This window comes from Ictidomys tridecemlineatus (genome assembly GCF_052094955.1).
Source record: "Ictidomys tridecemlineatus isolate mIctTri1 chromosome 1 unlocalized genomic scaffold, mIctTri1.hap1 SUPER_1_unloc_2, whole genome shotgun sequence".
In the NCBI taxonomy this organism is placed as follows: Eukaryota; Metazoa; Chordata; class Mammalia; order Rodentia; family Sciuridae; genus Ictidomys; species Ictidomys tridecemlineatus.
The window spans coordinates 1,361,526-1,433,614 of NW_027520943.1; positions in this window are offsets into that span (position 1 = coordinate 1,361,526).

Sequence of the window (72,089 nt, forward strand, 5' to 3'; positions counted from 1 at the left end):
TTGTGTGGGATGGACTCTGGGCAGGTGTGCTTTGTACTGTCTCAGCCTGGAGTCCCTGAGTCAGAAACTCAGGATACCACTGGTCTACTACAAATCCTTGTTGGCTGGATCCTCTCTGGTTTTTAGGGAAGCAAAAGAGACTCTCCAAAGAGGAGGAAGACACATACCAACACATGATTTGACCCTAGTTCACATAAGACCCAGGACCCTGAGGTGACTCCTCAGGTGCTTTCGTCCTCAGGGATAAATGAGTGGGACTCCTGAGACTAGAATTGGCAATTTCAAGCAATGCAGGAGGAGGCTAAGCTACATCTAGCTGGCTACCATAATCCAAGCTTCCTGGAAACATCCCTTCATCAGGAATCTGGAGGCCACTGGCTTCAAATTCTTTATAATGCATATTTTATTTACCCTGAAGGGGTTCCCTCTGCTACCTGTGAACACAGGTATGAAGAAGCATAATCTGAACTGAACATGCTCAGGAAAGTTTCAGCTTGTGCCCTTGTTTTTACTTGTGATGACAAGTCTTTCACCGTGAAGAAGTACAAATAATGAAATCTCCTGGGCCATCATGCACCCAGCAAAAAGGTATAGAATTTGTAGGGAAATCAGTGTGCCATAATAAAATTTCTTTAGTTTATATTCTAGCCAAGCAAGAAGGATATTTTTCTATTGCCAATGTACTTCCCACTGCATTAATATGAACACTTGTGAAATCCAAAAGCACCCTGAAAAAATTCAAAACAGGCATCTAGGCTTTAACAAATATCCACAGAAGCACCTGGGAATAAATGACTGATTCACCATATTATTCTCCTGGCTCCACTAGGTCATTACCTTTGTTTTCTGAACTACTTAAATGAGGAATGTCCATTTTACTGATCTGATTTGTGATTTATGCCATAATGAAATGGACTTCAAACTGCTCCAATAAAACAGTTGCAAAAGGAGCTCAAGTTGTTGTGTTAGAGTCCATGATGATTCTCAAACCTACGTTGTTTTAGCACCCACATGGGTTCACTCAATTTCACACGAGTTTCAGGCTAGAAGGGGTCCCAGCACTTTACAGCCCAGATCTTTGAACTGAGTTTCCTAAGTGTCTCAACTGAGCATTCGCAGAAAACTGCCCACCTGCTAATTGTCACAAGTCTTACCAGCAAGAATAGGCACGAGATTTTCCCAGTAAGTGTTCTCCCTGCCTTCCTTGTTTGGGGGACACTGGTCACCGGTCCCACTGTGCTACTTGGTTACTACAAGTAGTAGACTTTTCCCAGGCCTTCTACCTGTGACAATTGGCTTTGCAGTTACTGAGGGGCAATCTCTTGGGATTCGGTTACCCTTCTGCCTTGAAAACTCCCAAGCTGTGAAAACACAGAAATTTTCTTGTGACAGAAAAATCGAGGCACAGCCCTCTCAGTGAAGACCTCCTGGAAGAAAAGTAGCCCTGGGAAAATAGCGATTCCAGAAACAAGAGAGTGCCTGCACAGGGAACCACAAGGTCTTCTGAGGGAGACAAGGTTTGGGGGGCACTTGGAGCAGAGCCTCAACCTGGAAATCCGCTAGGTGCTGTTTCCCCAAGGGCTGGTGAGAAACTCAGCTCCCTGTATGGCTAAGAGAGCGCAGGCACCAGAACTTGGGCACGTATCAGCCGCCCAGAGGCCCAGCTCTATTGTCTGGCTGTTTTGCTGCTGTGATTAAAAGGAGTCAACCAGCACAATTATAGAGGAGGAAGAGTTTATTTAAGGCCCCACAGTTTCAGAGGTCCTGGTCCATGGAAACCTGGCCTCATTTTCTGGGCTTTGGGTGAGGCAGAACTTCGAAGTGGCACAAGAAAGCAGCTCATGTTGTAGTCTGGTGGTGGTGGTGGGGACTCCACCTTCCAGGTAGGGATATATAACCCCTATCCACACCCCCAAGAAATGGCTTCCTCAGGCTACATCCCACTGTCCTTCAGTTACCACCCAGTCAATCTCTTCAGGGATCCATTCACCTATTAAATCCAGACTAATGAAGCTCAATTCTTTCTTCTCCAAAACTTGCATTCTCTCACACCATACATAAGCCTTAATACCACCTCCTGGAAGAACAAGTGTGGAGGCAGAAAGCCCCGGGACCACACTGAGGGAATCCCTAGGAAAAGCAAAACATTTATGTAAGTACAAACAACTAATAAAATTATTAAAAGCAAATACGAAAACACAATAAAACATAGCAAAATTTACCAAAAGAAAAATTTCTTCACAATGAACAAAACAGAGAGAGCCCTACAAAGAAACTGCAAACCATGGTTTGTTGCACAGTGTGATCTTGGACTTTGATGTCCCTGTGTGATGTAACTGAGATCTTTTCTGCCTAAATCTATATTTCCTAAGATTAAAAAGACACTGGTATTGGTGACACCTACAAGTCCCATAGCTGGTGTTTCCTGAGTTCTATGTGAGTAAAAAAAATCACAGGCGGCTGCATGCATAGTCAAAGTGGAACTCTCCATTGCAAAACCAAACTTGTTAAAAAAAAAGAAACTGCGGATAGTGGTAAAGTGGAAATTGTTGAAGTGGCCTTTCAGAAAAATGGCATTCGCCTCTACTCACGCTTGTACCCGACTTAACCATTACCCACAAAGCTGAAATGGAGTTTGCTCTCAGGAATTCGGAACCTGCTTCCACTTAAATTGCAGGCGCTGCTGATTATCTCAAGTTCTTTTGACTAAACACCAGAAGCTGGAATAAATGCTTAATAAATGTCCAATCCTGGACTTTCTTGGAAGAAGAGATCGCCCTCTGGTATTACGTCCTAACTGGCCATAGACACATGGGGACTCCAAGGACCAGGAAACCCAGGGTGGTACCCCAGGACGCGATTAAGCTTCTAGCTTCGCCTCCAATCAGGACACTTCAAAAAGTGGAAATCACAGATGCCGCTAAATTGATGCTTGTTAAGCCAATAGAAGCATAGCGCAGGGAGTTCACTGAGACAGAGGGGCAGCTGCCACCAAAACAAAACTCAGTTTTTTGGCAGCGAAGGAGAGAAAGATGCTTGGAACATAGCTGAAGGGCTCAGTGGCAGAGGTGCCTTGGCCCTGCCAGCCAGGCTGCCACTAAGGAACTCTGTTCCGGACAACATTAGAAACCTATCAGAGCTGTGTAGTCAGGGATGCTAGCGAAAAAAGCACACAGAGCACAACTAGCTGAGCCCAGACAAGGAGAAAGTGGGAAGGAGAGAATGGTGCTCTGGGATTCCGAAAAGGACCTCAACTAGCCTTGCTGCCAGTGACAAACTTCCACTTTGGCGCTAACCACGGTGTTGTTACCTAGAATCTGGCAATGCAAAGAAAGGAGCCTTACTGCCACCCAGGCTTGGTACAAATATGTACTATGACTGGAAAACTGTCGGTTCCCCCTGCTGGTCAGAGAGCGAATGGTAACTCCAGAAAAGGAGACTGGGAAAGGCTGCACTAACTCACCTAGGATCCACTAAGAAAGGGACCACTCAGAGTGCAGAGAAACATTCTGTCCTGAGACATGGCGCTACTAATGGCAGTGCTAAGGGGAAAAACAGGCTCCTTTCCTTTTGGGTCAGCACTAGTGAACCAGGATTCCAGTTGCTGGGGTCACTGGACTCTTCAAAAGCCAAACCCACCTTATGGCTTTGCTGAGGTCAAAGGCATCACATCTGGCTCCATCTGGGGTGCAGCAGGTAAGTCTATGCTAGCTCTGAGAAGGCAGCAGCAATGTCAGTGAGTCAATAAAGCTAGTGAGATTTCCACTCCCATTGGCTGTCCCTAGATTCAGGCTTCATAGCAAAACCTTTCTTTTTTCTGGTGAAGTCCGGGTCCTTGATTACCAAAGCCTCCAGCAACTGACCCAGAGGGCTGCACGTGGTGAGAGCAGGCTGAGTAGCACCCAAGTTGGGCACCAATCAGGCTGGTCTAAGGGGAAAGTAAGGCCTCCGGAACACCAACAGCTCTGCTAACAAAAAGCAGTGATGGGCCCTCCTTGCATGCCACCCCTCCGTCTTGGTCTGGGACCCCTCTCCTTTTATAGATACCTCAGTGCTTTTAAGGCAAGTCAGAGAAACACATCTTTTTCCGATAGGAAACTCTGCCCCCGAACCTTCAAACTAGGCCTCCCTAATTGCTTAGCTGGGGTTCTTCTGTCAAATTAACTTTTTAAATGAGTCATTGAAGGCTTGTCTGTTTTGAGATGTTGCAATGGTGGCAAAGTTTCAAGCTCTTGAATCCTCCCTTTCCACTCACTTTTCAAGTAAGACTAAAGCCTCTGAGTTATTTTTTTTCTACAAAATATGGGGTTGCCACTGCATAGAAGGAAATTGCTCTGCCCCGTGACTTTTTATGCTTCCCCCAAAGATCTGCACTAATGGAAGGGATGCCTCACAGAGACTGAAGACTCTGCCATGTGCATCTCCAGCAGCCCTTAAGATCTCCCACACTCCTCTAGCTCATATCAAATTAATTCCATTCTTTTCCCAGATGAACCTCGGCTTTTTGCAGCAGGGGACAGGTGCCCCAGAGAGGTAAGTGGACACCATTTGGACCCTTATATCACCTACTCTCAAGATAACTACTACAGTCTTCTCCCACTATCTTACCATTTCTTCCCCTAGCCAAAACCCTATCTAGTACCTGAAGCATCTCTAATTGCCTCCTTTGCTATGAATCTGCAGAACGAAGGAAGAAGTGCCTTGTCCCCATAGAAAAGTTACAGCCACCTTATCAGAATCAAGAGGCCAGGAAAGAGAACTGTTTAAAGAAAAACTGGGGGCCCATCAGTCCTATCTTCCACACAATCACCCCTTCCTTTCTTCCTTCCTTCCTTCCTTCCTTCCTTCCTTCCTTCCTTCCTTGCTTCCTTCCTTTCTTCTTTCTCACTTTGAAGTACTGCAGATTGAACCCAGGTACTTGAAGGATTCTGGGCAAGTGATATATCACGGAGCTAAAGCCCCAACTTTTTCTCTCCACCCTAGCCTTGCATCTCAGCAGAAATGTTAGAATTATCACCTCTAGTGGTAAGGGTGACCAACTCCAGTTTAGGAATCTAAAGAGGAATTTGGTAGGAGTTACTCCCCTGAAGGAATGTGCATCAGAGCTACTTCAGGCCTTCAAATTCAGTCTAATTCCAGTGTGGTGGACACCTGTGACAATAGCCAGACACTGGTCATGGGAAGGGCATATTCCCCACGAGGAGATGCTAAGTCTTTTGCAGTCTGAAATTGGCTACATTCTGGGCATCCTGGCAATGTCAGGTATATCGGTGCCAGGCCATGGTTTCAACATCCCAGGGCCAATTGTGAGGCACAGAAAAACATGTGATTTGGAGACTTTCACAGTATCTGTCCTTGTTTGTCATTGGAAAGAGAAAACAAAGCATACACAGAGAAAGATAAGTCTGTAAAATGTCATTAAGTAAAGCTTTACAAAACCAAGAAACGTAGCACAATAACAAGACTTTTTAGGATACTGTTTACTGAAAGAAGGTGACACACAACAGACATTCTCTAACATTTGAAGGAAAAATGCAGAAAGGAAGTTTGGAACCCCAGCAGTGTGCACAGGTGAGCCTTGTGGGTAGTGTGGACATGGCTCAGAAGCTAAGTAATGTCTTAGAGAGATAGTAATAATACATGTTTATGTTTTCTAGGAAAACTCAGAAAAGATTTTCCTTTGCCTTGGTAGATTCAATGGCCTTGGTTTTGACTGAAATAATTTGGAAACAGCTGAATAGGACCAAAGGCATAATCGATTTATGAATTTTAAGTTTTGTGTGTATGCATGCATCACAGAAATGACTAATTCCTCCAAAGGAGTGGTAAAATTGGAGAATTTACAATCTCCTTAATAAGGAATTAAGATAGTTTGTAGAGAATGTCTGTTTGAGTGTGGTGGCAAATTCCCTTATCAGAGAGAGATGTAATTGTTCCTGGGGTGAGTACTAATGATGATCAAGTTATTTGGGAAAGCCCTATTTTTTGGTATAGAGAGATTTCAGAAACTCAAATGCCTTTAGTTCAAAATAATCCTTAGACCAAAGTGGCATATATTGAGGGTGGCATACCCTGACTTTCTTTCATAATCTTCTTCATTAGAAAAACTCCTAATTGTAACAATTGTATTAATTTGGTCCCTGTAACTATAACAGTATCTCAGGAACCAGGCAATTCATTAAGAAAATAAACACATTTTCTATGGGTTCTGGAGTTAATGAGGTCAAAAACATGGTGCAGGCAACTAACAAGGGCCATGCTGGATGCTAGCCAGAAAAGGGGCAAGTTCCAAGACAAGTTCCACAACTATCAGCAGCAAGGCTGGAGTGTGGCTGAAAATATGTATACCAGCCCTAAGAGCCAAAAGTACTCTTATCATTAAAATGTGAGGAAGTAAAGTATAAATCACTTTAAATTTAGCTTACATTGGCTATAGGTAAAAGAGGAATTACAATGCAGAATGGAAAAATTTGGGGACTAGTGGTAAAGTTCACTTGTTGCTTCTGGATTGGACAATGTTCATAGTCCAGAAAATTCACAATAAGTTAGATGTGGTGGCTCTGGTTGGCTACCAGATGGGGTTACAAGTGAAAATTTTAGCATATATTCAGGAATGTGGGACATATCTGTTAGTCTGACCCTAAACAGTAAACTCATTGAATATCTCTCTTCTCTCTCTCTCTCTCTCTCTCTCTCTCTCTCTCTCTCTCTCTCTCTCTCTCTCCCTCTCTCCATGCTCTAGCCCTCATCTTCAAATTTAGAATATCTCAGTTTTTTTTTAAAACCAGTGATAACTAATATGGCATGAAGTGTTCAGTCTCTAGATAGAATCACAGTTAGTATTATGGTGAAGGAGGTAGGGAAAATCAAAAAGAGAATAGGAAAAAGGATGCCAATAAAAAACAATGTGAGAAGGAGGGAGGGAACATTCATCCTAGATTTCTGAGTTACTGTTAACATTTCTGTGTATCATTATTCAAGACAGGGAATCCACAAGGAGAATAGACTTAGTGTTGAGTTGTCTGAGTAAATCCAGTTCAGGTGTTCAGTACAAAACAAGGAATCCACTTTTGGAGTATCAGACCTTGAGTTAGGGAAATAGATTCATATAGGAAATAGATTTACTCTCCTGCTTGGTATTTCAGGACAAAGGATGGGACAGGCCATTCAGAAGTGAGTGTATAACATGAGAAGGATGCAGATACAGGTCCACAGTGAACTCAAATTGTTAAAAGCTTAATCTGTTACTGAATCCAAGTCCATGTACTCACCCCTGATAAGTAAGTACTTGGGAATCAAGAGTTAAAAAAAATCAGGTTTACTCAAGGGTCGGCACTCTGAGAAGCTGGGGTGCAGATATCATTCTTAGAAAGGCCACCTCAGGGAACTCAGGTGCATGAATGTGCTTGTAAAGTGAGGAAAATCATGTGTAGCAAGCAATGGGCAGGAAGAAGAAGTGATGGGGATAATCTTCGTCCACGGCATCTGTCTGCTTTATAGTTTTAACTATTCAGAACATTCCAACCAACCTGAACTTCCTAGAAATAGTTCCTACATTTCTTTAGCCAGACTGACTACTTTTCTGCAAGTTAAATCTCACAGCAATTTACATGATTTGTGTTAAGTGATGCACAGAAGTGAAGACTTAGGAGGTGCATTCTACATTCTGATGTAATCTGAAGGTAACAAAATGATCTAAGTTCTGTCAATCTAAAAAAGTCTACTTAGCAGTGAACACAGTGGTCAATTAGGTTCAACCTTTCTTTAAAATTTAGAATGCTTGGCAAAGGGAAAAAAAGAAATCTTACCATAAAAAACTCACATGACAGAGACTACATTTATGAAAATTGAGGAAAAACTGTACATGATTTACTCTCTCTATAACTAAATAGGTCTTTCCTTGGACAGAATTTGAAAGAGACAGAATGGTACACATGAAATTTATTTAAAAATATAAAACCAAAGTGTTGGCGATGTGGCTCAAGGAATACTGCACTCACCTAGTATTTGTGAGGCTCTGGGTTAAATCCTCAAAACCATATTAAAAAAATAAAGATATTTTTAAAAAGCAATTTTTATTAAAAAAAGGAAAATGGGATGTTTAAAAAATATTGACCAAGAGAAGATTTAGAATATATTCTCATTTGTTTTAATGATTTATCCTCATTGAGTAGGGCAATCTACACATTGTCATCATAATGAGAATAGAGTGGGTTTAGTATTGTTACTGCTGTTTACTTCTATCCCAAGACTCACCATGTGTTTTCTTATTGATTTAATCCGAATCAAGCTGAAGATTTGTTCAGGTGTTCTTGTTTATTCAGTGTTGGTAGCCCTCTTTGCTGTTAGCATTAATTTAACTTGATGGGATTTGAACATGTCAATGATTAAGAGCCTTCTGTGTGTGTCTAGGAATAATTGGCATGTGAGATAGCAACTGAAGTGCACACCCTCCCTAAAGTTGGGCAGCATCTCCCAATAGGATGGTGGCTTGTTTGCAATAAATGTTGAAAGAACAAGAAAGCATCAGCAGATGCCAATGCTTCTCTTCTTGATTGCTGCTGCTATCACTTGAGGATATCTGACTCTTGCTTCTTCACTCCTGCAAAGTGGACTGTGCCAGGGATTGTCTAGGGAGTTTCCAGAAGCCTGGGATAGTAATTAATTCATTACTTTGTTTATTTATTTATTTCTTTTTTCTTTTTTTTTTCGTTTTTTTAAAATATTTATTTATTTATTTATTTATTTTTATTGTTGGTCGTTCAAAACATTACATAGTTCTTAATACATCATATTTCACAGTTTGATTCAAGCGGGTTATGAACTCCCAACTTTACCCCGTATACAGATTGCTGTATCACATCAGTTACCCTTCCATTGATTGACATATTGCCTTTCTAGTGTCTGATGTATTCTGCTGTCTGTCCTATTCTCTACTATCCCCCCTCCCCTCCCCTCCCCTCCCCTTTTCTCTCTCTACCCCTTCTACTGTAAATCATTTCTTCAATTTATATTATCTTGTCTTACCCTTCCTTTCCTCTTATATATCATTTTGTATAACCCTGAGGATCGCCTTCCATTTCCATGTGATTTCCCTTCTCACTCCCTTTCCCTCCCACCTTTCATCCCTGTTTAATGTAAATCTTCTTCTCAAGCTCTTCGTCTCTTCCCTGTCCTTGTTTACTCCCCTTATATCAAAGGGGTCATTTGGTATTTGTTTTTTAAAGATCGACTAGCTTCACTTAGCATAATCTGCTCTAATGCCATCCATTTCTCTCCAAATTCTATGATTTTGTCATTTTTTAATGCAGAGTAATACTCAATTGTGTATAAATGGCACATTTTTTTATCCATTCATCTATTGAAGGGCATCTAGGCTGATTCCATAATCTTGCTATAGTGAATTGTGTTGCTATGAACATCAATGTAGCAGTGTCTCTGTAGCATGCTCTTATTAGGTCTTTAGAGAATAGACCGAGAAGGGGAATAGCTGGGTCAAATGGTGGTTCCATTCCCAGCTTTCCAAGAAATCTCCATACTGCTTTCCAAATTTGCTGCACCAATTTGCAGTCTCACCAGCAATGAACAAGAGTGCCCTTTTCCCCGCATCCTCTCCAGCACTTATTGTTGTTTGACTTCCTAATGGCTGCCAATCTTACTGGAGTGAGATGGTATCTTAGGGTAGTTTTGATTTGCATTTCTCTGACTGCTAGCGATGGTGAGCATTTTTTCATGTACTTATTGATTGATTGTATGTCCTCCTCTGAGAACTGTCTGTTCAGGTCCTTGGCCCATTTATTGATTGGGTTATTTGTTATCTTATTGTCTAATTTTTTGAGTTCTTTGTATATTCTGGTTATTAGGGCTCTATCTGAAGTGTGTGGATTAAAGATTTGTTCCCAGGATGTAGGTTCCCTGTTTATCTCTCTTATTGTTTTTTTTGCTGAGAAAAAACTTTTTAGTTTTAGTAAGTCCCATTTGTTGATTCTAGTTGTTAACTCTTGCGCTATGGGTGTCCTATTGAGGAATTTGGGGCCCGATCCCACAGTATGTAGATCATAACCAACTTTTTCTTCTATCAGATGCCGTGTCTCTGATTTAATATCAAGCTCCTTAATCCATTTTGAGTTAACTTTTGTGCATTGCGAGAGATAGGAATTCAGATTCATTTTGATGCAAATGGATTTCCAGTTTTCCCAGCACCATTTGTTGAAGATGCTATCCTTCCTCCATTGCATGCTTTTAGCCCCTTTATCGAATATAAGATAGTTGTAGTTTTGTGGATTGGTTACTGTATCCTCCATTCTGTACCATTGGTCCACCCGCCTGTTTTGGTACCAGTACCATGCTGTTTTTGTTATTATTGCTCTGTAGTATAGTTTGAAGTCTGGTATCGCTATACCGCCTGATTCACACTTCCTGCTTAGCATTGTTTTTGCTATTCTGGGTCTTTTATTATTCCATATGAATTTCATGATTCTTTTATCTATTTCTACAAGAAATTCCGTTGGGATTTTGATTGGCATTCCATTGAACTTATAGAGAACTTTTGGTAATATCGCCATTTTGATGATGTTAGTTCTGCCTATCCATGAGCAGGGTATATTTTTCCATCTTCTAAGGTCTTCTTCTATATCTTTCTTTAGGGTTCTGTAATTTTCATTATATAAATCTTTCACCTCTTTTGTTAGGTTGATTTCCAAGTATTTTATTTTTTGGGGGGATACTGTGAATGGAGTAGTTGTCCTCATTTCCGTTTCAGAGGATTTGTCGCTGATATACAGGAATGCCTTTGATTTATGCGTGTTGATCTTATATCCTGCCACTTTGCTGAATTCATTTATTAGCTCTAATAGCTTCTTTGTAGACCCTTTTGGGTCTGCTAGGTATAGGATCATATCATCTGCAAATAGTGATAATTTAAGTTCTTCTTTTCCTATTTTTATGCCTTTAATTTCTTTCGTCTGTCTAATTGCTCTGGCCAGTGTTTTGAGGACTATGTTGAACTGAAGTGGTGAGAGAGGGCATCCCTGTCTTGTACCAGATCTTAGAGGGAATGCCTTCAATTTTTCTCCATTCAGAATGATGCTGGCCTGTGGCTTATCGTAGATTGCGTTTACAATGTTGAGGTATGTTCCAGTTATCCCTAATTTTTCTAGAGTTTTGAACATAAAGAGATGCTGTACTTTGTAGAATGCTTTTTCTGCATCTATCAAGATGATCATATGGTTCTTATTTTTAAGTCTATTGATGTGGTGAATAACATTTATTGATTTCCGTATATTAAACCAGCCTTGCATCCCAGGGATGAATCCTAGTTGATCATGGTGTATAATTTTTTTGATATGTATTTGAATCCAATTCACCAGAATTTTATTGAGGATTTTTGCGTCAAGGTTCATTAGAGATATTGGTCTGTAGTTTTCTTTCTTTGAAGTGTCTTTGTCTGGTTTCGGAATCAGGGTGATGTTGGCCTCGTAGAATGAATTTGGAAGTTCTCCCTCTTTTTCTATTTCCTGAAATAGCTTGAAAAGTATTGGTGTTAGTTCCTCTTTAAAGGTTTTGTAAAACTCTGCTGTATACCCATCTGGTCCTGGGCTTTTCTTAGTTGGTAATCTTTTGATGGTTTCTTCTATTTCCTCTATTGTTATTGGTCTGTTTAGGTTGTCTATATCCTCCTGACTCAATCTGGGCAGGTCATAAGACTTAAGGAATTTATCTATGCCTTCACTATCTTCTATTTTATAGGAGTATAAGGATTCAAAATAATTTCTGATTATCTTCTGTATTTCTGAAGTGTCTGTTGTGATATTACCTTTTTCATCCCTTATGTTAGTAATTTGAGTTCTCTCTCTTCTTCTCTTCATTAGCATGGCTAAGGGTCTGTCAATTTTATTTATTTTTTCAAAGAACCAACTTTTAGTCTTGTCAATTTTTTCAATTGTTTCTTTTGTTTCAATTTCATTTATTTCAGCTCTGATTTTAATTATTTCTTGCCTTCTACTTTTTTTGCTGTTGTTTTGCTCTTCTTTTTCTAGGATTTTGAGATCAAGTATGAGATCATTTATTTGTTGTTTTTTTCTTTTTTTGAGGAATGAACTCCAAGCAATGAATTTTCCTCTTAGAACTGCTTTCAATGTGTCCCATAGATTCTGATATGTTGTGTCTGTGTTTTCATTTAACTCTAGGAATTTTTTAATTTCCTCCTTGATGTCTTCTAAAACCCATTGATCATTCAGCAACCTATTGTTCATTCTCGATGTGATGCTTGATTTTTCCTTCCTTCTTTTATCATTGATTTTCAGTTTTATTCCATTATGATCAGATAAGATGCATGGTATTATCTCTACCCCTTTATATTGTCTAAGAGTTGCCCTGTGACATAATATGTGGTCTATTTTTGAGAAGGTTCCATGTGCTGCTGAGAAAAAAGTGTAACTACTTGATTTTGGGTGGTATAGTCTATATATGTCAATTAATTCTAGGTTGTTAATTGTGTTATTGAGTTCTATATTTTCCTTATTTAACTTTTGTTTGTAAGATCTGTCCAGTGGTGAGAGAGGTGTGTTGAAGTCTCTCATGATTATTGTATGGTGGTCTATTAGACTCTTGAACTTGAGAAGAGTTTGCTTGATGAACACAGCTGCACCATTATTTGGGGCATATATATTTATGATTGTTATGTCTTGTTGGTGTATGGTTCCCTTGAGCAGTATGAAGTGTCCTTCTATATCCCTTTTGATTAACTTTGGCTTGAAATCTATTTCATCTATTTCATCTATTGAAGAGATGGTTTTCTAGCTGCGAATTCTTTTAACTTTTGTTTATCATGGAAGGTTTTAATTTCATCTTCTATCCTGAAGCTTAATTTCGCCGGATACACGATTCTTGGTTGGAACCCATTTTCTTTCAGTGTTTGAATGTTATTCCAGGATCTTCTAGCTTTCAGAGTCTGTGTTGAGAGATCAGCTGTTATCCTGATTGGTTTGCCCCTAAATGTAATCTGCTTTCTTTCTCTTGCAGCTTTTAAAATTCTCTCCTTATTCTGTATGTTGGACATCTTCATTATAATGTGTCTAGGTGTGGATCTCTAATGATTTTGCACATTCGGCGTCCTGTAGGCTTCTAGGATTTGTGATTCTGTCTCATTCTTCAAGTCTGGAAAGTTTTCTTGTATAATCTCACTGAATAGTCTGTTTATTCCTTTGGTTTGGAGCTCTGTGCCTTCCTGTATCCCAATGACTCTTAAATTTGGTCTTTTGATATTGTCCCATAATTCTTGGATGTTCTGCTCATGGTTTCTTAGCAGGCTTGCTGAGCTGTCTATGTTCTTTTCCAGTTAAAATACTTTGTCTTCATTGTCTGATGTTCTCTCTTCTAAGTGATCTAATCTGCTGGTAGTATTCTCAATTGAGTTTTTAAGTTGGTTTAATGATTCCTGCATTTCTAGGATTTTAATTTGTTTGTTTTTTATTACCTTTATCTCCCTGTGAAATTGATCTTTTACTTCCTGGATTTGTTTGTCAATGTGATCTTTCATTGTCTGATTTTGCTGTCTCATGTCTTCCTTGAGACTCCAGATCATCTGAAGCATATGTATCCTGTACTCTTTATCTGACATTCCGTCTGTTGCAGCTATTACCTCTTCTAAAGTTGAGTTGACTTGCATTGCTTGTGGTCCTTTCTTCCCTTGTCTTTTCATACTGCTCGCGTTTCTTTCTGCTTGGTGCAACTGTTGTGTTTTTGAGATTTACCCTCTATTTATTTATATTGCTCTTGTATATTTGGGAAGTCTCCCTTGCAGGGTGGGTAGTGGCTGTGCTCCTCCTCTAATTAGGGTGGTCTGTCTACCACGCTAATTGGTCGCAGGTCTGCCCCACTGCAGGCACTGGTGGCTGTTCTGCTCTGACCCCACTCCAATTGTGGTAACGTAACTACCACGCCCTGGGGTCGTTGGTCCTGATCTGGATGTGGGTGGTGGCTCTGCTGTGACCCCACTCCAATTGGTGTGACGTGTCTACCATGCTGGCAGACCTCTAGGCCGGTGGGTCGCAGTTCTGCACAGCCCCCACTCCCATTGGGGTTACCTGACTACCTCTCCAATGGGTCGCTGAGCCCTCTCCGGACCCGGGCAGCGACCCTGCTTTACCCCCACTCCAACCAGTGTGACGCGACTGCCTCAGTGTTACGTGTCCGCCACGTTGGCAAGCTACCTGGCCTGTCTTGCCAGTGAGTCACTGGTCCTATTCTAGGCGTGGGCGGCTTCTCTCTTCAGCCCCAGCTGCATTTGGGGTTTCATGATACCACGCCGGCGGGTCACTTGGCCTGCTCTGGGTGCAGGTGGAAGCTCCACTCTGCCCCCACAGCATCCAGCAGGACCCTGGCTGAGAAGCAGTCACCGCCGGTTCCCTAGCCTTGGGCCAAAGCAGCTTAGGTAGCAAGAACCCCGACTTTCCGATCCCGATACACTCTCCGCTGGGAGCTGGCTCCAGCAAGCGACCCCCACGGGTTCCCCAGCCTCAGGCCAAAACTGTTCCGGGAGTCAGAACCCAGTCGCCCCAAGCTCAGCGCGCGCTCCACTTGGAGCTGGCCTTCACAGGCAGTCTCCGCAGATTCCTCAGACCTGGGCCAGGTTAGCCCCGGGAACCCAAGTCCCGGGAACCAAAGTCCCGCTGCTCAGTGCCCGGCGCACGCCTTGCCAGGCACGAGCCTCTAAGAGTATTCTCCACAAGATCCCCAGTCCCGATCCTGAGCAAGAAATCTGTCTGCTAGACGCAGGCAAATAGCAGCCTGAAATCACCTGTTCCGTTATTAATGAGCTGAGATCAGTAGAACAATGGGATGATTACATCATCTCTCCGAGATGGCGGCTGCTGTTCTCCTCTGTGGTCAGACCAGTGACTGGAACCACCGCTTCTCTCCTCTGTCTCAAAGCCGGAACTCAGCACTAAGCGCTGCCGATGTATCACTGGCGGGAGCCCCCCGAATCCGTATCGCTGTTCTCCCGCTCCTCGCTGTTCTCCCGCTCCGGCACCCTGCCGATCCCCAGCGCACACCACAGACACCAGCCGCGGAGCGATCAGGCTATTGGATCCTCCGTGTGGAGAAATGGAGCTCCCACAGCCGAACCTCGCACGATGGAAATCTGTCCACTAGATTCTGTAGCGCCTCAATTTCACTGGAAATTCCCAACAAGATATCCTTCAGCCATTTCATATCATCTTTCACTGGCTCAGTGACGTGGCACACTGGGGTGATGCACTCACTTCGCCGCCATCTTCTTATTTATTTATTTATTTATTTATTTATTTATTTATTTATTTACTGTACCAGGGTGTATGGTCCTTTCCAATGGCCAACTTGATGAGATTAAAAGATGCAGAGGATCAAGAGGCTCATGGCTGTGTCATTGAGGGTGTTTCTCTACATGATTGGCATGTGGGATAGCTAATGGAAACAAAAACCCTCTCTAAGCATGGGCAGCACCATCAAATAACATGATGGCTTCCATAGAATAATAGTTGGAATAACAAGCAAAGCAGCAGCAGATGCAAGTAAATTCTTCTTGAACAGTTCCTGATTGCTGCTGTGATTGAATGTGGGACTCTTGCTTCTTCTCTCTTCCAAAGCAGGCTTTTCAAGTGATTCTCCAGAAGCCTTTGGCCTACTCCTAGGGGATCACCCTGATTTCTCTTGTTCTGGGGATTTATCTGCTTGTTCTTCCAGCTCTCCAGCCCTCAGATTGCCATTTTGGACTATCCAGCTTCTGGTGAGTAAGCAAACCCAGTAACTCTCCTTTTCATAACCAAACTTCCTGTTGATTCTGTTCTTCTCAAGAACCCTAATGCAGAGGGATTGAGCCCAAACTGTTTGACCACTGAGCCACATCCTCAGCATTTTCTTCTTCTTTTTTTCAGGCAATGTCTCCTCAAATGCTTTGGGTCTAGCTCAGTTGCTGAGGCTGGCTTTGAACTTGCAATCCTCCAGCCTCAGCCTTCTCCAAGGCAAACTCATAGTCTCTCTCCATCTCTCCCTCTCTATTTCTCCCTCTTGTCTCACTTTCCCTCCTTGGAGACCAGGGTAGTCAGGTGTGTGTCATGGCCACCAGTGATGGGGATCCTGGGATTTTAGAAAGTTGTTTGAAACCTATCTATCAACAATATAGATCAAATCCAACACGAACATCCAAGATGATTGAATTTGCCTTTCAGCAGCAATGTACCCATAAGATCCTGTCTCCATAAGTTCCACACCCTCTATTTCAGATCAAGAGGAGCCCAGGAGAGTAGAAATTATCTTGCAAGTGGTCTCTGAAGACTTTTCTTCCTCTGAGAGTCTGCAGCTATGGAGAAGCATTTTCCCTGCTGTGTGAGGAAGGCCTGGGATTGTGGAGAATATGCTCCAGGGCCCCAGGTACTGCCAGCCATAGAGAAAGCAGATGCTGGTCCCTGGCCTCTGCCTTTTTATCCCTGGCTGGGCTTCCTTTCTGGGGATCACCAGGACTTCAATCGTGAAGCACTTTTAAGACCCTGTGGGTTTTTCAGCTCTGACTGCCCCATCCATGGATCCGGATTGCACAGAACTTTGAGAAGAGGCCCAGAGCTGCCTGCCTGCCTGCCCTGGCCCAAGGCCTCAGACCCAGCAGGAGCCACCGGCCCCACCAGGAGAGTTGGACACCTCTAAGAGACCAGGAAGACCAGTGCCCAGGCTGCCCCATTGGACCAAGGGATCCCAAGATTGCCCATACTCTTTCCAGCATCTTGCTCTGTTGGTGCCAGGAGCCTCTGACTGACCTTTCCACTCCCATCCAGAGGCTTTAGATTTTAAGTCTCTTGACTCCTGGCTGCCTGCCTTTGGCTGGAGAGCACTGATGTCTCCGTGAACATGCTGCAATGGATGATCCTCTGAAAAAATACCATGTTAAAATAAACAATTTTCAGGTTAGCAGTCGAGGGAGAAGTTTATGCCTTCTTGGATTTTCATGAAATTTTATGTCTCTTGTATAACAAAACCATGGAAACAATCATTTTTCACTAGTGTGCTTGATTTGGAGGTTGGGAAATGAAAGGTGGGTTTGCTGGATGCCAGCATGGGCCCTGTGCAGGTGTCTTTTTTTTGCAGGAAAAAGGATGGATGCTGGGGTCCCTTTTGCACAAGTCCACACAGTGTTCTCCCTTGCCTGTTAATACTGTTAATCTATGTATGCTAAATGTTTATTACAATAATTCTTCAGCTCATTTCACTTCTGTCATTGTTCTGGGGCCAAACATTCACAGAACTTCATCCCAGAGTTTTCTGAACTTTTGGACCCGTTCCCTCCATTTCCTATAGTGAATGCGAAAGTCTTACTTTTATACCTTTGATTCACCACAGGAAGATGTTTTACTTTCTCAGATTCAAAAGGAATATTTTCAGGAAAGTCAAAGCATGCTAAGCAAAGTATATTCCAGAGAAAATGATGACCCAGATCAGTTGTCGACATGCACATATGCCTTCAAAGGATTCCTTTAATTTTCAGCTTTAGGTTTTTTTAAAAAAAATTATTGATTTTTTAAAAGAGTTGAACAGTACAAATACAACTAGGAAGAACTAGAAATGAAGGACAGTCCCAAATTTAATACTTTATTTCATGCACAACTTTAACGACATCAGTTGCAAAGTACATTATTAAAATTTTGCTGAAATATAAAATTTTGGTGCAATTGAAATATCCCTTGAATTCACACACCAGCAGTTCTCTATAACCAAACTTGCAAACTGTCACTAATGGAATTAGGAGTAGAGGTCTGCAGTTTTTTCCCCATTCCTCTTCAACATTTTGAAAGAAGATTGAGAGTAGACAGCCATGCTTCTTTTAATATTTCGTAGAATTCATTGATGAAACTGCTAGGCCCAGAACTTTTACTTATTAGTGTTTCTTCCTCTGTACCCCCTCCCAAGTGGTGGACACTTAACCCAAGTGGGGCCTTAGACAAATGCTCTATACCACTCACCTCCATCCCCAGCCTCACCTTGTGTTTGCTTCCTGATTTAATTGCAATCAAGTTGTATATTTGTTCAGGTGTTCTTGTTTATTCAGTGTTGGTAGCCCTCTTTACTGTTAGCATTCATTCAACTTGATGGGATTTGGACATGCCAATGATTAAGAGCCTTCTGGGTGTGCCTAGTAATCATTGGCATGAGGGATAGCAACTGAAGTGCACACCCTCCCTAAAGTTGGGCAGCATCATCCAATAGGATAGTGGCTTGCTTGAAATAAATGTTGAAAGAACAAGGAAGCATCAGAAGATGCCAGTGCTTCTCTTCTTGATGGCTTCTTCAACACTTGAGAATATCTGACTCTTGCATCTTTACTTCTGCAATGTTGACTTTGCCAGAAATTTTTCAGGGTGTTTCCAGATGGCTTCTTTTCAGACCAGGATAGCACTGTTTATTTCTCATTTCAGGGGCTTTTGCCACTTGTTCACTGACTGGTTCCTCTAAGTCTACACCTTGCAGAGGACCACTCGGAGCTATCCAGCTTCTGTTTAAGTGAACCTATCTAATAAGTCCCCTTTTTATTATCATACCTCCTGTTCATGCTGTTTCTCTCCAAAACCCTGAATAAGATACTTTCCTGGTCAGTGTTTGTTTTTATCCCATCAATATATATTTAATTGTTATTAATTATGTATGTATGTTCTTCTATCCCTTTGGGTTTTTTCCTTGATCAGATTAGTATTTTCAATGTTTTTTCACTTTCCACAAATTTTGAATTTTCACTTCTCTATTTCATTATTTATTTCTAGCTTCATCCTGTTCTGTGTTTTGAAGATACTGGCAGCTATCTTTAATATATATTTTTAAAAAATCTCCAGTATGTGCCCTTGATTCATTTCATGAGGGATTATTTTCTCATTTACTCCAAATAGTCTTAAGTTTTCTTATTATCACATTGGTGATTTCCTTCTCAAGTTATTAATTTAATGAAGTGGGGGCTGAGGTGATAGATCAATCAGATTATAGCACCAGATCTGAAACCCAAAACTCATTCTCCATTTTTAAATTGCTTTTTGGAAGTACTCCAAGTCACATGTATTCTACCATGGAGGCAGAGTTCAGGAAAAACAAGGGTTACAAATAAACCATGTTGCTGTTATCTAGGTATTGTGTTGAAAACCCTGCTAAAGCCTGAAGAAAAAATGTCTAGTTTTCAGTGTCTTCTTTTGAGCAAGTCTTCCTATTACAGAGACTATCAGAAAATTCTTGTTATTGTTAATCACATTAATTGAGCTTTCTGATGGGATTTTATTTTAGGATTAAAGAAAATACCACCCAGATTCCCAGTCTGTGGTTAGAAACTCCCTGGAGTGCAAAGGAGTTTCAGAACACCAAATCTGTTGCCTGCTAAGTTCCACATACTTGATTGTACCTGGGGTGAGACCCACAAAGCCATGGAGCAGCATTTTCCTTGCTGAGTGTCACAAGCTTGGCATTCTGCAGACCAGCCACCAGGGCTCCAGTGGCCTCCAAACCTGAGCTCAATATATCCTGGGTCCAAGTCACTTTCCTTCTACATTCAGCTGCAAGTTGTCACCCACAACAGCCAACACTTGCACTGCAACCTGCATCAACCACCCCAAGGGCATCTTCCCTGGCATTGGTCATGGAAAGATTACTTTCCCAGAGCACATAGCACCTTGAACGAGGATAAAGAAATTCCTTTCCTTGACCAGGCATCTGTAACCCAGAAAAATCTGCAGGCACCCTAGGAATCTCGGAGTTCTCAAAAGTGCCCCAGTTGCTGGGGCTTCCTTGTGTTCCCGGTGCACAGGTGAGGGATGTCTGGAGTCCAAGGCCTCTGGTGGTTATGACCCTTATAAGAGTCCTCTTCCCCCTGCCCCAGTCAGTGACCAGGTGACCAGCCAAGGCTGCTTGGAGTGAATCTGTGCCCTTCTGCACAAGACTTCCTGAGGCTGCTTGAGTCTGCAACCTTTGGAACTCAAGAGCGCTGAGATTTCTGCTGCAATCATGTTTGGAGGAGTGTTTTGGAAGGGATCATATACAAATAAAGCTTGTATTTGCTTTTCCACCATGGAGGCTTCAAAGCTTTTATGCATTTTTCTTTTGTTTTCTCAATAAAATTGTGCAAAAAATATGAAATTCATGGTTTTAGTGTACTTTTGTTTAGGATGTTGGGGAAACAGGCGGCTCAGACCACTGGGTGGTGAGAGAACATGTCCAAATCTAAGGGGATCAAGGTTGGATATAAGGGGGCCCTCCCTCATTGTTCTTGATCTGCTTATTGGCAGGGTGAGTTGGCAGCATCTTCTGGGTAGAGTGGATACCCAGAGCACCAGTGTAATGATATACAGCATCTCCAAGTAGATACACAGCAGCCTCGAGAACTCAGATGAGAAATGATCTTTCTGTGCTATCCTGTCATTTAGTTCCCCCAAGGCTATTCCAGGGGTGCCCTGACACCTTGCAGTTGGTCGACTGATACCTCTGCTTGCTATCCTTTCAAACCCACATACAACATCTTCTTCATGGGACTCAGAATCTGTCCAGGCAGTAATGATTCAAAGGATTCAAGAAGCCAGAGTAGAAGTCAAGCCAGAGAAGAGCAGGCGAGCCTCCCAATCTGGGTCACAGCTGCCACTACCCACTTGACTCCACTTACTGTGAGGCCTTTCAAAAGACCCCAGCAGCTAGACCTCTAAACTTGGTATTCAGCCATTGGCAGAGATCCTCCAGAAGACTCCACACAGAGGGTCATGCTGCCAGGGGGCCTCCAAGGAACTTCCCCAAGGGAGGCCTTATTGGACCCTACTTTTCCTAGCATTTCTAAAATTTGAACTTGAAATTATGGGACTTTGGATTTTGACAATAATACAAGATATATCTCTAGTAATTATTAGTTCTTGTTTTGAGACATGATTGTGTGATTGGAGGAGAGATTTGGAAGGGATCATCTACGAGTAAAGCTAATTAAGTTGCTGAATCATCTCTCTCTCTTTTTTTAATATCAGGATTGAACTTAGGGGTACTCAACCACTAAGCCACATACCTAGCACTATTTCATATTTTATTTAGAGGCAGGGTCTCACTGAGTTGTTTAGCACCTCACCTTTCCTATGCTGGCTTAGAACTCAGAATCCTTTTTTCTCAGACTTCCCAGCCACTGGGATTACAAGTGTGTGCCACTCTGACTGCCTTGTCTTGAATTTGTAATCCTCTTGTGTCAGCCTTCTAGGTCAGTGAGATTACAAGCTTGTTCTGTTCTGACCCACATGGCTGAATTTATCTTTACAATTAGTTTTTTATTCAGGGAGCCAGAGAACTGTTTCTCAGTGATATTATACAAAATATCAAACTGTAGCTGAATTTATGCTTCAGTGATATAACTGAAAAAAACAGTACATAAATAATTTTAATGAATATATATCAAATAATTTTGTTATGCTAGAATGTGCTAAGGTCTTCTAATATATAATTCTGGGAAGAAAATAGGTTAAGTAACTTGTGTGTTTATAGCATCTATTTGACTAAAAAAAAAAGTGAGAGATAACTTCAAATTGAATCAGAAACTTTACACCCCATACTATATAAGAGAAAGAAGCAGTTTGGTTTTGAATAAACATATGAGATTGTATTTCCCTAGGTTTTTCAGTCCAAGTATAAAAGGTTGATCCCTTGGATTGACACTTATATTTGTATTTGTTCTTGGTATTGGTCTCTTGGGGTAAAATTTTCCCTCATTTTTTTAAATGCACTCTTAGCTTGGCAATCTTGTTTCAGACCAAAGGGCTTCCTTTCTGCCTCCTTCTCTTTCCTTTCTGTATTCCTATTTCATTTTTCTGCCTCTCTCTCTCTCTCTCTCTCTCTCTCTCTCTCTCTCTCTCTCTCTCTCTCTCTCTCTCTCAGATACTGCACACAGCATTGATATATTCCAAGCTCCAGGATGACCACTGTGACTTCTATTGCCAATGCAGCTCCAGACACTTACTTTCTCCTGGACCTCTAGGTAGTTTCTTTTTCTTAAATTTTTCTTCTTGCAATCTAAAGCTGCACTCAGTGATGTCCTCCCCCCCCACACACCAAATTTTACCTAATTCTGACTGCTGATATGTTCTTGCTTAAAACTACATGAGTGTTTTTCCTGGAATAGAAAAGCAATGATGTTTGGGGCAGTGTGAACCTGGAATCTGGAAAAGAGAGTTCAGATTACACTGGGTATCCAGAGTTCCTGACAGTTATGGTGCTAAGTGAAGCCATAAAGAAATGTTAGGAGGTCAAAGATTTGAAATCATAATTGAAGATTCAGCAGGAGAACAGATTGCAATGAGAGTAGAGACAAAACTATTTATGTGAATGAGGCAAAGAGAAAACAAAGTACATACAATGAGATGCTTTAAGCCTTTGAAAGTAATAATTATTGATAGTTAGATATTATCAATGTCAATGTCATTCACCCAAAATCAATTAGAAAAGTGATTAAAATTATGGGACTCTTTTCAAATTCCCACAGATAAATACACAATATTAAATGCTTCTGTAGTAGAAAAGACAATCATGGCCTCACTAATGTTAGACACAAACAAATTAAAAGAAATACACATTCAAATGGCATATAAGAAAATGTTAAAAACTTTCATTACATGGTCCAACGATGTAGGTATGTGGTAAGGAACTTGCCTATTATTCATGAGACTCTGGATTTGCTTCCTGCTAAATAAAAAGAAAAAGAACTTTTTAATATAGCTCATGCTGTTAAAATGTTGGCGAAGGGCTGGGGTTGTGGCTCAGTGTCAGAGGGCTTGCCTTGCACATGTGAAGCATGGGATTTGATTCTCAGCATCACATAAAAACAAACAAAATAAAGATATTTTGTCCTTGTATAATTAAGAATTATTTTTTACAAATGTTGAAGAAAAGACCTTCCTCAATACTGCTGTTTGAATAAATTTTGTAGCACTCTTCAACATGCAACATAGCCTTGTGTACTAATAGTTTTAAATATACTATTTTGATATAGAAATTCCACGTTTAGGAATGTATTCCAGATTCATTCACATAAACAAAAAACTCAATTAAGGAAAAAATACTGTTCTTTCATAGTAAAAGAAAAAATTAACCACATAGTTAGAAACAAGGCAACCCTTAGAATTCCAAAGGGAATAGATTGCATAGATATTCTAGGACATATTAAATGCCCTATAATTCCAAGAGGTAGAAAGCATTCAGTATTTTTATATATACATAAATATTTATAGTAATGAAAAGATGGCTCCCTGTTGACGTGGAATCAAGTAGATTTTAAATCCGTAAACAGAGATAATGATGCTACACAATTTTGTAGATTTGTAGGACCTTTAATCAGAAATATATTTGTTAAAATAATTCTATATTAACCTCATATTTCCACTTTTATTCCTTTTCTATCTTCCTGGAAATTATTCTAGTTTAATGAAATTTAAAATGACCTTTTTTTTTTTTGAGAGAGAGAGAGAGAGAGAGAGAGAGAGAGAGAGACAGAATTTTTTAACATTTATTTTTTAGTTTTTGGTGGACACAACATCTTTAGTTTATTTTTATGTGGTGCTGAAGATTTAACCCAGTTCCCCACCCATGCCAGGTGAGTCCTCTACCACTTGAGCCACATCCCCAGCCAAGTAATGACTTTTTTAGCAAGGTATTTGTAGAGTCACAAAGCTACAAAAATATAGTGAGATTTCAGTTTGTAAAATGGATGCCAATGATATCAATAATAATTCAAAAAAGAAATTTATTAAATTATGAAATGGATGCAAAAGAACTGAAGATTATTAAAAGACAAACTTTTAAATATAAAAATAATTTAAGACAAGTAAAAGTGTCATATAGTACAGTTAATTGGAGGTCAAGTTGAGAGATACCTCCTTCTCTTCCTGGTGCATTTCCTAGCTCAGACCAAAGCTCCTGGCCTCTCCCTGTGCTGCTTGTCAAAGGCTGAACATTCCTAAGGCTAGGAAATTGCAACAGAATCTTTGACTCTCTGCCCCTTAGAGGGACCTACCATGACTCTTGGCCCCAGGCACACTTGTAGCTTCACAGATTCATTCTTGCACCAAAAACCCAATTAATACATTAAATTAAAAATCATATTCTTTCACAATATTTTAAAGACATATGTTAATATTATGTATCAGATATTATGTTAGGCATGAAATTAATTTTCTCTTTCTGTTTTAAAGAAATTAAAATAATTGTTTAGGCCCCTAGTGTATTATAAGGCCCTAGGTGCTTTGCCTAGTGGGTGGGTGAGCCCTGTGTGGTATCCTACTAATTTCTGTTAGCAGAAGCTGGGAATCTATCTTTAGGGGGGGCTAAATTATGAACCCCTCCAAAGCATCAGCCTGATTCTGTCATTAAGATGCAACTTTGTAAAGGAGTCTAAAAATTTGTGTACATTTTTATATTTCCAATGATAAAAACTACCCCTCCTTGGATCATTGTGACAGTAAAAACCGCAGTGTGGCTTCTTTGTCTTAAACATGTCCCACAGAGATTTCTTCATGAATCAGTTTCAATTCAAGATCATGAAACTCTTGTCTGTATTTCAGAAAAACAATACCATGTAGAAAATGAATGTAAATATAATCTCTGAGGAGAGTCATGTCCTAAAATTTAAAAAAAAAGGCAAAATTGCTCAGGCACATTTGCACATGCCTGTAATCCCAGCAGCTCCAAAAGCTAAGACAATAAGATTGTGAATTCAAACTTCATGCAGTGATAGTGAGGCACTAAGCAACTCAGTGAGAATCTGTCTCTAAATAAAATACAAAATAAAGCTGGAGATGTAACTCAGTGACCAAGTGCCCCTGAGTTCAATCTTCAGTACTGAAAAAAATAAAAAGGCACAATTTATCTCAATGTAAGATTTCAAAATACAATTAGTCATTTTGAAAGTCAGACAGCTTTGTGTACTACCTCTGTGCATTTGCTCAGAATTAATCCCTAAAATGTCTATAGTCTCAGCTACTCAGGAAGCTGAAGCAAGAGGATCACAAGTTCCAGGTTAACCTCAGTAATTCAATGAAGCCACAAGCAATTTAGTGAGACTCTCTCTTAAAATATAAAAACAGCAAGGAATGTAGCTCAGTGCTCAAAAGCTCCAGGTTCAACCAAAAGTACCAAGAAAAAAGATCACTTTTAAATATCAGTTTTACTTTTCTTTTTTTTTTTAAAAAAATTCTCTATTATTTTATGTTTCCAGCATTGCTTTTTACCATGTGCTGTGCTATGTATTTTTTCCCATCATTTCAATACTTAAAGCATAAATTGTATAAAGACTTTTGGAGTTAGTTATTTTGGTAGGCATTGTGTATATACACAAAAACAACTAAACTTCCTCAAAAATTGAAAAGATGTCTTTTTGTACAACTACTTTTGTAAAATGTACAATTTCTCAAGGTCTGGAGTCTTTGAGCTGTGGCATATGTGGTGATGACTTGTTGTGGGTTCTTTCCCTCGGTGGTGCTGGTGATTAAACAAAAGGCTTCACACATGGTCAACAAGGCCTCTACCACTAAGCCACATCTCCATTTTTTTGTTTTGTTTTGAGAAAGGGAATTACTAATTTACTGTGGCTTTCCTCAAACTTGTTTCCCTCCTCCCTCACACTCTAAGTCCTTGGGAGTACAGACATGGGCCTCTGCACCTAGCCTTTTTGCCTTTCTTTATTGTGGAGACTTATCCTCTAGTTGTCCCCAAGATTCAAGAAAATCAATGAGGAGAGGGAGAAGAAGAAAAGCTGATTTAGACTTAAGGTCTTTAGAGTTAAGTGTGATCACATAGGAATGTTCTCCTATACCTGAACCACAAAAACACTCCAATCCTCTTTGACTCTCTATGCCCATTTCCTGCCATGGATAGTTAACACTCAATGAAATTGATTAAAAAAAAAGGGCAAACAGGTCTGATCCCACAGTTCAGGAAGACCTAGCCACTAAGCCCATCTAAATCCATATCCCTTCAATCTAAAACCTACTGGATTTAAGGAAACAGGAAAGTTTAAAAGTCCATGTCCATGGTAATAAAGGCATTTACATCTCTTGAAGCTCAGCCCAATGTTTACTAATTTATCTTTTTAAAATTTTTGTTGCCTAGGTGGCTCCAAAGTCCAGACCTCAAACAGTGCTCCTATCTGAGCCTCCTGTGTAGCTTGCACTATTAGTACACCCAACTACAGTATTCAGTTAACACACTACCCACATGATGTGTATCATAGCACCCTCCTGATGATAGTTTGCTAAAGATACCTGAACAAACAGACCTTAGGCATGTGACTCCACCCACAAGCCTGGAGTTTTGGTGGATATTGAAGTATAATCTATGAAGTCTCTTACCCTGGACGCAGCCCATGAGGGCAGGATTCTGAAACTGCATAGACATGTCTCACTTAGAGCTGATGTCTTGGATCCTCTGCTTGTCAACTCAGAAGGCCCAAGACTAAAGATTTCATTTTGGTTTCCTTCCATTATTAATGTAACTGGAGACACTTAAGGACATTTTTTGATACTGGTTCTGTCCCAACTTCAAGAATGTCACATTCAGTTTTGAAAAACACCAGCAAGTGACCACACTACCCTCATATCTGCAAAGAGGCTATTGGGTTCATCTCATAACTCTGACTTGGATAACTGTATCTTTCTTGCTCCAGACTGACCTATAGAACTTCCCACCCTGACTCACCCCTCAGAATCAATTTCACAAGCAGTGAGCAAAATAATAGATTTAAACATCATAAAAAATTCAATCTGATTAGAAAGTATGAGAATTTTAAGTCAATCTAAAATAAGAGTTCCAAAAAAAAAAAAAGAAAGTAAAATAAGAGTTCCTTAACAAGTTAATTATATGAAAAGTTTTTTTTTTTACACACACACACACACAGACACACAGACACACACACAATTATATATATATATATGTGTGTGTGTGTGTGTGTGTGTGTAAAGGAAAACATATATATATATATATATATATATATATATATATATATATATATATATATATATATATATATTTTAGTTGGACACAATATCTTCCTTTTATGTATTCATTTTTTTACATGGTGCTAAGAATTGAACCCTGCTCGTTTTATGTGCTAGGTGAGTGCTCTACCCCTGAGCCACATCCCTGGCCCACATGAAGTGTTTTTCATATTGAAAAACTTATAAATCATTCGGGAGTGAAATAACAAAATAAGAAATGATCATCACAGCCAAGATTTCAAGGCTCCTAGGTATGCAGGGCACAGTCCCAGTGTATGAGTCCACAGGAACAGTATGAGGGTCCCTACTGGAGTCTTTCAGGCTTCTTCCAGGGCACTGGCTGAAAGGCATCATTGTATTGCAAGGCATCCTTAAGCCTTTCCTTTCTGGGTTCCTCTGCAATATAAGCCTCAGTTTTCAGCAGCTTCTGGGGATGACCTGGGCTCCAGGAGACAGCCTGATTATGTGTCTGTCTAATTGCCCAGGCACTGGCACCTTCCTGAAGGTTCAGGGTCCATTGGGTCCCACTGAGAGTAGTGCTTGTCCCTTTTTGAGGGGACTGGATGTTGTGGTGGACAAAGGTAGGACATCTGAAGTCAAGGGGAAAGATAAAGAATGTCCATGGTCTACGCTCTGTTCAATGCTTTATTCACTCAAAATCACTCAATAACTTTCACTTCGTGAGTTTTTTTTTCTTGATATTTTTTTTTATTTGTAGGTAGACAAAATACTTTAATTTTATTTATTTATATGTGTGGTTTGGGATCAAACCCAGGGCCTCACATGTACTAGATGAGCACATGACAACTGAGCCATAACCCAGCCCTATAGGTTCTTAATCAAGGAATGACAATTATGGGCACTACAAACAATAATTCAGACTGATAAAAGCAATAAACACAACTAATTCAAAGCAAACACATTCTAAGTTAACTCTAAAGCACTGCAAATATTCTTAACCATGACTTATCCTCTAGTTGAGCTAGATTTAAAGTCTTCAGTCTTAGGTCTTAAATCCAGCAGAGTCACACTTAACTCAGACCTCAGCAATCAGGTCAGGAATTAATAGAGGCTTCTCCTGGGGTGGAGTCGATGACTGGCTGAGGAGATAAAGTCCTAAGGAGAGTTCACCATCCTTATCAGGGTTTAGAGGCTGCTGCAGAGTTTCAGAGCAGTGAGGACCATGCAGAAAATCTGGCAAAAGACGAGAAGAGTTGGGATGTCAGTCCAGGTGCTCATCAGGCTATGAGGCTTCAGTATATCAGTATTAGTTGGTCCAAATGTCTTGTTCATTGGCTCCATCATTATATTAAACTTTGGAGACTTTGTACTCCCTTTGATTCCTATCAGCTGCTACCAGGTTTTAGTGTCATTTTACATCTCAGAGTCAGGACATAAGTTTAGGTGATTTCTGCCTTAATATCATACCTCTGATCTTATCAAGGCTGAGGCAAATGATTTCATCTTTACTCTTATCAAGGTTATGAAAAGTGACTTATTTTATAAGATTATGCCTGATGAAAATATTGGAGGGCTCTGTAGACTTGTGTCTGGTGGGGACTACAGGTTTATTTTAAAATGAAGTTTTAAAATTCAGTTGCTTAAGCTAAGGTCATCCTTTCATTGGAGTTATGGTGTGGTTTCAGCCATTGGCTGCTGGATGCTTGGGTCTTGAACATGGTTCTGGCCCCTCTCAACTTCCTGCTTCTGTGTAACAACATATTCTGTTAGTACACTAGATCTAACAGTTCTCCTAAGACAACTCCCTGCTGTGTAAGCCTAGTGAGGCAGTTGGCTTCTGTGAAAGTTCACATCTCCACAGCTCTAGAGACACTGGCAGGAGTGGTGGCTCAGTGCAGGAAAATTATCCAGGGCCCAGTCCCATGTCTAGTCTAAGTTCAGTCTTGGTGGCATGTGAATCACTAGACATGCCCTCTTGAGAGTCAGAGACCCCCAGTTGACCAGAAAGACTGCCATAGCTTCAGCTTCCCTACCAGGACAAGATGTGTACCTGGCCTAGGAAAAGGAGCAAATCATTCAGTCTGTTATGGACTGTACCTTTTTACAGTGTTGTCCTATAGTTTACCTCAGAAGCCATACCCAATTATGTGGGAGGAAACTTTATTAGCTTTACAAATTGATTAAAGAACCTAACAGGATTAAGTTGCAAATGGGCCAATCTAAAGAATAAAAATACTGTCCAAGGAAACACAATTTCCACGTAAGGATCTCCTGAAGAAATTTTTGAAATTTCTTGGTTTTGATTGAATTCGTGAAAATGTTGGTGTGAGATGGAAGCCAGGCTCCAGTTCTTGGCAGTTTCAATTCATTGTAAAAGTTATCTCCCTATTTCAGATAAACATAGACAAATTAGCTGGGCATGGTGGTGCACTTCTGTAATCCCAGAGTCTTGGGAGTCAGAGGGAGGAGAATGTTGAGTTCAAGGCCAGCCTCAAAAAGGTTGAGGTGCTAAGCAAATCAATGAGAACCTGTCTCTAGATAAAATACAAAAAAATAAAAAGTGGAGGCGTGGTGGGTTGGGATGGTCATGTGGAGATGTGGATCAGTTCTCAAGTGCCCCTGATTTGAATCCTTGGTATACCCACAAACATACACATGGTGTAATTACCATGTCTAATTTTGCACCCATTTTCTTATTCTTTCTTTTTTTCCCCCAGTGCTGCTAGAGATTTAATCTTAGGCTTTACCACTGAGCTTCCTCTTAGCCCTTTTTCTTTTCTGTTTTGAGACAAGATTTGGCTAAATTGCCAGGATGGCCTCAAATATGTGTTTTTCTTCTCTCAGCCTCTTCATTTTTTGGGATTGCCTGAATGGGTCACTGTACCCAGCTAATTCTCCCTTTATGTGCTAGGATTGGCTGGTTTTACAGATCAGAATCAGTGGGGCTGGATCATAGTCTGAAGACCATAAGTTAATTCATCCTGGATCTGGATGGAGAAACTAAGTTTAAAAGCATACATAGCTAAGTGGAGATATGAGTAAGGAAGCAGGTTGTTGAGGAAAAAAAAATATCCTATGGCTATTTAGAATTGTAATTTTTATAATCTTTGTCTAGGTTTCCTGCATTAAAGAGTATCTAAGTTTGCTATGATTTTTCTGTCTAAAGGGCTAATGAATGGAGTAAATGTTACATTATTCACAGTGTTTTTTTCAGGATCTCCAAACTTTTTAATGTAAGTATGCATATTCTATCCTGAGTTGTTTCCTCTGCCTACTCTCCCTTTTTTCCTTTTTTTTCCATTAAGAATTTCAAGTCTTCCCTTTTTTTTAATGGTTGTTCACAACATTACACAGCTCTTGACATATCATATTTTATACATTAGATTCAAGTGGGTTATGAACTCCAAATTTTTACCCCAAATGCAGATTGCAGAACCATGTGTAACCGATGTGATTCTCCCTTTTTTTCATTGCAATTTCTCCCATTTTTACTTTATTTGAATGTGTATTTAGCCAGGTGTGATGGAGCACAAAACAGGAAGCAGGAGCCTACAACAGGAAGATTTAAAGTCCAAGAACAGTCTCAGAAATTTAGGGACATGTGTGTGTGTGTGTGTGTGTGTGTGTGTTTGTGTGTGTGTGTGTGTGTGTATGCATGCATGTGTGCATTTTCTTCTAGCTTCAGGAAAAAAATTCTTTTTCAGTAAGTCTCATCTCAATGTTGCAGGGGGAGTTCATGTATCAGTTAATTTGGCAATGAGATCTGTAAGTGTGGCAGTGTATCTTGGTTCCTTGTTCATCTGGATATATTAAATGACCAGAAAGTGCACATCTAAACTCTTAATATCACTATTACTTTCTCCACATTTATGTATGTCTGCCAAAATATAGCACTTCTTTAGGTATATGAACCTTTGTCAGCCCCACTGTTTAGACTAGACACACCTACTAACTCTGCAATTTTAACAGTGGAATGGCACACATTGTTTTGTTTTTGTTATTGGTTATTATTATTATTATTATTATTATTATTATTATTATTATTATTTTGGATATTGGTGACTGAATCCAAGAATACTTACTACTGAGTCCATCCCTAGGTCTTTTTAAATTTTTATTTTCAGACAGGGTCTCAGTAAGCTGCCTAAGACCTCAAAAATTTGCTGATTGTGCCTTTGAATTTGGGATCCTCCTGGTTCAGTCTCTGGAGCTGTTGGGATTACAGGCATGAACCACTATGACCAACCACATTGCTTCTTTAAAGTGACATTTTCTCTGATATTATTGGCCCTTTGGATAGGCATTTCCTTGATAGCCTTTGAAGTTTCGTTGTGTTTTAAAATGAACATGAAGATTTGAACCTCTTGATTTGCAAGATTTTTTGAAAATTTGTGTATCAAGAAAATAGTGAACCATTTTCACAGATCACCTTGCACAAGTTACAGAAAAAGGAAAAAGAGTGATTCATTCTTCAGGTGATTATATTTTTAATTGATGTAAAAAAGGTTCAGGGGACATAAATAATTTTATTTAGAAAAAATTTTAACATTCTCTTTTTTGTTGTTTGATTGTTTGTTTGTTTGAGTAGAATTGGGAATTGACTCCAGGGCTTCATGCATGCCAGGCAAGCACTTCTACCACTAATCTGCACTCAAAGACCCCATCTGCAAGTTACTAAGTTCTTTTTATGTACATTTAATCTGCTGTTTCAAACTCTGACATAGTAGTCTCTGATGTGCTTTGGCACACCTTACCTCTCCATTGTCCTGCAGTATATTGCTGTACTGCAGCATTGTCATATGGCTGCTGTCCCCCATCAACACACATAATTGTCCCTATGAACCTGTGGAAGAATTTCTCTAGCATATGTACCCATAAATATAATTTTTTTTCATTCAAAAAAACATAATCTGAAATTTACTGAGCATTGTCAGATTTTTTCGTAGGATGAACGTTGCATTTACCTTCCAACATGTATTGTTGTGCAATACTGCATACACACATTCCCCACAAACACTTGGAATGACATAGTATTCTAACATTTTCCAGGGGCTTTGTGGGTCTGTAGAGGGTTACACTGGTGCTAATGGCTTCCTGCTCCAGGCTTTTCTAATTTCTGAAAGTCTCTCTCTATGGGCCAGTTGCTATATGTTTTTGAGAGACACTCTCTGATGTGTAGCCTTAAATATGCTTTTGCTTTTTTATCAGATTATGAGTTATCTTTATCCTTCATACTTAAACTGATTGTAATCAGTTTCTGTTCCCTGAAAAAAGAAGGAACACAATTGTGCCTTAGCATTGTACTTCATGCCTTTTATTCTATCACATTTCCTTTTATTGTTCAAAACCCCAAAATAATAGACTTAGGATTCCTCCATGAAATATACATTTTCTTCATTAAATGTATTTAAAATCTTTCTGCTTTGGGTTGTTTTTATCAGTTTAGTTTCACATAATTTTTACTTGAGAAAAACTACAGGTAAAAAGAAAAAAAATGCTTTTCAAAATTTCATTTTGATATTTAACAGTTTTTCTTTCATATAAGCCTTTCCATCAACAAAAAAAAAATTGTTTAAATACAGACATTCTTACTTTTTCTGTATATATTAACTGCAATAACACAGGGATCCAGAGGCCAGAGGCAGGAGTTCTGCCTTCTAGTACCTTTACTGACTGGTGGGCATAAAACCTGATCTAAGTGACATTAGTCTGATTGGGGCCAGTGTCTGGGAGAGGCTATACTGGACAGGGACAGCTGTGTGAAGGTCTTGGAAACTGGAGACTTCCAGATTCTTCCTTTAGTAGATGCAGAATAAAAATACTGTGCAAGGAGACACCCTTTCCCCCTAAGGAACTCCTGCCATACCATACCTATTTTCCTCTACTTGGATAGATTTGTTTGAGACCAGCAGCTGGGGCTCCCTTGCATTTCTCTCCCTGGGTACTTTCGACACCTCTGCCAGTGGGAAACATGTGAGTGTAAGGAGACTCAAAAATCACTACATTTGGGGGCTGAGGTTGTGGTTCAGTGGTAAAGCAGTTGCCTAGCACATGTGAGGCCCTGGGTTTGATTCTCAGCACTTCATACAAATAAATAAAAAATAAAGGTACTGTGTCCAACTACAACTAAAACACACATTTTTTAAAAAATCACTACATTTTTTGTGAAGTGGTGTTCTCAACTCTTGGTAGCATCAGAATCATTTGGGGAGCTTTAACAACAAACAAACATGGCTGGGGTTGAGGCACAGTGGTAGAGTGCTTGCATAGCATATATGAGGCACTGGGTTCAATCCTCAGCACCACCTAAAAATAAATAAAATTTACATCCATCAGTACCTAAACAAATTAAATAAATAAACCCTGAAGCCCCAGAAATTTCAAATATTAAGGCATTGGTTGGGATGAGTGTTTAGTATTTGGTGTAAATTTTAATTAACTACTGTGAGCACATTTTTTCCCACTTTATACACTAGGAGAAGAGATTTATTCCCTATGAAAATTAAATGATAGAACATGCAAGGTTGTTCTAATATTCAGTTATGATTTACTTTTCTCTATGCTATTGTTGCAGCCTGAAGTCCAACACTTACTTCAGGGTTGTGTTGTTATATAGGGTTAACATTGACTTGCACACCATGGATTACCTTCTGCTCTATGGAGCTCTGCCACATGCCTTCACATAAATTGAAGAGAAGTAGTACTAGTACCCTGGAATCTTCTTTTTGCCCTTAATGGTGAAAATGCTGTTACCTTGTTTTTTAGGTGACACCTTCTCTCTGCTGGTTTCTGAAGGTTGAATTCAGTGGCTTCCATAGATTCCATGAAGTGCAGCACTTCACTCCCTCTGGCCCTCTTACTGCCACCAGTCAGGAGAGGCTTAGAGGAGGGGCCTGGCAGGCAGTGCAGGTATTAGGTAAGCAGGTGGGAGTTCCTAATAAATGAACAGAAAGCCTCAGGGTGGGTGGGGAGCCTGACAACACCAACAGATGTACCATCAAAGAGAAGCTGAATCTCATCTTTCGCATACAGCAGTCCCAGGAGGTAAAGAGACATTGCTCAGAATGGGCATCTATGTTGACAGCCTCACCACCCTGGGTCGTCAGATATAAACCTGGCCAGCAGTGCGGGCTGTGTGCCTGTGACATGTCTTTTTCCTAAGCACAGCTCTTTAAGCTCTGTTCTCCAGTTTCTCTTGCCTCAGTTTATGTGTCGACCACTCTGATGCATGGTGCAACCATGTTTTCTCAGCACAGGGGCCCGAGAAGGCTTCAGCATTGTCTTCAATAGCTAAAGGAGAAAAGAAAGGACTCCTTCAGGGTTGGTGAGCGCTTTTCCACAAAAGAAACCCGGGGTTTATGACCTTCTGATTCCACCTTGTGGGCAGAGAATGTCATAGCACCAGGAGGCTGGAGGCAGTATGAAGTGGGAGAAGCCCCCAGGGAATAAGGTTTTGCTAAGCAGGGGTCCATCTGGCTCAGCCTGATGGCAGTTTCCAATTGAAACAAAGTTCTGAGGAATCTTAAAACAGTTGCCTTCCTCATCTCCATCATTTCTTTGATCCTCTCAATGCTAGAGGGTTTCTGGGATTCCCATAGCTTGGGGCTTTCTGTAATCCCCACTCCAGGGGTGTCATCCAAGCCTTCCCCCATGCCACTGTGAACTCACACCTAGTTGTTAAAAAGAATAGGGCTCAGACCATGGATGGGAAATAAACATTCACATAGTTTAACATTTAGAGAACTCAGTAGGAGGAAAGTTCACTATTAAATTAATCAGTCTAATAAAGTTAATAAGCCCTCAGAGCTTCTAAGAAGACCCCTAGTCCTGTGTTCTTGTAACTTGCATACTTACTGTTTTTCAGTTTATTAAATAGCTCTCCCTAGCCTACCCCTAATTACATAAGCTTCCTTTTCCACAAAATCTGAGTACACCCCTAGCTGGGCTGGTGAGTATCAAAAGTATGCCTGGGAATTTCAATATATATGGCTTTCAAGAGGTGCTAGAGACAGGGAAAAGAGAAAGAAGAAAATAGGAGCACCTGATGGGGAAGGAGGCAGACTAGATTGGCTTGGGGCTAAATCTCAGAGCTTAGTAAGTCCTGAAAAGTTGCCCAGTGCCTCAGGCTTTCATTTCTCTCTCTACCTTCTTCTGAATTTGCCCTCTTTATCTCCTTGTTCCCATCCAGGGACACCAAGATGGCCTCCTCACAGGAATGTTGTATTGAAAGAGATTTGGCTGGTGGCTCAGAGTAGTATGTCTGGTGAAAAGGTTACTGTTTATGGTTTGTTTTGTTTTTTGATTAAAACATTTGCTATAATGATTTAGTAACTTTTAATTAACAAAATTGAAATCCTTTTTCTTAAATTTAGAAACTTTAGAACTTTAAAAATATATGTATCCTGTGTATTTGTCTCTTGTTACTTACTATGAGTTCTATAAAAGTGATGCCAATTTTAACTTGTCTCTTCTATTTTATAACAGATGTAGGCAGTTCAGAAAGTTTACATGCATCAATTTTTATTGAAATCTACTTTATGATATGTTATTTCTATATTTTGTTTAAGAAATATTGTCTAGTTGCAATGTCATAGATATTTAGTATTTTCTAACAGTGTAATGTAAATTTTTATGCTTAGGTCCTTATTTATGGCTTATATTTCTATTTGGTATGAGGTAGAGAAGTTCACCATTTCATCGGCATATGAAAATCACAAATTCTAAAATTGGTTTTGCTTATTGATATGCAATGTCTCCATTTTACACAAAACTAATATTTGTATCTGTGTCTGTTTCAGCCCCTAGGATATTCCTTCTACTAAACTGTCTCTCCAGAAAGGATTAAAATACTGAGCAAAGGGGAATGGATTCCAGGTGGCTAATCATTCTCCTGGAGTGGGCATATCTTATGTCAGGTGTCATACCTGATGTCCTGGTTTCTCTCTACACTTTTTTCCCTGGTCTGAAAGAGGGCAGGCATATTCTTAACCTCTACTTCACCTGCATCTGGCAAAATGCCTGCTGCTTCAGCACTGTGTACAGTTTGTTGAAGAACAGAGCAGTTGGCATGGTAACAATGGAGATGACTCCTCAGCTGATGTCTACTGATCACCAATGGAGCTGGACACTGACTATCACTGGGCTGTCGTCCTCTGCCTCTCCAGAACCAGCCTTTGTGATTCTTAAGTCTAAACTCTGAGACCTTCTCTGACTCACCTCCAAGTCTAGAGCCAAACCCAGCTTAGCAGTACTGAGGTAGCTTAAATGTCCTGATACTTGTTTTAGCCCTTCTTCAAAGAATTGGCTTCATATCATTTTCATATCCTGTCTAATAGGAAAAGCCAGGTATCTCATTTCAACAAAATTCTATTTTGTGTAAGATGCTTTCATTTCTCCAGAGTGGATGTTAACACATTGACAATACCTTTTTATAGGGACAAGTGTATAAACTCATTGCTTATATACAGTGGAGACTCAGTGGCCCAAGGTGGGCTTAATTACTCTGGATAAAAGAATTCCTGGGAATAACTTGCTAGGACCTGGATGAGGCTGTGTAATTCTTAGTCTAGTGAAAAGGCGGTGCAGTATCTCTTCACTACTAAGCATGCTGAGCAGTAGAAAAGCCTCACTTGCCTCAAAGCTGCAGGTCTCTGAAAATATGGGAAGACACAGGAACTAGAAGGGGAGAGAGAGTGGAGAACTTAGGTGGTCTCACCTCACAACTTCCTCCTGGTTCTGTTTTTCCCTAATGGAAAGTAAATATTGGTAAATTTTTTCACTTTCTTTGTAAAACTCTGATGCCCCAACATTTCATTCTCTTTCCTAGCACTTGGACATTTGAAGCCTGAGGTCTCTGCAGTGCCAACCAGTTCTTCATTTCATGAATGACTGAACACTTTTCAGTGAGAAAAATCTCTTTATTTAATTTATCCTATTCTGTGGTTAATTTATCCTATTTGTGTTTCTTTTGATCTACTCAGAGTTGTGGTTTTTGTCTTATTAAAATTTACAACATGATTAAAGCCTTTTCCCTTCACCTTTGAATTGAAAATTTTGTGTGGTTTTGAAGTCAAGAGAGGAAGTAGTAGGGTTAGAAATGTGGCCAGAGGAAGAACACAGGAATGTATGAGATCATTAACATTAGAAAAATTTAAATTTCAAATTTGAGGTACAATGTTCTTTAGTATCATGTCACATTCTAAACATCTGCCTTTTCTTCAAAGTAGGTAGGTAGATAGACAGTTATATCTTAGTGACTCTCAAACACTGTTAGTTTGATAGGGCTGGGGATGTGGCTCAAGCGGTAGTGCGCTCGCCTGGCATGCATGCGGCCCAGGTTCGATTCTCAGCACCACATACAAACAAAGATGTTGTGTCCGCCAATAACTAAAAAATAAATATTAAAATTCTCTCTCTTTCTCTCTCTCCCTCTCTCACTCTCTATTTGAAAAAAATACATAAGATTAGCTCACTTGAAAGCAAATATTGGAGCTGAGAATCCAGCTCAGAGGTTGAGCATTGTCCTGGTGGGCTTTAGGCTCTGGTTCTGATCCCCAGAGCCACAGAACACAAAGTGTTGAGAGCTGAGGGGAGAGAGTGGAAGAGAAACTCAATAAGGCAACCCAAATTAAGCATCTTAGTGTGGATACTTTATGTATGTGAGTGAGAATGCTCTTAGAAATAGAAATTCCACTTTTTTTAGGAGAAAATTAGACTTCAAAGGGAGGTGGACCCACAGTTATCACTTCTAGTATCTAGAGATAGGAACACACATGATTTTACTCCTCAGAGTACCTGACTTCTTTCTAGCCTAGTTCTTAAGAGCAAAAAGGTGAGCAATAGCATCTGGGCTAAGAGCTGGGGTAGTTGCTTAGTGGTAGAGGGAGGGGTGGGGCTGTGTTTCTCATAGGGAGCCTTTAAAACACAGAGGAAAGTCATTCTACTCATCTGCTCCAGGAGAGTAGATCCTCAGAGAGGATCCTGGAAAACAAGAAGGGCCAAAGCAGGGAACTGAGAGGGGCTTCCAAGCATGTGGAGGTTGGGGGGGTTCAGTGGGGAGCTAGGACCCATTTGAGGAGCCCCTGATAGGGAGAAGCTGGGGTAGGAGAGGATGCAGGCAGTGCCAGGATACCTCAGCACAAGGGAAACAGAGGGGAGGCATAGGAGAGGGCCAGAAACAGGAGCCTAAAATCAAAGGACAGGCACTGGATCCATCCGAAGGGTGGCCAGAAGCTAAAGCAAGAACCAGGCCTAGAAATGGAGAGCCATGTGCCAGGGCCAGGGGAGGGCAGGGCAGGGGTACATGAAAATTCACAGGGCTGGGGATGGGAGAGAAGGGAGAAAGAGCAGTGGGTGGCAAAGTGGGAAGGAGGCTCAAGGGTGTCAGGGTTCTGGAGCATGGTCCGGGCTGAGAGAGGACAAAGTGCCCAGGCAAGAGGCAGGGCTATATTTTTCCAAAGGGAGCCCACAGGGCCAAGAGGCCAGGTCCAGTCCCCTGGCTCAAGTGAGCATCCGGGGAAAGGCACCTGGAAAAGGGGTGTGGTCAGGACACGGACCACAGAAGGGCCTAAGGAGGGCACAGCATGAAGGGCCAGAAGAAGGGATTTGTTGGGTGGGGCTCAGCACCCCAGCAAGGAGCCTCTGCTTGGGACCTAGGGCAGGGTCCATGCCAGGGGAGAGCAGGGAAGCGTGGGGCCAGGAAGGCTGGCAGCACTAGGGTACTGCAGTGCAGGGGAGCCAAGGTGATCAGGAAAGCAGCCCCAGTGAGGGCCCTGCAGTGAAAGCCCAGGGACACATGGAGCAACAAGGAATACCAGAGGCTCAAGTGAGGAGCCAGGTAAGAAAATGCAGCACCAAGGGCCAGGGCTGGGGCAGAAGACTCAGGACAGTGGACAAGGCTGGGGAGGGAAGGCAGGGGATCCATCAGAAGGAGGCAGGCTCCAGGCCCAGGGCCACTGCCAGGTGTTAGGGTCTGCGAGCAGGACCAAGGGCCCAGGGAGAGCAATTGGCCCAGGTGAGGACCAGCGCTCTTTTTCCCATAAGGCACCCTGGCCCAGTTGAGAATCCAGAAACAGGGACCAGGCAAAGGGGGTCTGGCAAGGGACAATGGGAGGAGGAGGGTGATGGGAGGGCATGGAGGAAGATTGTGGTGGGTGTGAAGAGTGCCAAGAGCCAGGACTTAAGCAGGAGTGGCTGAAAGGGACCCATGCAACCAACCAAGGATGAGGTAACCAAAAAGCAGGAGACCCGGGAGTGTCCCAGAGGAAAGCTAGAGGGGAAGAGAAGGAAGGGGCTGCACCAGGACCAGGAGACAGAGAGCTGTGCAAGGGGCACAGAAGCGTGCCCTAGGGGGCCCAAGTGAGGGCCCCCTAGGTCAGACCCTACAGGAAGCATTGCCACACTATCCCATGTGACACTAGGAATGGGTTCAGGGGCTCAGCTGAGTGGCCAGGCCCAGGACTGGAGCAAGCAGGGTTAGGGTTTGGAAGGGCTGGGTTGGTATAGGGGCAGCATGTAAGGCTAGAGGTCAGGGGAGGGAAGGGTGGAGATAGGTCAGGGCAAGGTCAGCAGAAATCCCAAGTCCACTTCCAGGTATCAAGGTGCTGGCAGTGAAGAAGGCTCAGGTGAGGGGCGAGGTTGTGTTTCGCATAGGGAGCCTTCAGGGAGCAGGGAACAGCCATCCCACTGCTCTGCTCCAGGAGAGTAGATCCTCAGAGAAAAACCTGGAAATAAATAGAGCCAAATGAGAGCACAGAGAGGGGTTTCCAGACATGCTGCCGTGGGGAGGGTGAAGGTGGGGAGCCAGGATCCATCTGAGGAGCCCCTGCTAGGAGAGAAACAACGGGAGGGGAGGGTCCAGGCAGTTCCAGGATATCTCAGCACAAGGGGAACAGAGGGGAGGCATAGGAGGGGGCTGGAAATGGGGCCTGAAATCAAGGGACAGGGACTGGGTACTCGAGAAGGGCGGCCAGGGGCTCAAGCAACTGCCATGCCTGGGAATGGAGAGCCACATGCCAGGGCCAGGGCAGGGGTGCATTAAAACTCAGAGGGCTGGGGAGGGGAGGGAGAAGAGAAAGGGGAGTGAGTGGCACAGGAGGAGGAAGGCTCAACGGTGTCAGGGTTCAGGAGAAAGGCCAGGGCTGAGAGAGGCCAAATGGCCCAGGCAAGGGGCAGGGCTACAGTTTCACAAAGGGAGCCTACAGGACCAAGAGGCCAGGTCCAGGGTGAGCATTCTGGGAAAGGCATCTAGAAAAGAGGCCCTGCCAAAACAGAGAAAAAAAGAGGGCCAAGGCAGAGTACAGTGTGAAGGGCTAGAGGATGGGGGTTTGTGGGGTCGGGGCCAGGACCCCAGCAAGGGGCCCAGGTTAGGGACCTAGGGCAGGGCCCATGCCAGGGAGAGCAGGGAAGGGTGGGGTAAGGAAGGCTGGCAGCACTAGGGTCCTGCAGAACAGGGAAGCCAAGGGGATCAGGGGAGCAGCCTAATGGAGGGGCTTGCAGTCAAAGCCCAGGGACTCATGGAGCAAGATAGGTAACCAGAGGCTCTAGGGAGGAGCCAGACCAGTGTATGGAGACCCAAGCAGCAGGGTTGGGCAAGGAAGACAGGTAAGTGAATAAGGCTGGAAAGCGAAAGCTGGGGATTTGGCAGGGCAGAGCTAGCCTCCAAAAACAGTACCACTGCCAGGTGTCAGGTTCCCAGGTGCAGGAACAAAGGCCCAAGGACAGAAAGAGGCCAGGAAATGGGAAGGTCTCTGTTTCAAATAAGGTACACAAAGGGGAGAAATTGGCTATGAAATGACCAGGAGACAGAGGACTAGGCAAGGGCCACAGAGAGAAGCACACTAGGGAGCCCAAGCAAGGGACCACCAGGTAATATCCATCAGGAAGCAAGGACAAGCTACCCCCATGCAACATTAGGAAGGCAATCAGGGGCTAATGAGAGAAGCCTGGCCTGGGAACTGGAGTGGGCAGGGTCAGGATTAGAGAGGGCTGAATTGGGGTATGGGCAGCATGCAAGACTAGAGGGCAGGGGAGAGATGGGAGAGAATCACTCAGGGCAGGATTGGCACAAGTCCCAAGTCCACTGCCAGGTTGCAAGTTCAGGCGGCAAAGGGGGCCCAGGCCAGGGGCAGGCTGTGTTTCTCATAGGGAGCCTTCAGGGCACAGAGGCCAGGCAATACCACTTCTCTGCTCCAGGTGAGTAGATCCTCAGAGAAGGACCTGGACTAAAGTAGGACCAAAGGAAGGCACTGTGAGGGATACCTGGCATGCAGAGGTGGCAGGTGGTCAATGGCAATCCAGGAGCCATTGCAGGAGCCCTAGCTAGGGAGAAGCAGTGTGAGGAGAGGATCCTGGCAATTTCAGAATGCCACAGTACAATTAAACAGAGGGAAGGAATAGTAGAAGTCCAAAAAAGGGGGCCTGAAATAAAAATATAGGAACAGGGTCAGGTGCAAGAGGTACCAAGGAGAACACACGGTAGGGGGCCCAAGCAAGAGGTCCCCAGGTCAAACCCGATTTGGAGCGATGCCATGCGATGCCTCGCAAAGACACACTACAGGATAAACCCAGTCAGGGGCCCAAACTAGGAGCCAAGCCTAAGGACTGGAGCTTAAAGCTTCAGGGTTCAGGAGGGCTGGCTTGGGTTAGGAACAGCAAGCAAGGCGAGAGGGCAGGGGAGGGAAGGGAGGGGATCAGCAGGCAAAGTTTAGGGCAACGCACATGTCCACTGCCAGGTGTCAGGGTTCAGGCAGCCAAGGGGGCCCTGCGCAGGGCAGGGCTGTTTCCCATAGAGATCCTTCAGGGCATGCAGAGGCCAGCCAATTTCACTTCTCTGCAATCCAGGGGAGTAGATCCTCAAGAGAGGGACCTGGACCCAAGCAGTGCTAAATTAGGGTCCTGTGTGGGGAAACGCGGTGTGCGCAAGCACAGGAAGAGGTGGCTGGGTGGGAAGGGACCTGGGACCAATTGGAGGAGCCCAGGCTAGAAAGAATCAGGCGGAGCAGAGGGCCCAGGCTGAGCTAGGATACCACAGCACCAGGTCAACAGAGGGGAGGCCCAGGAGGGGGCGGGGCAAGGCACCTGAAATTCAGGGACAGGCACAAGGTCCTAGAGAAGAGTGCCCTGGGGCTCCAGCAAGTCGCCAGGCCTAGGCATGGAGAGAACAGGTGGCGCAGTGAGAGGCAGGTTCAACTCCCATGTCCACTGCGTGCTGTCCAGGGTGGGTGAGCACCTCAGCACGGGCTGAGGGAGGCCAAAGGGCCTAGGCAAGGGGCCCGCAGCCAACGCCCAACAAGGCAACAAGGGCCTTCAGAGGCTCAGGGAAGGAGCAGGGCGAGGAGGGGATTGGAGAGCCAAGGGCTGGCACTGGGGCAGGGGGCTCAGGACAGTGGACAGGGCTGGGGAGAGAAGGCAGAGGATCGTTCAGGGCAAGGCGGAGGCAGGCTCGAGGCCCAGGTGTCAAGGTTCCAGGTGGGTGCAGAACCAAGGGCGCAGGGAGAGCAAGGGGCCCAGGCGAGGGGCGGGGCTGTGTTTCCCAAGAGGCGCCCTGGCCTAGGTGAGAATCCTGGACCAGGCACCTGGCAAAGGGGTCCTGGCAAAGGATGGGGGCCAGAGAGAGGGGATGGGAGGGCTTGTCACGTGGGTCGGGGGGGATTGCGGTGGGTGCAGAGAGGGGTGAGAGCCAGGACTCAAGCAAGGAGTCCAGGCTAGGGAGCCATGCGACATAGGACTAGGAGGGAAGGGACCCAAAAAGAAGGGAGAGAGCAAAAGGGGAAAGCAAGAAGGGGAGGAAGGGGCGGCGCCAGGATGAGGATAGAGTGGGCTGCATCCAAATTAAGAGAAACCAAGGGGAGGGCGGTGTAGGGGGCCCAAACAAGGGGCCTCCAGGTCTGAGCTACACCACCTAAGCCACAGGACGCCATGCCATAGGAGGAACACGCTCAGGGGCCCAGCCAAGGAGCCAGGCCCCAGCACTGGAGCTTAAGCTTCAGGGGTTTGGAAGGCTGGTTTTGGTTAGGGGCAACAGGCAAGGCAAGAGAGCAGGAGAGGGAAGGGAGGGGATCGCGCAGGCCAAGGTGGGTGCAAGGCCAATGTCCCTGCCAGGTGTCAGGTTTCTGGCAGCCAAGGGGACCCAGGCGAGGGGCAGGGCTGTGTTTCCCCTAGGGAGCCTTCACGGCACAGAGGCCAGCTGATGGCACTCCTCTGCAATCCAGGGGAGAAGATTCTCAGAGAGGCACCTGGACCCAAGTAGGGCCAAAGGAGGGCCCTGTGTGGGGAAACCTTGCAAGATCCAGCATGAAGCTGGGCGGCAGGGTGGGAGGGGACCTGGGACCCATTGGAGGAGCCCAGGCTAGGGAGAATCAGGGGGAGTGGAGGGTCAGGGCAGTGCCAGGATCCCACAGCACCAGGGCAACAGAGGGGAGGCCCAGGAGGGGAGCGGAGCAAGGGGCCTGAAATCCAGAAATGGGGACAGGGCCAGGGTCCTGGAGAAGAGTGGCCTAGGGCTCCAGCAAGGAGCCAGGCTCAGGCATGAAGAGCAATGTACCAGGGCCCCTGGCAGGCCTGGGTAGGGAAGGGAACAGAGAGAGGGGAGCAGGTGGCACAGGGGAAGCCAGGCACTTAACTACACTTAACCACAGAGGCATATCCTCATGCCCCCCTGTTTTTAAAATTTTTATTTTTTACTTGTAGGTAGACACATATCTTTACTTATTTTTATATGGTGCTGAGGATGGAACCCAGTGCCTTGCATGTATGAGGCAAACCCTCTACTGCTGAGCTATAGCCCCTGCCTGTCCAGCCCTTTTTATTTTTAATTTTGAGACAGTGTCTTGATAAGTTGCTCAGGTCCTGCGTAAATTACTGGGGGTGGTCTCATACTTGTGATTCTTCTATCTCAGCCTCTCAAGTCACTGGGATTACAGGCATGTGCCACTAGGCATGGAACAAGTAGGAATTATTAATTGAACGATTTTTATAGCAAATTTATAAGAAGAGAAAGTAGATGGGCCCAGTGGCGCATACCTGTAATCCCAGTGACTTGGGAAGCTGAGACAGGAGGATTACAAAATCAAGACAAGCCTCAGCAACTTAGCAAAGCCTTAAGCAAACTAATGTTTCTATCTCAGAATAAATGTAGTTCAGTGGTAAAAATCCTGGGTTAAATCCTCAGTAAGAACAAACAAATAAAAAGATAAAGAATGAGACCTAAGTTTTATTTACAGTTTTTTAAAAAAAATTTTAGTTGTAGATGGACACAATACCTTTATTTTATTCATTTATTTTTTTATGTGGTGCTGAGGATTGAACCCAGTTTTTCACACATGCTAGGCAAGTGCTCTACCACTGAGCTATCACCCCTTCCCTTCCTATAGTTTTTGACCTAACAATATTTTTAACCTTTCTAGAATGATTCCATATGTACTTTTTCATTTGCAAGTCAAAATTTTTACTTAAAATATAATTTACTTTACATGAGTGATGTACACATTTTATGAAAACATTTGTTGTGTAAACAAAATTTTAATAATTAATATGTATATATTAACACCTTGTGAATCACTCTAAGTATATGATTCAAGATGATGGTGATGATGATGATGATGATGATGACAATGACAGCAAGGATGATGATGAAGCCTGATTTAGTTAAGAGCATGCTCTGTGGCCAGGCATAGAGGTTGGTGCTTTCCTATGGTCCTAACTACTATGGAGGTTGAGATCCATACCATTCTGGGAAATTTAGAGAGCCTCTGTTTCAAAATTTAAAGAGCCTGGGAGTGTAGTTCAGTGATACTGTCTTCCTGCGTTCAATCCCCAATGCCAGGAAGGGTGTGGAAAAAGAAGTTTTGGTGGAAGTTGATTGTTTGAATTTTATTTCCTGGCTGTTACTCTTACTGACTGTGTTGTCTCAAGGAAGTTACTTAATTTCTGGACTTTAATTTTCTTATCTATGAGAGGTGATGATGATGATGTTTATTATCATGAAAATAATAACACCTATCCCATAGGCAAGAAATGAGGATCAAATGAACTAAAATCTTCACCATTTTAAAATAGTGTTTAGCATGCAAATTCTTGATGAATGAGAATAGCATAGAGAATGCACAAAGTAACTATTTATTTAAAAAAAATGATAATTAGTATTCACTGTAAACTAACTGTGTGCCTATTTACACATTTAGTACTTTGAGCACATTATTGCTTTTCATTCTCTCAGAATCTTATATGAAGAATAGAGATTCAGGTTATAGAGGAGGAAATCTGAAACCCAGATTGCTTAATTAATTTTTCCAAAGTGGCACAGCTAGTGTATAACAGAATTGAGATTGAGTTAGAAGTTATATTACTACCCACTGTATGTCCTTGTTGCATTTTAAACATTCTACTATTGATCAAGTTGATTCTGAACAATTTGGGATCCTCTATAACCTCAATGAGCTGCATAAATATTCAACTATGTCATTCTCTTCTGTTTGTAAGTATTCAGATAAAGTTTTATTCATATTTTATTCATTTTTTAATTTTTATTTTTATTCATATTTTTGATATCAAGGTATGCATGTTTATTGAAAGTTTCACCCTATGCTTTTCAAGCTGTCCTCAAATTTATAATCCTCCTACCACAGGTCTCTGTGTAGATGGGATTTCAGACATGTGCTACTGTGCCTGGCTAGAAATATATTTAATGCCAAAAAAAAAATAACATAGCTGTCTTTAATAAGGACATTAGAATAACAAAGATGTTTTTAGGTTCACAAATGTTCTGTCTCTGCTAATAAGGAGATTACTTGAATTATTTAATCTATTACTTTGGTGACTAAATATTTTATTTGTTTGACCTCAGATTAACATCTTCAGAAGTAGAGCAAGGCCAGAGGTATCAGGTATTGAACCCACTAACTTCTGAGTTAGTGCTTAAAGACTAACCCATATCCGAGGCCACTCCCCTCCATTTTATTTATTTATTTATTTATTTATTTATTTATCTATCAAAGACTGAATTCAGGGGTACTCAACCACTGAGTCACATCCCCAGCCCTATTTGGTATTTTATTTGGAGACAGGTTCTTACTGAGTTGCTTATCAACTCACCATTGCTGAAGCTTGCTTTTAAGTGGTGATCCTCCTGTCTCAGACTCCTGAGGTGCTGGAATTAGGGGCATGTGCCACCTTGCTTGCTACCACAGCCCTTTGTATGTTATTACATTTTTAATATTTATTAGATGTTGATGAACCCTTATTTTATTTACTTATTTATATGCAATACTGAGAATTGAACCCAATGCCTCATACAGGCTAGGCAAGTTCTCTGCCACTGAGCCACAACCTCATTCCCCTTTTTATGTTATTTTGATATAAGGTCTTCCTAATTGCTGAGGGCCTTGCTAAGTTGCTAAGGCTGCTCAAACTTGCAATCCTCCTACCTTATCCTCTTGAATAACTGGGATGGCAGTCCTGTGCCATCACACCTAGGAAAGTCCATATATTTCAACAAACAATAGGATCATAATGAGGCTCTTGAAACATCAAAGAGGTAAACATAGAGCCATGAATTTCAGTACTTTGAAATTTTTTCTTTGCTATGAATTGAACCCAACATTTTGTGCATGCTAGGCTGAAGTGGCACCCCCTTTCTTCACAGAAAAGTCTTAACTGGGCTTCTTCAGAAATCTTCACCATGGCTAATTTTAGGACTGTCAGCAAAAGAGTCTCTGCAAAAGAGTTCAATATAGAAAAACTTCCTATTTTTGTATTGCTCTGTTTTAGTTGGCCACTGGCAGAGAAGATACCAACACTCCAGGTGCTGGACACCACCTTACTAAATTTTCACAAACATATCCAGTATAGTAGTTTGTAGAAATGTGCAAACAAGATCTGGCCTTGAACTGAGGATTCACAGAGATGTATACATTTATAAGATAAGTTACCAACTGGGCTCCATGCTAACAATTGGCAGGGGGAGGAAAGAAACAGGAGAAGTCTTCCCCTTCTCAGGTGTTGTCCTTTAAGGGTTAACTTTCACAATACGGGAGGAAAGCTTCTTTTTATGTGAACTTTTGAAGACTGTGAATTTCTGTGTCCCTTCCCTTATGCTGGGTATAAAACTCTGAAACTACCTGAACTCGGGGTTCAGGGGGATTAATTGATTACAGCAAAAGCTGTTCCCTCTGAACCTGGATGAAGCCAAATAAAACTGTTATCTGCCATCTTTGATGGTTTGTCTCATTTGTCCCTACAACAAGTCAAGTGCTCTACCAATGAACTACACCCCTAGCTAAGCTCTAAATAATTTTTATTTTCTTTCTTATATTTGTAAATATTTTATTGATTTATTTAATTTAATGCCTATATTTATCTTTATGTGGTACTGAGAATCAACCCCAGGGCCTCATACATGCTAGGTGAGAATTCTATCACCAAGCCACAACCCCAGCCCTGTAAATATTTTTAATTGTAATAGATGTTTCAATAAATATTGTTTCATTTCAGGGAGAAAAGGGCAGGATGAAAAAAATCTCCTACAGAGTCAAAGTGTGTTCATTTACCAACTCTCTCCCAATTAGAGGTGTTGGATATGCCCTTACTCCTGCTCCACTGGGACCCAGTCCACACCCATCTGTTTTTTTCCCCACTTGGGGTTCATGGTGTCTGCAGTATTGTGTGCATTGGATATTCTAAGGATGGCCTTAGGCCTTAACCTTAGCAACTCATTTTAAAACTCCATTCTGAAACCTGCAACCCCACCAGGAACATCTATGGAGCCCTCCAATATGATAATCAGACATAACCCTTCTCCCCAACTTGACAAACTCAGAGTGAAGTCTGTGTCATGTTGCACTTGCCCCCAAAAGGGGAGAGGCAAGAATATCAGGGTGGGGACCACCTGAGGCTTTAACCATCAGATGATTTGCCTCAGGGCAAATGATGTCACTAAGAAATCTGTAGTACCTGACAGGGATTTAAAGGGTGGTCAGAAGCCCCCAAATTTAGTATAAATGATGGAGTAAGTGAATAGACATTTAGCCAGCCGACACTGATTTCTTCATGCTAGAGAGCCTGATGAGGACCTGGACTGACATCCCAATGTGCAGTTTGCCTGATCCTCTTCTTCTTCCTCACCACTCTCAGCCACATCTTGACCCTGGTGAGAAATGCAACTTTTTCCTATGACTCTTTCCTTAACTGGCCATCAGCACCACCCCAGGAGAAGCCTACATCAATCCCTGACCTGTTCACCACAGCCTGAGTGAGTGTGCATCTGATGAACTTAGAGCCTAAGGCTTGAGACTTTAGGCGTGACACTTGAGCTTAGCATGTAGTGAAAATGCCTATCATGAGCCTGTCTTGATTAAGAGTGTTTTAAGTGTTTAAAATTAATCTAGAATTGTTTGCTGTGGATTGAGTATGTCTATTGCAGTGCCTAGCATTAAGAATTGTCATTTTCTTGATTAATAATCTATAGAGTGATGGGGCTGGGGTTGTGGCTTAGTGGTAGAGCATGTACATTGAATGTGTGAGGCACTGGGTTCAATTCTCAGCACTTGATACAAATAAAAATGAAGGTCCATTAACATCTAAAATAAATAAATAAATAAATAAATAAATAAATAAATAAGCGTATAGAGTAAAATTATATTGAATGCTTTGAGTGAATAAAGCATTGAAAGGGCAGAAGCTTGTGAACATCCTTTATTTCTCTCCCTTGACTGCCTAAGTTGCACCTTCACCAATCACAACAGGTATTGAAGTGGAAGATGGTCATTCTATCCCTAGTAGGGGTATATGATGGAGGAATGACATCCTCATGGACCCCAAAGAAAGGCAGTTATCACTGTCCCCTAGTTCACATATTGGTGACTTTTTTTGGATAAAAGCATGACAACTGCAAGTGGTGGCTCACTTCCCTAGAAGTTCCTGGGTGCAAGAACAATAATCCTAATAGAGGTGATTTCTCCATTGTAAGAAGCAGCTCCCATGGACTTGTTGGGACATGCTAGGACTCATTAAGTTGCTGGCCATAAGGAACAACAGCCATAGGCATGCTTTGTCATGTCTGGTTGCAATTGATTAGAAGCTGTAAGGAGTACTAGCAATAGGCATACTTAACAATGGCTGATTACAATTGGTAGGGAGCACAACTCCATGGACATGCACAAAGAACATGTCTTGTTGCAAATACAAATTATCTCATAATGTGTATATAACCACTGGAAATTGACTTTCACTGGGTGAAACCAATTACCAATGTACATCACCATCTTGGAACTATATTTAAATCACTTGTCCTGCCCCATCAATGAGGCTGTTCTAAGGACAACAGAGAGACTGGCTGCCTTGCTGCCCATCCCCAGATCAACTCTATCATTTCCTGACATTTAGTTGTTGGTGCAGAGAACCACTAGACAAGGGCTTCTCTGTTCTTTGGATAAGAGAAGTCACCTGGCAGGAGAGGTATTTTGGGGCTCAAGGTTGCCCTTAGGACTGTGTCATTAGCTTATAGTTTTTAATTAGTGTTCATTGAATGCTAGTTGGGGTGCTCCAGCACACTCAACACTTTTGCATTAATTATTTATATTTGATGATTGGTGTGATTGAATATACCCTTGCACTTAAAGACAATCTGCTCCCGATTAATTATTAAGAGCACCACCGGTGACATCCCTCTACCCAAATCATCTTGCATGATGTTCTCCCCACTCTCTTTACTTTGGCTGTGCTGAGTATTGAAGTCAAGAATGCTTTACTCCTTAGCTATATCACCAGTCCTTTTTATATTTTATTTTGAGACAAGGATTTGCTAAGTTGCTTAGGCTCTTACTATAAGGTCCTTGCTTACCATCTGGATATCCATCTTCAGTGACAGCTTTCATTTCAAGGAAAAAGTTTTCTTCCTGCCCAAGGGCATTCCTAAAAAGGCTCACCACTCCCTCACACCAATCTTATTCTTAACTGCCCACATTAGGACCCCTTGGCTCTGATTCCTGAATTTGCCCTATAAACGGTTCAGAAACCAAGTTTGTTTTGCCTCTCTCTTTCCTATAGAGAGAAGGCCTTTAATTTTCAGCTCTGACAAATAAACTGTCATGTGTATCTCTGCCTGGTTTCCCTCTTCCATTTCTCACTTGCTCAATCTCTCATTCCTTGCTTTCCCTTCACTTACTAAATTGCTGAGCCTGCCCTTCAACTTGCCATCCTCCTTCCTCAGCCTCCAGACTCACTGGAATTGATTACAGGTTTGAACCATTGCTTACAACTACTCCTTTTCTTCTCCTTAATCCTCTCCTTCTTTATCTTCATGGTGTTACTGGTAGTTGAGCCGGTTGACATTCCACTGTGGAGATATATACCCAACCCTTATTATTATTATTATTTTTTAATTTCTGAGATAGGATCTTACTAATTTTTCCAGGATAATCTTAAATTTATAATCCTTCTGTTTTAATCTCCAGAGTAGCTGAAATTACAGGTACACACTACGGAGCTCTAAAGTCTTAAGACTGCTGTGACAAAAGGATCACCAGAACAATTGTATAGAAAGAAAAGTTTATTTGAGGGTTCACAGTTTCAGAGGTCTTAGTCCATAGAAGGCTGTCTCCATTCCTTGGGGCTCGAAGTGAGGCTGAACATCATGGCAGGAGAGGGTGGCAGAGGGAAGCAGCTCATATCACCATGATCAGAAAGCAGATAAAGAGATACAAAATATATATCCCAAAGCCACACCCCAATTTCCACCTCCTCCAGCCACCCCCTATCACTTCAGTTATCATTCAGTAAATCTATATCAGGGAATTAAATCACTGATTAGGTTATGACCCTCACAACCCAATCATTTCTCCTATCACTGATTGGGTTAAGACTCTCACAACCCAATCATTTCTTCTTTTAACCTTCTTGCATTGTCTCACATCTGAGACTTGGGGGATGCTCACACCAAACCATAACAATGAATCAATATTGGCCAATCTATATTGACAAATCTACATCAATGTAACAATATCAATAAATGTATATTGATGTATACATGTTGATGTATCTAAATCAATGAATCTCTTCTGATCAATCAATATAGATGTATTGATATTGATGAAACTGTATCAATCTATATTGAAAAATCTATCAATGAACCTATATCGATAAATTGATATTGATGAATACATAGTAATGAAATTGAATATTGGTGAATCTACATCAATGTATTGATAGATGTATCTATATCTATTCATTGATATCAAATCAATATTTATATATCTATATTGATTCATAGATATTGATTAGTTGATATCAATATATTAATATTTTTCAATCTATATAGATTTACCTATATTGATAAATCTATATCCATGAATCTATTTTGATGAAGAATCATATCAGTGAATTGATAACAACAAATGGATACTGATGAATCTACATTGATGTATCTACATTGATGAATCTGTATTGGTGAATCTATATTAATAAATTGATATCAATAAATCTACATTAATTCATTGATGTGATGAATCCTTGTTGATGAATCAAAATTGATGAAATTATATTGATGAAACAAATTTGATGAATTGATATTGACTGATCTACATCAGTGAATCTATGTCAATGAAACAATATTGATGAAACTAGATTGATGAATCTATATCAATGATATCAATGAATATCAATGAATATGATATCAATGATGATATCAATGAATCTATATTGATAATTTGATATCAATAAATCTATTTTGAAGAATATATATCCATGAGTCAACAATTAATCTAAATTGATAAATTGATATCAATAAATCTATATCAATGAATCTATATCAATAAACTAATATCAACGAAGTGTTACCAATGAATCCACATTATGAATCTAAACCAATGAATCCATATTAATGAATTTAAATCAATTACTTGATATATATAAATTCACATTGATGGATCTAATGGATGAATTGATATCACTGAATTTAAATCAATGAATCAATATCTACAAAATGATATTGATGAATCTTTATTGATTAATCTATATCAAAAAAAATCAATGAATCCATTTTGATTAGTATAAATCAATGAATCAACATCTATGAAATAATATCAATGAATCTCTTTCAACTAATATATATCAAGTAAAATATCAATCTACATCAATGAAATGATATTGATGAATCAATATCAATGAATTAATATTGATTAATCTATATCAAAGTTTATATGATAAAATGATATCAATAAATCTATATTCATGAATCTATATCAATGTATTTTTAATTATTTAATTAATTTATTTATGTGGTGCTGAAGGTAAAACCCAGTGTTTCACACATGGTAGGCAAGCACTCTACCACTAAGACACAACCTTATCCTGAATATCAATGTATTTTTTTATTTTATATAGTATGAGTTACACATGATAGTATAATGTATTTGTACATATTATACATATATGGAGTATAACCTCTTATTCTTATGGTTGTACATGATGTAGAATTACATCGATCATGTAATGACATATGCACATAGGTTAAAAATGTCCATCTATTATATTTTCAATTTCCATTCCCCCTCCCTTTTCTTAATTCTCTTTGTCTAATCTGAATTATTCTATTCCCCTCCTTATTGAGAGTTCATTAGCATATCAGAGAAAACATTCAGCCTTTAGTTTTTGAGGAATTGGCTTATTTCCCTTAGCATTATATTCTTCATCTCTACCCTATTGCTGAAAAAATGCCATAATTTTATCCTTATTTAAGGCTGAGTAACATTCCATTCTGTATGTATGTGTGTGTGTGTGTGTGTGTGTGTGTGTGTGTGTATTGTATGCATGACATTTTCTTAACCTATTCATCTGCTGAAGGGCACTTAGGTTGGCTTCAAAGGTTAGCTATTGTGAATTGAGCTGCTATAAACATTGATGTGGCTGCATCACTGTAGTATGCTGATTTTATTTCCTTTGTATATAAATCAAGGAGTTAGATAACTGAATAAAATGTTGGTTCCAAGTTTTCTGAGGAAATCTTCATGCTGCATTCCATAGGGGTTGCACCAGTTTGCAGTCCCACCAGCAATGTATGAGTGTATCATTTACCCACATCCTGGTCAACATTTATTGTTACTAGTATTTTTAATAATTACCCTTCTGACTGGAGTAAAATATGTAAGTGTAGTTTTGATTTGTATTTGTCTAATTTGTAGAGATGTTTAACATTATTTTCATGCATATGTTGTCTGCATTTCTTCTTTTGATAAGTGTCTGTTTAGTTCTTTTTCCTATGTATTAATTAGGTCTTTTTTAACAATTATTATTTTAGTTATATGTGGACACAATGTCTTTATTTTATATTTATGTGGTGCTCAGGATAGAACCCAGTGCCTCATGCATGCTAGGTGAGTGCTCTATCTCTGAGCCATAATCTTAGCCCTGGGTCATTTGTTTTTTGCTATCAAGTTCTTTGTGTTCTATATTCTGTGTGCAGAAATATATATATATATATATATATATATATATATATATATATATATAATTACTATAAATATATAGTCATTGGACACAATATCTTTATTTTATTTACTTATTTTTATGTGGTCCTAAGGATTGAACTCAGGGTCTTTCACATGCTAGGCAAGCACTCTATAGCTGAGCTCTGTGCAGAAGCTTTTTAATTTTATGCCATCCACCTAATGAATTTAATTTTATTTCTAGACATTTAAGAGTCTTTTTAAAAAGTTGTATCCTGTGTTGACATATTGGAGTGTTGGGCCTACATATTCTTCTTGCAATTGCAGAATTTCTGTTCCAATTCCTAGGTATTTGATTCAATTTTAGTTTTGTGCAGGGTAAGAGGGGTTAATTCCATTGTACTATACATGGATTTTCAGTTTTCCAAGCACCATTTGTTGAAGGGGCTTTGTTTTCTCCAATGTGTGTTTTTGGCACCTTTGTCTAGAAACAGATAACTATGGGTTTCTGTCTTTCTTTTGTATTGTATCCCACTGGTCTTCATTCCTATTTTGGTGCAATGTTGTTTTTATTTTTATAGCCCTTTAGTATATTTTATATTCAGTATCATGATGCCTCTAATATTGCTTTTTTTTTGCTCAGGATTTCTATTGCTATTCTGAGTTTCTTGTTTTTCTGTGAATTTTAGAACTGATATTTCTAATGCTTTGAAAAATGTCACTTGTATTCTTATGGGGATTGCATTGAGCCTGAATTATACTTTTGATAGGATGGACATTTTGATCATGTTATTCTGCCTATCTGTCCATCTTCTAAGGTCTTTTTTAATTTTTTTCTTCAGTATTCTGGAGTTTTCATTATAGAGTTTCTTCATATCCTTCATTAGATTAATTCCAAAATATTTTTGATTGATATAATGGGATAGTTTTCTTTAATTTTTTGGAATATTTATCACAGCAGTATCTGAAAATGATTGATTTATGTTTTTCTTGTATCCTGATACTTTACTAAATTGATCATTCTAGATATCTTCTTGTGGAATATTTTGAGTCTTCTAAATTTAGAATCATGTCATCAGCAAACAGACTATTTTATTTCTTTTTTTCCTATAAGGTTCCCTTAATTTTCTTCTCTTGCCTAATTGCTCTGGATAGAGTTTTAAGCACTAAGTAGAACCAAAAGTACTGGTAAGTTTGGACATCCTTTTCTTGTGTCTGTTTTTACAGGAAATGCTTTCAGTTATTCTCCATTTAGTATAATGTAAGCTTTACAATTTTGAGGTAATTTCCTTATATCCTTAGTTTTCTAATGTTTTAAACATAAATGGTAGATGTACTTTTTCAAATACTTTTTCTGGATCTATTAAGACAATCATGTGATTTTTTTCATAAATTTTTATGTAGTAAATTACAATTACTGATTTGTATATGTTGAACCTACCTTGCATCTCTGGACTGAAACCCTCTTGATCACAATGCACTAACATTTTTAAAAAATATATTTTGTTGTAGTCAAGGTTGTTACTCAGTGGTAGAGCACTTGCCTAGCATTCAAGAGGCACTGGGTTTGATCTTTAAAATCACATAAAAATAAATAAAATAAAGGCATTCTGGTCATCTATAACTTCAACCAAAAAATTAATATATTTTTCAGTTGCAGATGGACACAATACCATTATTTTATTTATTTTTATGTGATGCTAAGGATCGAATCCAGTGCCTTACACATGCAATATAAGCACTCTGCAACTGAGCTACTGCCCCAGCCATTTACTAACATTTTGATGTGTTTTTCTATGCAGTCTACCAATATTATATTAAGAAATTTTGCATCTATGTTCATCAAAGGTATTTACTTCAAGTTTCCTTCCCTTGCTAAGTCTCATTTAATTTTAAGAATTTATATTTGTTCCCTGATTTTATCTTTATTTATTTTTCAAAGATGAATCTATCTTCAGGTATTAGAGAGGCTTTTATTTTTTATCTTGTCATGGATTTCTAATTTATTGCTTATTATCTGTTAGATTGTAAGAAATTCTCCTCAGTTTTATGTTTGTTGTAGTTTGATTTGTGATGTAAAATATGATTAAATATTTTATGTCATATTGAGAAAGTAAATTCAATCATTGATTAAATAAATATTCTATAGATGTCTGTTAGGTCCATTTGATTCAGAGTATTTTTTAGTTTTGTGCAATCTTCGCTAAGTTTATGTCTGTATTATCAATCTAGTGGTGATAGAGTTGTGCTAACTTTACCTAGTATTATTGAATTGTGGTCTATTTGATTCTTAATATGAAGAAGAGTTTTTTATGAACATAAAATATAAATATTTATAATTGGTATATGTTGTTGTTGGATGATTCCCTCAACCAATAATGAGGTGATTTTCTTTGTCTCTTCTGAAGAATTTTGGCTTGAATTCTATTTTTTTTCAAATCTCCATCTCTATTATATTGATCTGACACTTTCTATGTTTTCTAATTTTACTCCTTACATCTTCTATTATCTCATTGAAAAAATTTAACTATGAATTTCTCAATATTTTTCTCTAAAATTTTCTAAGCCATTGTTCAATGCAGTCACTTGCTGAAGTGCTATAGACCATTTGAAGTCCTCTTCATATTTCTTCCATGTCTACTCTATTGGGACGGTTATTTCTTTTTCAATTAAGGAAGGGATTACTTTGTAAGCTTTATCTTTAGTGCCTTGGGTTGGACAGGTAAATTCAATGTGTAGTCTTTTTATATTCCCTGTAACAGTACCATTTGAGAAAAGTCATTGAACCCTATTTATTTTCTTCTTAATTAAAATGAAAAACTTGTTGATATTGTACTTCAATGTTCCTGTAATCCAGGTATAATCTTGCAGTAGAGTTATGAAACAAATTGAAAGATTAGTTATTAAATATAGTAAACTGCTAAAACATTAAACAAGGATTTAATAGGGCAAAAAGAAGACTTGGGTAAAAGAAAGAAAAAAAGAAACAAAAGAAGACAAGAAGTAATATACACAAAGATGAAAGGGACTTGTTTAGTAGCTCTATTTAGTGGCTCATATGGATGAGGAAAATCCTGAAGAAAATTTAAACAATTTAAAACTGGCCATGCAGGGATGTATATGAAATTATATAGACTTTATATACTCAGAAGTAAAAACTATTTTGTTTCAGACTCTAAGATAGAAACCTGGGGAACCTATGTGAAATGTATAGAACAAAAAAGACAAACACTATTTAGGTATGATGGATAAATTGAGATAAGATTTGGCTTTTTAAGGAAAATGAGATAATGGTGGTAAATATACAGATTAAGTTTTAAAAAATCACACTTATGTGATGGTATTATTTTTCAGTAGTTGTACGAGACAGATTGGAGCCAACCACAACATAGAAAAGTGTAGCTCATATTTCTGAAAACAATCTGATATTTCCTACAAAAACTTCTGAGGATAATCTGATATTTTCAATGATACTTTGGACTTGTGTGTTTCCTAATGGTCACTTGGAGAGGCATGGAGATCAAAGCTGTCTTCAGCACCTTCAACAAAATTAATACATATTCAAGGTGCTCAAGATGCTAATAAGTATAAACTGAGACATACCAAGAGCATATACCTAATCACATCCATGTAGATACAAACACATAAAACACTTAAGTAGGACAGGAAAAAAATAAATATTTGCATCTATCACAATTGTCCACCTCTTAATACCTAGTGAGATTATTTGCATCTACAAAATAAATGTACATAATGACTTCATAGCAGCAGCTGAGACAATAGTCACTAACATATTGGACCTCTTAAGTCAAAATTTAGAACATAGAAGCAGGTAGAAATGGTATGTTTTTCCATGGTTTAATTCATGATTCATTTACTGGAATGGACGAAAATTTTGACATTATGGGCATCGCAATATGTTGGCAACCTTTAGTTAAATCATCCCAGAAACCTAAAAAAAAATAGCATGGAAACAATAGAATTTTTGTATGCACATTCTTGGCAGTGGCACATGTTACTTCCACTCATTTCCAGTTTTAGAAAGCTTAATCTTATGATCAGTGCTAACTACAAGGCAGCTTGATAAATATAATTGAGTAGTATGCCCAGGATGAAAGAAAATAACTGGCAGTCTCTGTTCCATTCACAAATGACATCTTGTGCAAATAAAATCATCTGAGAATACATTGACACTGAAAGGAAAGTGAGGAATGGGGAGTCAGGCTAGCGAGAAATGAAAGGTGAAGATCAGGCAGAGATATACACAGTTTATTTGTCATAGCTGACAAATAAATTCCATCTCTCCATAGATGGAGAGTGGCAACACAGGCTTGGGTTTAGAGACTTTTAAAGGGGTGACTCAGTGGTTAATACCACATGGGTCCTAATGTGGGCAGTTAAGGGTAGGATTGGTCTGAGAGAGTGGTGAGCCTTTCTCAGAAAGGCCTTTGGGTGGAAAGTGAAATTTTTTCTTCAGATGGCAGCTGTCACTTAAGATGGCCATATAGATCCTAGCAAAGACCTTACATTCCCGTCTTTTTTTTTTTTTTTTTGCTTTTTTTAGGGCCGCATAAGGGACAGGGTCATTGATCAACCTTCTGTAGCTTATTCCTGCTGAGATGGGCCATCATCTGGACCCTTGTTAGAGGTGCAGGCTGTCACTGAGGCAATGGTGATGGTCAGGTGGTTCTGGACAATGCTGACACTGGACAGCTTGACTTTTTAGAGGGGTTGAAGTCCTGTAAAACAACCTGATTCATGGTTTGGTTAGAGATTAATTGAATCTGGTTTTGAATGAATCTAATGATGTAGGGGGCAAGCATTGGTAAAAGGCCTATGACAAGAAGAGAAGTCAGGAAAGAAGTGCTCACTGGAGAAGGGGGTTACTTAGCTGCCATCCTTCAGTTCCAATGACAGTGGGAAGCTTGGAGGCCTGAAGGAGATCAGAGATAAAGGGGCATTAGTAATTGAAGTTTCCTTGGTGGTAAGGAATCTCTGCTCCATTCAATAGCAATATGGGAGAGAAATATGTGGAAAACAGACTTAGAGTAAGTGTAGACAATGAGGCAGGCTCCCTTTGCCCAAGTGAAGGCTTTGATGAGGGCAACTACATCAGCCTGCTTATTGGATGTATTATTAGGGAAGGGAGCTTCTTCTACAACCAACCAAGGTTAGAGAGATTATAGCACACCTACCCAATGAACTTCCGCCTGAAGAAAAGAGAAGCCATCTGTGAACCATGTGTATATTGCCTGGAGCAAGGGGCCTTCCTGTATATGGGAGAAATGGGTAAGAAACTCCTCCAGAGTTTCAATGCATAAATGGGTAACAGGAAAAGAGGTGGAAGAGTCCTGAGAAGTGGGGAAGAGAGCAACAGAGTTTAAAGGTGAACACGTGTGGAAAGTGAGACTAGGATCTTCCACTAGAGAAACCTATAGAGTTAAAAGGCAACAGGGGGTGAGGAATGTAAACCCTTGTAGGTGAGCAGTTCCTTTAGGTGATTGGGAACCAGGATGGTAAGTGTGGCCTCAAAGGTGAGTTTCTTTGACTTGTTAATGAGTAAAGAGGCTGTGGCCAACATTGGTAGGTAAGGGTAAAGTTAATTTTTTTTCCTTAGGCCTCCTATTGAGCCTACTGAGTCTGTCCTTTGTATTTCAATGTTAGCTTCAGTGTGGCCTTGGCCAGGGATATTATGTCTAGGACTTTACCATGTAGGTGAATTCTAGGTCCTTTGTATGTCTAGAAATAGGGTCTCTGGAGGAATCCAGAGTTTTAGTGGCAGGTAGAAGCTGAGGAGGGCAACAAGAGGAGCAAAAAAAGGCTTTGAATGGAGAAAGGAGAAAGCCTGCACATTAGGGATTTTCCTCCATTTTTCTGAGGACTAGCAAAAGTTATGAAGATTGGAAGGTTGAATTGATCAATAGACCTTTAGATCAGAGCCAAATGGAGTGGGGCTAAGTGGGGAAGAAAGTAGTCATGAATCAGGTGGGATTTAAGAGTTCCCCATTGTTGGGTGTGTGTGGGAGGATTTTTGCTGAAGTTAAGTTTTCTTCTAGCGAAAATATCATAGAATCCCTTACTCCTCCCCCTCCTCTCTGAAGGGCTCCAAGCCGAAGAGTGTGCCAAATTCAATGGTTTTTTCAATCAATACCCTCAAGACCCAGTGTCTGGAACTAATAGAGGGAGTCACCTGCTACTTTCCTAGTCTTGGGCTTTGCCTGTAGAGTGTCTTGGTTGCCTGGCCAGGGCTTTTTTGCGCTCTGCTGAGCAGCTAAAAACCAAGACCAAAGAGTGAACTTGCCAAGGGAAAGGTGAAAGGCGAGTGACTCATCTGAGATTCAAGCAAGAGATTTTATTGGGGGGCTGCCTAAAGGGGAAAAAAAGAAGAGGTAGAGAGCAGAGAGAGGAGAGGAAGAGGACAGAGAGAAAGAGAGTAGAGAAAGAGAGGTGAGAGAAAGAGAAAGAGAGTAGAGGGAGAATAGAAGGAAGAGGAAGAGAGCAGAGTTTGAGGGCAGAGTGTGAGCTTGCAATCTTAAGCTTAAGAAGGACTGTGTAGGTGCCATTGTAGGTGCCGATTGGCAGGGTGAATCAGGAACAGCAAGTGTTCACTGTGTCCTGTAAGGATTGGTCAAAAAACTTTTAAATTTGGCACTCATAAACTTGGTGCTCTTCGGAGAGGAGAGGGCAGTGTAAGGGATTTTGTGATGTTCTTGCAAGATGGAAACTTCAGTGGGGAGTCTCCCACAAACCCAACAGAAGGGATTGGTGAGTACCTTGATGCTGGGCCAAGAGCTAAGTTCTAGAGAGGAGAGTTGTACCCAAATGAGGCTGAGTGTGGGTAAAGAAAAATAGTGCTAGGTTAATGGGAGAAGGGTAATAGTCCTGAACCATCAGGCCAGGATTGCAAAGCAGCTCATATCCCCAGAGGGGAGAGCAAGACTGATGGGAGAACATGATCAAGGATGCTCTGCAAAATGTTTTGAGATGAATGTGAATGGGCTCATGGTGTGAAGCAATAGAAGAACTTGAAACACCCCAGATAAGTAGGGACCACCTCAAAAGTGGGTAATGGGAAGTCACTGGCACACAAAATAGGGGATGGTCCTAAGGCAAGGGTGAGGATCAGGGGAGCAGCAGGCAAGTCTGGATGGAAGTATATATGAGAGGAGAAGGAAAGCATAGCTTTCAACTTTGTCAGGATGTCCCTACCCATAAGGGAACAGATAATGTGGAATGACCAAAACGCATGGGTGAAAACTAGATATCAAAAGGCACAAACAAAGCTAGATGTTTACAAGGGCTGGAGGGCTGGGTGTCTCTATGGACTTGGGGACAGTCAATGGTGCAGTGTCTCTTCTGATGACATTTAGGACAAGGTCCTGGAGGCCTCCAAGCTTAGGACATGTACGAGCCCAGTGACCCATCTGACCACAATTAAAACAGGGTCCAGGCAGTCCCAAGGGACTCTTCCATGGGCCAGTGGATACAGAGACAGATGCTAAGGTTAGATGGATGGCTTGAGCGAGCATCTGATATTTTTTATTTTTGCTTCCAGGCCGTCTCATCTCTTTTGTAATAAACATTAAAGGCGACTCTGAGAACCTCAGCTTGGGGAGTTAGGGACCCCTTCTTGAGGTACCTTCGTTTGGCCTTAATATTGGGGATACTATGGAAGAAAAAGTAGGTCATTAATACTTGTATTTCATCTGGAGTCCTAGGGGCCAGATTAGTATTTTGAAATAAAGCCTTCATCAGGAGACCTAAAAATGCTAAAGTGTTTTCATTTTTATCTTGAATGACTTCCTGGATATTTTAGTAATTGAAAGCCTTATGGGCTGCCTTTCTAAGTCCTTCCATGAGGCAAGTAATGAATTGGGTTTTTACTAGTTACTACTCCAAGCAAATTATAATTCCAATTAGGGTTTTAATCAGGTTTGGTTTCAGAGAGATCTCTTTGTACCTCATCAGCATAATTTCTAGCTTGCTTCAAAACTTGTGTATGCTCTTTGGACAGGGGAGTGCTAGACAAGACATAAGGGCATTTATGTGGTGGGACTTCAAGTTTAGGACCTTAGCCTTTTTTCTATCTGTGGAAGATCTAACAAAGAGAAAGGTACATGAACCCAGATTACACCATTGATCCCCGCCACCTTGATAGGGACACAGAGATAAGGGTGGGTCATCAGTAGCCTGTGAACATGGAGCAGGAGAAGAGAAGGGCATAGGAGCCAAGTGGACAGTGCTGTGGCAGCTTCATTAGAAAGAAATGGGATGTGAGAGCTAAGAGGACTTGTGTGGGAGATCAAGAGTTGCAGAGAGGGCTTAGAAGAGAAGAGAAGATCTGAACATATGATATCAATTTCCATTTTCCAGTGTTCACAATAGTTAAAAAGATCCCTAATAATACTGTGATCTAGAGTTTTTTAAATGGCCATTAATAGTTGTTATCCATAAGATATTGATACCAGGTATTATTGCACAAATTGATAAGTTGAGGGGGGGTAGGTACAGGAAAAGAGACCCAGTAAGCCAGGAGGAAGCCTAGGGGATGAGAGGGAATGGATAAGGAGCCATGATGAGCTGAAGCAGGTGAGGATAGAGGTGCGGTATCTCTCAGTCTCTAGTATCACCAAGTCCAGAGGATAGTTATGCTCAGGGGTTCAACATCCTTCTGAGTAAGCATTGGAGGCACTCGGGCACCCAGCCAGGACTACATAGGGGCAGAAGCCATAGAGGGCAGAAGTCCACTAGATGTTGGTCATGGTTTTTTTCCATGCAAATATCAGAGAGCAAACAAATGCAGATGGGTTCCCAAATGTGGGGGTCACATGCCCTTCAATATGTCCACATCCTTAACTCTACTGCATTTAAAGTAAACTTTGCATTGGCAGTGTGGCCTTAGACCTTAGGCCAGGCTATTATATCTGCTTCCTCCTCTTATCAAAATTCCACAACTAATAAGCAATTGGGCATCCTGAAGGATGAACTCATTATCAATTCAAAGCCAAAATACCTCCACCAGACCATAAAACTCTTGCAACATTCCTTATATTTTCTTCATACTTTAAAAATAATAATTATTTTTAAATATCAAGATTTATGATGCATGTACAAAAAATTCCAAACCATGTATTACATATTAAAACACAGACATAACCTTTTCATAAATCTGAGTCATCTCAGGGCTCCCATTCCAAGATCTAGAGAATCAGAGTTCAGTTAACATCATTGGCAAACACCAGCTAGAATTCATCTCAACCCTTCTTTAAGCATAAAATTGACCTGATATAATTTGGTTTCAAAAGAGTGTATCAATTGCAGAAAAAGCTGTTCTAGAGAGATGAAATAGACCACCAAGTTTCATTTTCTATACACAGATGAACACAGGCTATAGAGGCATGTAGCAGAAAACTTCTTTATTTGAGGCATGGAGTAAAAGGAGGTCAAAAAGGACATGTAATTCTTTGCAGTACCATGAATCATTGGAGAATTGGAATCTGGAGTTTAGACAAAGAAGAGGTGATGTACTTGGGCTGGTGAATGACAAGAATGCCCATGGTGACAAAGTTGTAAACTTTGGTATAGTTGTCAGATAATGTTTAAGCAGAATCTACACAGTAACTTCCAAGATGTTTTGTAAGCTGTGGAGCCCAAAAACCTACTTATACTAATACCTTCCATGAAGCCATTACCAAATATCATCTAAAAACACCCCATTTTAGACATGAGAAAAGACAGACTTGTAGATATCAATGGCTTCTCAGCAGCATGTATCAGAACTGAGAATTATCCACAGACAGAATTGTATGAAATTCCTCCTAGAAGCTCCTAGAAGTCTGGTTTGCTCCTGCTAGAGACTATCAGTGTGGAGAAATATTTTTATTTCCCTATTTAAAGAGGGAACCTAGATAAGACACCCTAGGAGGTCCCTTTGTATTAAGAGACCAAATTGTTTGTCCTTTGATGTTATGGAAAGTTTTCAGAACCTAAGCTATGTCAATACAGATTCCTCAAAGAAGCAAATGCTTGGAGAATACAAGGTACAAGAAAGCATATCACAGGGCCCAAATCTAAGTATAACTCAGGGAAGAAAAAAATCTAAATGGCTCAAAATCAACTGAAAGGTAACTCAAGCTTGTCAATTGGGAAATTGAAAAAAAAATGGCACAAGGTGATTTTATTTGCCACAGGGAAAAGAGATTAACCAAAATATTATTTAATGCGAGCCAACACCCAGGGAATTGTGGCTGCAGAGAAATAGCTATCAGCAGAGATTTCTAGTGGCAATGGAACTTTAACAGCACTATGTGATATAATCTGACTATAACTTTAAAAATATTACATGTGCAAATCCCTTTGCTCAGTATTCTTTTTGCCGGGAGCCTGTCTCAGAAGAAGACTATTTTATGGTATGGGCTGCCTTGTGTCCCCTTCCTAAATCTCATATGTTGTTGTTTTAGATACTCAGTACCTCAGACTATGACTCCATTTGAATATAGGTTTCTTATAAACAGGATTAATGTTAATCTAATTAATTTATGTGAGATCTAATCCAGTTAAGTTTTTCTTCTTATAAAAAGTAGAAATAAAGATAAGAGAAGCCCACAAAAATGACTCTCAAACATAGAGAAAGAAGAAAGCAATCTACATGCCAAAGAGTGGGCCACAAAGAAATCATTCCAGCAAGCATTTTGATATATAGCCTCTAAAATTACGACCAACAAATTTTTGTCCTTAAACCCCAATTTGTGGCTTTGTCTTATGACATCCCATGATAGTGATGTAGCTCACTAGGGCACACATTCTTTATCTCTGAAAAATGGCTGAATAAAGGTGCAATTGAATTGCATCATTCTACCAGCATTATGCTCAACTGCTGCAAGAAATGGCATTTGTTACTGGAATAGTATGAAAGCATGTGAGAACACAGCCTGTTACCTGGCGGGGCAATAGAGATTAGTTTATCACATGGTAAATTTACAAAGACATATAGAAGATATACATCACTCTTTTTTTTTTTTTGAAAATTCTTCCCTGGTATTGAAGTCTTATCAAAGAATTTTAAGTACAATGGAGTTGACTGCTACATTGGCTACCTGGAACAGGTTTGTAAAACAAAAATAATAGCAACAGTGAAGAAATATGCCTTACCCATTTAAATTGAAAACCATGCAAGAATATATTCTCTATTCTTTCTACAAGTATGTGATATGAAGATTTTCACCTTTTAGATTGCCAGAGGAGTAATAGAGTCTAGATTCCTGTGGGAGTACAAATATAGGTCATTCAGAAGTAAAGGGTTAGGGATAGAGTTTAGAAAAGTTCCCAAACTTGGTAAATGTCCTGGCCCCATTCTGGATATTTCAACTTCCTATTTACAGAGTTCCTTCTGGAGACTATTCTTACTTAAAAACAGAGATATCATTATTGGTTGTGTTGTATTCTTGATCTTTCCCTCATTGAGGCAGATTTAATAAATAATCCCTGGTGATCTACTTGAAACTCTGCAGAGAAATTGACATGTTGGACAATCTTTAGTGCTGTCTATTCCAGCTGACTCACGTTGAAAATTTTTAGTCCCACATCAGATATACATGAATGTGCACATAGATCTCCATCCAGTGATGACACCAGATTATGGAATGACATATTTTAATAAATATCTGAGTAGAAATACTATTATCCAATATTTACATATCCATCCTTACAGCCATCTCCAGTGGTACAAACGTAACAGCTGTGTCACAATTTCAACATGGAATAACCTATTCTACTCATTCACTTCAGATTCTCTGGAAATTTTTGTGCTACAAACTTGGAAAGTTTGGAATCATCAGGAAAATATTTTGTTTTTTAAAGCATCTCCCTTCACATGAACCAGACAAGGTACTACCTCTAGAATGTGTATGACTGGTTACCAAAGTTCTAAGTTCTGTGAGGTTCTAATTCCAAGAAATTGAGGTCACCTCTTCAATTACTTGAACCTTATCTGAAGTAAGACCACCCCAAAGTGCCTTTCAGCCCCTTGGGACTTGCATTTTCAAAGTATCCATACAACCAAAAGCACTATACTGGTTTAATGTAATTTTTATTAAAGTTTCAATGATGTTCTTTATAGAAATAAAAAATCAGTCATGATACTTATTTGAAAAAAATAGAGGCCCTGAAGAGCCAAAGCAAGTGGCAAAAGTCAAGAAGGAGGCATCATAATATTAGACCTTAAATTATACTATAGATAATTTAGTAACAAAAATGGCATGGTATTGGTACAACAATTAACATGGAGACCAGTCAAACAGAATAGAAGAATACAAATAAAAAATAAACCAAGGCCTAGGCTTGGCCTCCCATATCACTGCCCTTCTTCATGATTGGAGTTTCTGCTTTCAGATGCAGTCACCCTGACCCTATGTGTAAAGTTTATCTTCATATTTTTGGTGCATAAAATGCTGAAACTCTTACCACAGTTTGATAGGACAAGATTGTGTTGTGTTTCTAGCACTGACATACTGCAAAGCACTACTGTGCTACTATTGTCTTCTTCATGCATTTCTTTTCAATATATAAAAGTACTTTCCATGCCACAAAAGGGATGATACCATGAATTCCATTGATACATACCACAAATTTCTTAGGAAAGGAGCACCTTGGTTTGGAGATAAAATATTGTTAGTCTGAAATCAATCTGATTCCACACAACTGAGCTTTATAGCAAGCCTTAATGGATTAAATAAATTTGAAAAAAAACAATTATCTCTAGCAAGCCAATCAGAATCACTTTGAATTTCTCAGCACAAACTCTAGAATGAAGGATGACTTGAAATGATGTATTATAAGAACTGAAAGAAAATAACTGTCTACAAAATTTGAGACATTCATTAAAGATATACTTCAATTTCAATGTAGAAATAAAATCCTTCAAAGATGAGCAGAAACTAAAAATTATGACTACTAAAGTGGCAATACAGAAGACAGTTAAAGAAAAACTTCATAGAGTCCAGAAAAACAAAACAAAAATCACAAATAAACAAATCCCATTTGAAGGTCAGCTAAGCAAATGATGACAAGCAAAACCAAGTTAAACATTAGAAATAAACAAAAATAGTAGAAAGTAATACATAATAAATCACTCTCTATAAACCTTTCCCAATTAAAGACAAAGGCTGGCAGAATAGATTTAAAATGAACCAACAATATATTGTTTGCAAAAAATGCACACTATAGGCAGACAGTCACAGGCTGAAATTAAATAATTGAAATTGATATACTGTATGAATGGAGGCTCAAAAGAGATAGGAGTAGCTACTCTAATATCTGACAAAGTAGACTTCAAACCCCAAATAATAAGAGACAAATGTTAATTCACACTGGTAAAGAAAACAATACAATAAGCAGATATAAAAATTTGAAATGCTTATACTTCAAATTTGGGTTCAACTATTTACATAAAAGTGAAACTACACAGATAGAAGTCTCAGATAGACCTAAGTACAATAAATTCAAGATTTCAACATACCTCTCTCACCATTAGATTGGTCATCTTGACATAAACTTTGTAAAGACTCTTTGGACCTGCAATATATCATAAATCAAATGGACTTAACAGAAATCTATAGAATTTTTTCTCCAATAAAACCTGAATGCACTTTCTTTTCAGTGGCTCCTAGAACCTTCTCCAAAATAGAACATATTTTAGACAATAAACTAACTCTTAGGAAATACAAAACTGATATAATTCCTTGCATTTATTAGATTACAATGGAATAAAATTAAAAATCAATGCAACAAAATCATACAAAAACTATATAAACAAGTGGATTCAATTTTTTTTTTCTCAGGAAATTTCTCCTTTTTCCATTCAGGCAAAGCTCTTCTTGTAACCCCTGCTTTCCAGAAATTTTCCATCAACCTCTTATTCTAGCAAGGCGAGGCTTATTCCAAGTTACATAGAGTTAGCTAGAAGTAGACAAGAGAGTTTAAACTTACAGTTTGGGGCCACTCTGCCTGAAATTCAGGTGAATTTTACATTTTCAAATTTATTCTCTTTCTGGCCTGGTCACAGCTTCACTCCAAAACATTAAGAGAGATCACTTGAAGATCTATAAGCATGCAGTGACATTAATCTCATCCCCTGAGCTGGTCTGTCTTCCACACTGACTTGGGCTCCCACAAATAACAAATGTACTATAACATGAATAATGGTTTCTCTGACATACTAGACAAACCTGTATTGGAAATTGTTAATAACGTATGGTTAGATTCTCAGATATTTTCAGGTAAATTGGAACTGCCAGTATTTTTTTTTAAAGAGAGAGTGAGAGAGGAGAGAGAGAGAGAGAATTTTTTTTAATATTTATTTTTTAGTTCTTGGCGGACACAACATCTTTGTTGGTATGTGGTGCTGAGGATCGAACCCGGGCCGCACGCATGCGAGGCGAGCGCGCTACCACTTGAGCCACATCCCCAGCCCGGAACTGCCCGTATTTATTCCCTCACCATAAGCTCCTTCAAGAAACTGGTGTGACAAATAATAAACTTTTCTTAAAGGGAACCACTTATGGAAGTACTTCCTAATGTCCTCATTCTGCACCAGAAAACAGGACGACTTGTATGTTTCACAGCATACAAGATTCCAGGGTCATGTTCATTGCATTCAGCTACACTGTCTCTTTTTCTTTCCACAATGATATTTCTTTTTCTTATATATATATATATATACAAATACATATATATACACACATATATATATGTATATATGTATATATATTTAATTGTATGTGGACAGCAGGCTTTTATTTTATTTGTTTATTTTTTATGTGATGCTGAAGATTGAATCCAGTACTTCACAAATGCTTGGCAAGCACTCTGTCACTGAGCTACAGCCCCAGCCCCTCCACAATAAAATTTCTATTTCTTTTTTTTATATTAAGTGTTTAACCCAGGGGCATTTATACACTAAGCCACATCACCAGGTGATTTTTTAATTTTTTTTTAATGACAGGGTCTCACTGAGTTACGAAGAGCCTTGCTAAGTTGCTGAGTCGGGCTTTGAATTTGTGATCCTCCTGCTTTAGCCTCTCCAGCTGCTAGAATTACAGGCATGTAATACCATACCCAGCTGGAGTTTCTATTTTGATAATTAATAAGTGTCTTGGCAATTTAAACATTTCTTACCAAGATTTCTGTGAGTTTCCCAAATCATATGTACAAAATCACCAGGGTAAATTCTGTTGCAGAGTAGCCTGAAAGCCTGAAATTTTCCATTTTAAGAACATATAGTTCACAAAGATTTAGCAGAAAAAAATTTGGAAATGCAGTCCCCTATAATATCATAGAAATAGGAGGCAAAAATTGACAGTGGCAAAAGTAATAGGTGTCCATTTTAGACTTTAAAGATAATCAGTGTGCTCTGCTGCTGCAGTTTACATTCAAACTAACATAGTTTATTTCCCTTTCTTCTCTCTCTCTCTCTTATCTCTAATCTTGAGAGAAAAAAGATTATTCTTTTTTTCATCATAGGCTGAGTTAAGCACACATGGCATAGGAATGAAGTAATTAAGATATTAGGGAAGGCACAAGAAATCCTAAGAAACAGCTCTCTCAATACTACAAGTAAATCATGACGCCTGACTTGCCACACCTGGAATTTAGACATCAAAAGTCTCTTGAAAATTTCTCTGATCTTTTTTTTACTGTCAGAATCACAGCCTCTGAGACATGAGTCTCCTTTCTTCTTTTCAAGGAAAGCAATAATAGTTTTTTTTTCATTTTTTCAAAGTTGTGTTCTCATTTTTGCATTGGCATTATGGACAAAGACTGAGATATTGGTAACAGAGTCCCATGTCACTACACACTCTGGCTCCCCCTAATTCAACATAATTGCATTGAAAATACCCTTTCTTAGACAGATTTAAATTTAATGATCTCTCTGAGGAACCCAGAGCCACAGCTTTTATCTGCAGCAACAACAGAGGAAAATTGATAAATCTGACATAAATGTATCACAAAGAGGTAATAAAACACCAGTATTAAAATGATCAGTTGTACTGTGGCTGAAATAACTCCAGACAGAAACAAGGAGGAGAATTTTCTAGGGGGAGAGCTGCTTTTTTCAGTGGAGGGGTTATCTGACCCTAGGGTAAATATGATTCAAAGTGCACAGGCTCAGAGCTTTTCCCCCTCCAGGCTTTTCATCCAGAATCCAAAATTTCTGAGAGCTTTTCTGGCCCACTATTTGGGTATTGAAAACACCCTCATTAAGCTTAAAAAAGGGACTAAATAAATTGGTCAAACTGTGGTTGAATGTGTCCAATAAGAGAATGTCTCTTCTTCAAATGCTGAATAAATAAGGAAAGGTCAAGAAGGTTTTACCCAAGGAGCAGGGGACAATCCACATAAAAATTTGTCATTTGTAGGCAGTCTGAGGCCATTCATTATAAAAATAGGGAGAAAAAAATTCCTGGATATAACTATATTCCAGAAAGTTGGTTTCCTTGGTCATGGAAAATTTTCAGGATTCTGAGTTAATATTTGTAGATAAAGTTCTAGACTTTTACAATGCTTAGGGTTCATCTGCCCCAATGATGAGACTATGGAAATTCTCGTTCATAATCCCAGGTTTCTGGTATGATATGTAGTATAAATATGCAAATCCCTATACCATGTCTCATGTCCAAAATAAACACAATACTACTTCTTGAACAATTCTGGGTGACTGGAATTAACCTTCCTTGTGAAACTTAGAAAAATTAGGAGGAAATCATATGTTCAAATCACAGAAGCTGAATGCTGAGGCAAGTGCCTTGCCATGTGGCTAATGCTATGAGCAGAGGGGAAATCCATACTTTATGATTTATCCCATCAGTAAAAAATACAAAGGGAAAGGTCCTGGTATATGCCACCTGAGGCTCTTTGTGACACAAAAAAGGAGTATAATATTACTGAAAAAAATTTTCTCTCATGTTATGAATATGTCTGGACCCACATTTAATCTGGGAGTGGAATTTTGCATGCATGAATACCTGGCCCAGATCTGGAAAAACGTCAGAAACATCTTGGGCCCTTTGTTGCCACCCAAAAACCTTCTATGAATCTCCTTCTAGCTAGAGTAATGAGAATAATTTACCACAGCTAGTGAGGCAGTTAAGACACCAAAGGACATGCCCTGGTCTTGATGCAAAGATAATTGAGAGGAAGCTAGTTTAAACATTTCTAAAATGATGAAGAGGAAACTCAGGATGAAAATTTGTGTAATTCATGAAGTCTAAGGGTCTTCTTGGCATCACAGTGAGCAATATATTATAGTAAGGATTAAATACTTTCTGGTTTGGGGCAAGAATTGTCCCCAGGATTGGCTAGGATATACAATTCACATTCTCATTTCGGAAGACAAAGAAAAGCCTGAGGTAAAGTTTAACCATAAAGGAGAGGGCAATCACAATGTAAATTTTTTAATTATAGGTACCCTTACACCATTTCTGATAAGAAGGAACAAGGCTGGGAGTGTAGCTCAGTGTTAGAGTGCTTAACTTTATGAATGAGGTTATGGGTTTGATTCTAAGCATCACAATAAAAGCAAAACAAAAAAAAAAACTAATGGGAGAAATTTGTGGAAAAATGAATACTATATATCTCAGGCAGTAAGTTTGCCTTGTGTATAGTCATTTTTTCAGGATTTCCAGAGTACATGCATGGATATCTGCACAATGGCCATCCATGGTCTTATTCCTTTTATTCCTTAGTTTTCATGAGACTACACATTGGGTCATGATGATTATTCTTGGATGGTCAGATTGAGGAATAGATGGATTGTTCAGAGCTGGCTCGTAGGGCCCTAATGAAACTATGTATGTGGGAACTTCTGGGGTAGGCAGAATAAGCAGAAGTAAAGTTTTAACCCATCATATGGGAGGCTAACAAAATAAAAGTGCCAGTGTCAGAAAACCTTTTTTTCATTTTTTTCAACACTGTGATAAAAAGACCTGAGAAGAACAACATAAAGTATAAAAAGTTTACTTGGAGCCAATGAATTCAGACTTATTCATGTTTGATTTCATGGCTCTGTGCTCTAGGTGAGGCAGAATATAATGGTAGAATCTAATGGTGGAGGAAAGCAGCTCAGGAAATGTCCACAAGAAAGAAAAAAAAAGAGATTTCCTCATCAGAAACAAAATATAAATCCCATAGTCATGCCTGCAGTGACCTACCTTTTCCAGCCAGTTTCTTACAGTTAACACCCAGTTGATAGATAAGGGTATTTAAGTACTCATTTGGTTACATTTTACCATTCCCAGGTTGTCTCACACATAAGCTTTTGGGGGACACCCAACATTTAAACCATAACATGCTGCCCTTTGTCCCCAACACCTCATCTCCATCTCACAATGCAATATATATTTAGTGTATTTCCAAGAGTCTCCATGATTTTACCATCTCAAGAATTACCAAAATGTACAGTCCAAAGTCTACTGAAAGAAGGCAAACTCTCAGCTCCATAAAAAGGCAAATTGCATATATCCAATATATAATGGCAAAGAGTAAATATTTCAGTGTCACAAAGGAGACTTCTTTCTAGAGAGAAGGATGGGAGCAGAAGAACACTAAAACCCAGCTGGGCAAGCAAGTCTGTATCTCCATATCCAGCATCTGTGGCATATGTCATTGTGATGTTTCCTCC